Source organism: Lolium perenne, chromosome 6 (assembly GCF_019359855.2).
Source record: "Lolium perenne isolate Kyuss_39 chromosome 6, Kyuss_2.0, whole genome shotgun sequence".
NCBI classification, from domain to species: Eukaryota; Viridiplantae; Streptophyta; class Magnoliopsida; order Poales; family Poaceae; genus Lolium; species Lolium perenne.
Window position 1 is genome coordinate 245183292 of NC_067249.2, and position 71673 is coordinate 245254964.

The 71673-nt window shown below is 42.8% G+C and overlaps 3 protein-coding genes and 1 long non-coding RNA gene across 11 annotated transcripts; 3 read left to right on the forward strand and 1 right to left on the reverse strand.

Annotated features, from left to right (window-relative positions):
* Window positions 1-3052: 3052 nt before the first annotated feature.
* On the forward strand, window positions 3053-11502 carry LOC127305624 (DExH-box ATP-dependent RNA helicase DExH12). Its single transcript, XM_051336126.2, has 5 exons — window positions 3053-3249; window positions 3368-4110; window positions 4203-6452; window positions 7625-8014; window positions 8125-11502. Exons 2-5 carry the CDS (start codon window positions 3382-3384, stop codon window positions 11302-11304), a joined length of 6549 nt encoding a protein of 2182 aa, XP_051192086.1. The 5' UTR covers window positions 3053-3249; window positions 3368-3381; the 3' UTR covers window positions 11305-11502.
* Window positions 11503-11578: 76 nt separating this feature from the next.
* LOC127305625 (uncharacterized) lies at window positions 11579-17397 on the forward strand. Of its 3 annotated transcripts, XM_071822947.1 has the most exons (7): window positions 11579-11717; window positions 11807-11863; window positions 12632-12709; window positions 13314-13485; window positions 13582-13658; window positions 16331-16449; window positions 16547-17397. In XM_071822947.1, the coding sequence occupies exons 4-7, from the start codon at window positions 13356-13358 to the stop codon at window positions 16677-16679; spliced, it is 459 nt and encodes a 152-aa protein (XP_071679048.1). In that variant the 5' UTR covers window positions 11579-11717; window positions 11807-11863; window positions 12632-12709; window positions 13314-13355; the 3' UTR covers window positions 16680-17397. The 3 variants fall into 3 exon arrangements, with proteins under 3 accessions (XP_071679048.1, XP_051192087.1, XP_051192089.1); XM_051336127.2 differs by lacking the exon at window positions 12632-12709; XM_051336129.2 differs by lacking the exon at window positions 12632-12709 and having other exon boundaries at window positions 13317-13485.
* A 456-nt stretch (window positions 17398-17853) lies between these two features.
* Window positions 17854-22200, forward strand: LOC127305623 (uncharacterized). 5 transcript variants are annotated; one of them, XR_011747822.1, is made up of 6 exons: window positions 17854-18570; window positions 18925-19132; window positions 19217-19418; window positions 19864-20166; window positions 20499-21717; window positions 21824-22198. It is a non-coding gene; the product is annotated as an uncharacterized lncRNA (long non-coding RNA). The 5 variants fall into 5 exon arrangements; XR_007854043.2 differs by having other exon boundaries at window positions 17854-17912; window positions 18029-18570; window positions 20499-22197; XR_011747823.1 differs by having other exon boundaries at window positions 17859-18570; window positions 20499-20711; window positions 21824-22194.
* A 26368-nt stretch (window positions 22201-48568) lies between these two features.
* Window positions 48569-51732, reverse strand: LOC127305622 (uncharacterized). 2 transcript variants are annotated; one of them, XM_071822949.1, is made up of 7 exons: window positions 51594-51728; window positions 51328-51506; window positions 50752-51020; window positions 50489-50555; window positions 49653-49723; window positions 48852-49095; window positions 48569-48738 (listed from the first exon to the last, which is right to left on the reverse strand). In XM_071822949.1, exons 3-6 carry the CDS (start codon window positions 50962-50964, stop codon window positions 48853-48855), a joined length of 594 nt encoding a protein of 197 aa, XP_071679050.1. In that variant the 5' UTR covers window positions 50965-51020; window positions 51328-51506; window positions 51594-51728; the 3' UTR covers window positions 48569-48738; window position 48852. The 2 variants fall into 2 exon arrangements, with proteins under 2 accessions (XP_071679050.1, XP_071679051.1); XM_071822950.1 differs by lacking the exon at window positions 51328-51506 and having other exon boundaries at window positions 51594-51732.
* Between the last annotated feature and the right edge of the window lie 19941 nt (window positions 51733-71673).

Genomic DNA, 71673 nt, shown 5'->3' on the forward strand with positions numbered 1-71673 from the left:
CTTCATTTTTGCCATTGTAGAGGACATACATCCTCCCTCGTCATCCAACTCTTGTCCTTCCTACTCATCATACCTTCTCCCCACCGCTAATCTCAACGAAGGGCGGCTAGACTAATCTATTTTTTTTGATATGTAAAATTATGAACCATTGTATGTGTGCATAAATTAGTATGTGCATGTATCATGATATATCTTCATAATTTCTGAGTCTAAAGATATATAAAACATCTTTTGAGAACAAGAATAAACAGAACACACACCTTGGTGTATATAAACTCAATAAGGGCCTCCTCTTCGGGGCCACCAAGGAGTTGGACTCGAGGTAGAGCATCTTATACAAGCATAAAATGAGCTCCTTGTTCAATCAAACCCTCCCAAACAACCCGGGATTATATGCCGCCCAATGCAAACTATAGCCCGTGTCCCACCATGTACGGGACGACCTAGTAGCATCCTGGTCATATTTTATCGGTTTCTTTTCTTTGTTCTTTCAATCATTTTGTTTTATTAGTAACTATAGTTCTGTTTTTTTCCTTGATTTTCTATTTTTTGGAAGCCATAAACATTTATTTGAAACCACGTGAACATTAATTTCAATATAGGTGAACATTTCTTCATACCTGTTTATAGGGATATTACACATTTCGAGAAAAAACTTTGACTACAAATTTGATCAAAAAATATGAGATATATGCCACGAAAATCATATCATTCGATTCATATTCAAAAGAAGTTCCCAATATATAATTTTCATTATATATATATATATCTTATTCTCCCTCCTTCCCAAATTAGGATGCATGTAGTTTTTGGTCAAAGTTAAACAATTTAAAGTTTAAGCAACTATATACAAAAAGTAGCAACATGTACATTTTTAAATGCACATAACATAAACATATATTTCATGACGGTTCTAAAAATATTTATTTGGAATTATAAATGTTGACACTTTTTTACTCACTCCGATCTATAATTTGACTTTATCAATATGTATCTGGATAAAATGGAGTCAATTAATTATGATCACAAGGAGTATATTAGCTGGTCAAACTTTTTTTTTTTGACTTTACCAAAATATTTTAGACATCTTATTTTGGAAAGGAGGGAGTATTTTGTCAACAAAAACTAATATTCAAAGCCTTTTTTGGAAATACGTGATACCCCAATAAACCGGTATGGAAGGAGTAACATGACCATTGTTTTTAATGTACACGGACATTATTTAAGAACACATGATTTTTTGCACTAGAAAAAAAACTTTATTGTTATATATGAACATTATTTCGTGTTTTTTTCATGAAAAATTGGTACTGATTAAACTGATTATTTAGAATTTCTTAGCTAAATATTTTCGAGATGAATTAAAAAAATACTAGCAAATGTGCCCGTGCGTTGCATCGGGAGAGAAAATCTTTGTCGATAGGTTGCATAAACCAGTCAGCTTCAACATGTTCATGGTGAACTACATGGTTAGCCACGCCAACACCGCATTTTATTCCACCGCTTGAGCCAGGGCACCGTACACGTGTGCCCATGCGCCATACCGCTAAATCACCCTACTCCCGAAAAGCCGAGCTGAGAAAAGTGGATAAATCATTTTTTGAGGAGTTCAGATGTATATTGTCCTAAACCGAACTTCGAGTAATTTGACTTTCGCGTTTAGATTAGGTTGATCCTTTCATAATGCAAAATTTGTTATAATAACAATGGACGAAGTTGGTATCAAAGATTTGATACAACTAATCAGCTTTGACGGGGTAGCTGATAAGTGCCTTTTTCAAATATATATAAACCAAACTAAATGCTTTGAATAGGCATATATTTTAATTCATTTTTGCTACCAATCTGTAGAATCTGTAGGGAGTAGGGACTCAGCCCAACGTGTGGACTTCAAGCCTGATATTTATATTTAGCACACGACCTCACGGGAATGTTACACAAAACAATCTGAATGATTTAAATACTACAATACTCAAATCGAAGTGCAGAAATATAAGAGCTTTGGGTAAGATTACGAAAGAAATATTGAAGAAAATGCAGAGTGAGCCTTTTTAAGGAAGAAGTAAAAGGTAAACAGATCTTTACGGAAATATTATGAAGTGGAAGGAGTAAATTGAGAAATTGCCAAAGAGATGAGGTTTCTCTCCCGTGCTGACTCAGATGTAGGAAGTTTTCCCAAATTACCGCATCTCTGCTGGCCTGGGAGAGAGCAGTCATGTGCCGGCCAATCGGAGCTCTTTGCCGCGCAGAGGCACTGCTTCCGTTCAATGGCGTTTGGAGCTGCGCCTGGAGTATGTTCTCGCGGGCGTCGTCGCGACGTTGATGTACCGGCGGGAGCTGCCCAACTGCGCCACGATCTTCTGCAACAGCTCCACGGCGAGGCGCAGAAGAATCCGCCGTGGGACGGGAGTGGCAGGTCAGCTGGACGCGGATGGGGTCGGAGTAATGGAGGAGCATGAACGCGGCTTCAGCCTCAACCGCTTCGATCTGCTGCTTCTTGAGCGCCGTGTCATCGCCGTACGGATTCGCCATGGCCGACAACCCCTAGCAACGCCTGCTTGCGTGGCCCGGTAGCTAGAGTGCGCAGAGGCGTTTGCTCGTGCTGAGAAGGTGGGGCTGGACGGGACCAAAAAAGGATGGGGCGACTCGTAACGGCGGAGGGTGAGCTGAGGGTCGAGGGGACCTGAGAGGCTGCGGAGCTGAGAGGATGCGGGAGGAGCTCCGCGAGGGCGGTCAACTCGTGCGAACGAATCTTTATTCATGAACCGGTACAATGGCATATGTGTGTATTAAGTGATTTGGTGGGAGGGTAAAACGGTCCAAAAAAAAAACGTTGACGAAACTTTTTGGCAGAAATTTTGGTTATACGGACCAAACCAAGGAAACGTTAGCTCCTTTATTATTAGGTATATATATATTAAAAAAATATATAGTACATAGTGGGCTGGCTCCTATATCACCACTGTGGTGTGTGCGATCGGCCCTGTCCGGTCGCGCTAGGCAACATATACCGACTCACACATGGGCCGAGCCCCCAAGCTTAGCATGGTCGGTTCATCGTCTCCAGCCGACCTGACCTGACCTAGATTATTAGCCACTGCTCCTTTTGTTCCAAAAATCTCGCACCGCCGCCTTCCCCCCAATCTCCGACGTCGACGACCTGCCGCTTGGCGAACGAAGGAGCGCCGCTACCACCCGAGGCGGCGGACGCCGCGCCACGAGCCGCGCCACCGACCCGCTGAACCGCAGGTACCAACCAGCGAGCCTTCCCTCCCCTTCTCAAACCCTAGCTGCTGCTGCTGCGTCTGCTTCGATTCGAGCCCGACCAACTCCCGACCCGATTCGGTGCTCACCTTGCTTGCTGCAGCGCGCGGCGCGGCGATGGCGAACCTCGGAGGGGGCGCGGAGGCGCACGCGCGGTTCAAGCAGTACGAGTACCGCGCGAACTCGAGCCTGGTGCTCACCACCGACTCGCGCCCGCGGGACACGCACGAGCCCACGGGCGAGCCCGAGACGCTCTGGGGCAGGATCGACAAGAAGACCTTCGGGGACCGCGCCGTGCAGGCCAAGCCCCCCGAGCTCGAGGAGCGGCTCACCAGGTCGCGCAAGAAGAAGGAGCGCGACTCCGCCTCCGCCCCAGGCGCCGGGGACGGCGACGCCGACAACCTGCCCCGCAAGCGCAGGCGCCGCTCCGCCGCCGCCCGCGAGGAGAGCGTGCTCTCTCTCGCGGACGACGTCGTCTACAAGCCCCAGACCAAGGAGACCCGCGCCGCCTACGAGGCCATGCTCAGCGTCATCCAGCAGCAGTTTGGGGGCCAACCCATGGACGTGCTCGGCGGGGCCGCCGACGAGGTGCTCACCATCCTCAAGAACGACAAGATCAAGAACCCTGACAAGAAGAAGGAGATCGACAAGCTCCTCAACCCTATCCCCACCCAGATGTTTGAGCAGTTCGTCTCCATCGGGAAGCTCATCACGGATTTCCATGATGCCAGTGATCCCGCCTCCGCGCCCTCTGGTGACGGTGTTGACGCCACCATGGATGATGATATTGGAGTTGCTGTCGAGTTCGAAGAGGACGACGACGACGAGGAAAGTGATTTTGATCAGGTATGCACACACCTTGCTGCTCCTTTTGCTATGCCTGACTGGAAGTTCTGGAACGTGTCGTATGTATAACCCCCAGTGTTTGTCTTTATCAGGTGCAAGACGAGTTGGATGAGGATGATGATGACGTCGCTGAGTTGAACCGTCCTGGAGGCATGCAAATGGGGGGTGAGTTGGATGACGATGATATGCAGAACTCCAATGAGGGGCTCAACGTAAACGTGCAAGACATTGATGCTTACTGGCTTCAGAGAAAGATAACGCAAGCATATGCTGATATCGACCCCCAGCAGAGCCAGAAGCTTGCCGAGGAGATCTTGAAGATAATCGCAGAGGGTGATGACAGGGATGTCGAGAATCGCCTTGTCATGGAGTTGGACTATGAGAAATTCGATCTCATTAAGCTCGTACTACGCAACCGCTTCAAGATAGTCTGGTGTACCCGCCTGGCAAGAGCTGAAGATCAGGAGGAGCGCAAGAAGATAGAGGAAGAGATGATGGGTAACCCAAGCTTAGTTCCGATATTGGAGCAGCTACATGCAACCAGAGCCTCTGCAAAGGAGAGGCAGAAGAATCTGGAGAAGAGCATCAGGGATGAGGCAAAGAGGCTTCTAAACAATGACAGTGCTGGTGCTGATGGTCCTAGGGAGCGTCGGGCAGTTGACCGGGATATGGAGAGTGGCTGGTTGAAGGGCCAGAGACAGTTGCTTGATCTTGACAACCTCTCTTTCCACCAAGGTGGTCTCCTGATGGCCAACAAGAAATGTGAACTTCCTGATGGATCGTTTAGAACCCCTCATAAGGGGTATGAGGAAGTGCATGTGCCAGCATTGAAACCTAGGCCATATGGAACTAACGAGAAGATTGTGAAGATATCTGATATCCCAGCGTGGGCTCAACCGGCTTTTGCTGGCATGCAACAACTAAACAGGGTTCAGAGCAAGGTTTATGGTACTGCCCTCTTCAAACCAGATAACATCCTTCTCTGCGCTCCAACTGGTGCTGGTAAAACAAATGTGGCTGTGCTTACAATCCTTCACCAAATTGGTCTGCATATGAAGGATGGTGAGTTCGACAATACCAAGTACAAAATCGTCTATGTGGCCCCAATGAAAGCTTTAGTTGCCGAAGTTGTTGGAAATTTGTCCAAGCGGCTGCAAGATTTCGGTCTTACTGTTAGGGAGCTCAGTGGAGACCAGAACCTGACGAAACAACAGATTGATGAAACACAGGTCATTGTTACAACACCTGAGAAATGGGATATTGTCACGAGGAAATCGGGTGACCGAACCTATACTCAAATGGTAAAGCTTCTGATCATTGATGAGATCCATCTACTTCATGATAACAGAGGGCCAGTCCTGGAGAGTATTGTTTCTAGAACAGTTCGGCAGATTGAGACAACCAAGGAACATATACGCTTAGTTGGTCTCTCTGCAACCCTCCCTAACTATGAAGATGTTGCTGTATTCTTGCGTGTACGCTCTGAAGGTCTCTTCCATTTTGATAATAGTTACAGACCTTGTCCTCTTGCGCAGCAGTACATTGGGATCACTGTAAGGAAGCCACTGCAGAGGTTTCAGTTGATGAATGAGATTTGTTATGAGAAAGTAATGGCTGCTGCTGGTAAGCATCAAGTGCTTATATTTGTGCACTCTAGGAAGGAGACAGCGAAAACTGCTCGTGCCATCAGAGATACTGCCTTGGCTAATGACACGTTGACTCGCTTTCTGAAGGACGAGAGTGCAAGCCAGGAGATCCTTGGCAGTCAGGCAGAGCTTGTCAAAAGCAGTGATCTTAAAGACCTTCTGCCGTATGGGTTTGCTATTCATCATGCTGGGATGGGAAGGGTAGACCGTGAAATGGTTGAAGAACTCTTTGCTGATAAGCATATACAGGTCCTTGTTTCGACAGCTACCCTTGCATGGGGTGTCAACTTGCCTGCTCACACTGTTATTATAAAGGGTACTCAGATTTATAATCCGGAAAAAGGTGCTTGGACAGAATTAAGTCCTCTGGATGTCATGCAGATGCTTGGTCGTGCAGGTAGACCTCAGTATGACACACATGGAGAGGGAATAATCTTGACTGGCCACAGTGAATTGCAATACTACCTCTCCCTTATGAACCAACAGCTGCCTATTGAGAGTCAGTTCATATCCAAATTGGCAGATCAATTAAATGCAGAGATCGTTTTGGGAACTATTCAGAATGCTCGGGAAGCATGCTCGTGGCTTGGCTACACTTACCTCTACATACGGATGCTTCGGAATCCAACACTGTATGGTTTACCAGCAGATATCATGGAGACCGACAAAACACTAGATGAAAGGAGAGCTGACTTGGTAAGTACATTCTATACCCATGCCTGTTTGTTTTTGAAGAAACGTAATCCCATCATCCTGGTGATTTACTTTCTAGCATTACTTTAGCTGTTGTTTCATTGTTTGTACTTGACTATAACCAAGTTCTCTTAGGCTCATTTGTTTGTTGAACAACATATTTCCTAGGTTTCATCTAATCCGTTCCCACAACTTCATAGATTGGGGGGAGGGTTCTGAATCTTTAGTGTTCTACAGTTTCATGGGCATATAATCTTTCGTAAATAAATAATTATTAAATTTTATGGGTGTCTGTTGGTATGTTCATCATGAAATGTGAAAATAGAATAAGTGGCATGTTACTATGAGCAATGACATCATTGGGACATTACAACATACTAAAACACTTTTAAGTTAATTTCATTGGAGGGCGGACCTGATATCATTATAATACTCCCTCTGATTCATATTGCTTGACACTAGTATGGATGTAGCTAGAACTAAAATATGTCTAGATACATCTATATTAGTTGCAACTAATATGGATTGGAGGGAGTAATAAAATCGATTTTTGAATGAACATTTGAGGATTACCTTGAGATCTGGCAAAATTGTTCTCTGCTCGTATGGTTATGTATTTTTTGTTAGTCCCGTTGCAGCATAATGTTGTTGCCATATGTGTGCAGTTGCACGTTTTGTAGAATGCTCACATAAATCAAACATCCTCTTTTATCAATGTTTAGTAACAGCATTAACCATATCAATGTAGCACTTGTGCTGGAAATTTATTTTGTGGAATTTTTAACAGCGTGTTATGGGTAGGCATCTAGATAGATACAAAAATGTAACATGGATAATCCATTGACAGCAGGCATCTGCTTGCTATTAGTTTTGGAAAAACTAAAGGTGGATGAGGTATCATCCTTTTACCAGTTAATGGGATGTGGAGTGTTTTATGGTAATATGAAAAGAAAGGAACTCGCTGCTATTTTCGTTTTGTTTGATGAGTTCCATATATTGATTTATTTTGATAACTTGTTGAGCATCTTGATACTGGTCTAAAATCTTAGAGAAGTATCCGAGCAATATAGTTGGCAATTTTCTTATGCTTGGATTGTTAATATGGTTCTTTAGATGCGCTCTTGATGTTGTGTGCCTGTTCTGGTGCTGATTCTTGTTCTTGTGTGCTGCTGCAGGTACACTCTGCTGCAAATTTGTTGGATAAGAATAATTTGGTGAAGTATGACAGGAAAACAGGATACTTTCAGGTTACTGACCTTGGAAGGATTGCCAGTTATTACTATATTAGTCATGGGACTATTTCGACATATAATGAGTATCTGAAGCCCACAATGGGTGATATTGAGCTGTGTCGCCTGTTCTCCCTGAGTGAAGAGTTCAAGTATGTTAGTGTCAGGCAAGATGAGAAAATGGAGCTGGCAAAACTTTTGGATCGTGTGCCAATTCCTGTAAAAGAGAGTCTGGAGGAGCCCAGTGCAAAGATTAATGTTCTGCTGCAAGCATATATATCTAGGCTGAAATTGGAGGGCCTCTCCCTTGGTTCTGATATGGTCTACATCAGACAGGTAACATATTCTCTATTTAAAGCTTAATACAATGTTTGAACGGCTTGTTTATTTGCCTAGTATTCCTATATATTTTTTATCCTTATATGTTCTTGTTCTCTATGTCGCAGAGTGCTGGCCGCCTCTTACGAGCACTATTTGAGATAGTTTTGAAGAGAGGATGGGCTCAATTAGCGGAGAAGGCTCTCAATCTTTGTAAGATGATTGATAAGCAGATGTGGAGTGTCCAAACACCCTTGCGCCAGTTTCCTGGTATTCCAAAGGAAATCCTGATGAAACTGGAGAAAAAAGAATTGGCTTGGGAGAGGTACTATGACCTATCATCACAGGAAATCGGTGAGCTAATTCGTTTCCCAAAGATGGGGAAGCAGCTGCACAGGTGCATCCACCAGCTACCAAAGTTGAACCTGTCTGCCCATGTTCAACCTATTACTCGCACAGTTTTGGGTTTTGAATTGACTATAACACCTGATTTCCAGTGGGATGATAAGGTACATGGATATGTTGAGGCCTTTTGGGTTATAGTTGAGGACAATGATGGCGAGTACATTCTTCACCATGAGTACTTCATGCTTAAGAAGCAGTATGTGGATGAAGATCACACACTTCACTTTACAGTGCCGATATATGAGCCATTGCCTCCTCAGTATTTTATACGTGTCGTGTCTGACAAGTGGCTTGGTTCACAGACAATTCTTCCTGTCTGTTTTAGGCACTTGATTCTTCCAGAAAAATATGCTCCTCCAACTGAATTGCTTGATCTGCAACCACTACCTGTTACTGCATTGAGGAATGCACGATATGAAGGTCTTTATAGTGCTTTTAAACATTTCAACCCCATCCAGACTCAAGTGTTCACTGTCCTGTATAACAGTGACGACAGCGTGTTGGTTGCTGCGCCAACAGGCAGTGGCAAGACAATATGCGCAGAATTTGCTATACTAAGGAACCATCAGAAGGCAGTATCTGGGGAAACTAACATGCGGGTTGTGTATATAGCTCCTATTGAGGCTCTTGCGAAAGAAAGATTCAGGGACTGGTCAAAGAAATTTGGAGAATTTGCCCGTGTAGTGGAGCTAACTGGTGAAACTGCAGCTGATTTGAAGCTTCTTGACAAAGGGGAGATCATTATTAGTACTCCTGAGAAGTGGGATGCACTTTCTCGACGTTGGAAGCAGCGAAAGCACATCCAACAAGTCAGCTTATTTATTGTTGACGAGCTTCATCTAATTGGATCTGAAAAGGGGCATGTCCTGGAAGTCGTTGTTTCTCGGATGAGGCGTATTTCAAGCCATATTGGCAGTAACATTCGGATTGTGGCGCTTTCAGCATCACTTGGAAATGCTAAAGATCTTGGAGAATGGATCGGCGCCACCTCTCATGGTCTTTTCAACTTCCCTCCAGCAGTGCGGCCAGTTCCATTAGAAATACACATTCAGGGTGTGGATATAGCAAATTTCGAGGCAAGAATGCAAGCCATGGCAAAGCCTACATACACTGCTATCACACAACATGCAAAGAGTGGTAAGCCTGCCCTGGTGTTTGTACCGACACGTAAGCATGCACGGTTGACTGCATTGGACCTGTGCGCATACTCAAGTGCTGAGGCTGGTGGAACGCCATTCCTTCTTGGGTCGACAGATGAGATGGATACTTTTATTGGAGGTGTCAATGAAGAAACACTTCAAAATACACTGAGATGCGGTGTGGGATACTTGCATGAGGGCCTTAGTGACCTTGACCAGGAACTTGTAACCCAGCTCTTCCTTGGTGGGAGGATCCAAGTGTGTGTTGCGAGTAGCACAATGTGCTGGGGGAGATCGTTGCCTGCTCATCTAGTTGTTGTGATGGGAACCCAATATTATGATGGCAGGGAGAGTGCTCATACCGATTATCCAATCACTGATCTGCTACAGATGATGGGTCACGCTAGCAGGCCTCTTCAGGATAGCTCGGGGAAGTGTGTTATATTGTGCCATGCACCTCGGAAGGAATACTACAAGAAGTTCCTCTTTGAGGCCTTCCCTGTGGAGAGTCATCTTCACCATTTCTTGCATGACCATATGAATGCTGAGGTTGTTGTCGGCGTTGTAGAAAACAAGCAAGATGCCGTGGACTATCTTACCTGGACTTTCATGTACCGGCGGCTGAACAAGAACCCTAACTACTACAATCTGCAGGGTGTAAGTCACAGGCATCTGTCAGATCATCTTTCTGAGCTAATCGAGACAGTGTTGAATGACCTAGAATCAAGCAAGTGTGTATCTGTAGAGGAGGATATGTACCTGAAGCCGCTCAACCTTGGTCTCATTGCTGCATACTACTACATTAGCTACACGACTATTGAACGGTTCAGTTCGATGCTCACTCAGAAGACGAAGATGAAAGGCCTCCTGGAAATTCTAGCTTCTGCATCAGAGTACGCAGAGCTTCCAACTCGCCCAGGTGAAGAAGAATACATTGAGAGGCTAGTTCGTCACCAGAGATTTTCTATTGACAAGCCCAAGTATGGTGATCCACATGTGAAGGCCAACGCTCTACTGCAATCCCACTTTGCAAGGCACACGGTGGTAGGGAACCTGGCAGCTGACCAGCGGGAGATCCTCCTTTCTGCCCATAGACTGCTCCAGGCAATGGTTGATGTTATCTCCAGCAGTGGATGGCTCACTCTTGCTCTGAATGCAATGGAGTTGAGTCAGATGGTTACCCAAGGCATGTGGGATCGTGACTCTGTGCTGCTCCAGCTTCCACACTTCACCAAGGACCTTGCCCGGAGATGCATGGAAAATAAAGAGAAGCCCATCGAGAGCATCTTTGATCTGGCTGAGATGAGTGCTGATGAGATGCGGGATCTGCTGCAGCTATCAAACTCTCAGCTGCAGGACATCGGTGAATTCTTCAAACGGTTCCCCAACGTCGACATGGCTTATGAGGTCCGCGAGGGCGACGACATCAGGGCTGGTGACAACGTAACTTTGCAGGTCACTCTGGAGCGCGACATATCGAACCTGCCATCTTCTGAGGTTGGCCCGGTCCATGCCCCGAGATTCCCGAAGCCCAAGGAGGAAGGCTGGTGGCTGGTGGTCGGCGACGCCTCTGGCTCCACCAAGCAGCTGCTGGCGATTAAGAGGGTCGCCCTCCAGAAGAGGGCACGTGTGAAGCTTGAGTTCACCGCTGCCGCGGAGCCAGGGAGGAAGGACTACATGATCTACCTGATGTCCGACTCCTACCTGGGCTGCGACCAGGAGTACGAGTTCACCGTTGACGTGAAGGATGCTGGAGCAGATTGATTCTGAAGACAGGGAACTTTTCTTTGCAGCGTTTTGATCTTGATGCAGAAACTATTTACGATTGCCTGTGTGTAATAACTGAAGTTTAGCTTAATTCAATGTAACGGATGTGCACGTGTGCTTGACGGACTATGAGCTCTTCGTGCTTGTGTTTTTGTATGCATCCGTTTAAGACATTTGCCTGAGTTTTACTTTTTCTGTTGATGAGTGTCATTCATGTCGAAGAAAATCAGACTGCTGGATAAATTGTGCTGTTGCTATTCTGGTTTGAGTGCTTTAATTTGGTAGTTTTTATACATACATTTCCATGTGATTATGTGGATCTTTCAGTGAGAAAAGCCATAAGAAGTTTGATGGTGAAAAAGGCTGACAGACACTCCAGTGTAATGAGAAGGATGATACCTGAAGCACAGGTTTGAACTCTACAATTCATAACTAGCAGATAAGTGGAGCTGCCTACATATTTCTTGACCTCTGTTATATAATAATATATGCTCTGCAGCTGAAACAAATTGCACCGGATATGAAAGCATTACATGAAGATAAATCTGAAGTGCAGGTCAGTTATCAATGTCTCGGACTCTCAGTGTGCATGCACTCACTTGTAACTTATGGAGTTGTAAATATGCATGTAGTGGCACACACGGATCAACTATTAAGATATGTTTTGTTGCATATATTGTTATAGATAATTCAAACATTTTATTATTTTGTTTCTACCTTAACTATATTCTGTGTAAATTGTAATATGAGATTTTATGTCCTGGTAGCTTACTTTTTTTAAATTGGAAGATATGTTGACATATAATTATACTTGCATATAAAATGCGAGTCCCCAAGAGATCATGTGACATGTGTTACCTAGGTTGTAGCTACAGGTGTGTCACCCTGCTTTTTATTTTGTTATAAGTGCTCTCCAGCCTTTGCTATGATGGGTGGGGGAGATTTGATGATAACCCCCCCCAAGTTGGGGCGCCTTTGATCATAACCCCCCCTTGTGTCACTGACATGTGGGTCCGGACCCCACATGTCAGCGACACAAAGGGGGGGTTATGATCAAAGGCGCGCCAACTGGGGGGGGGGGGGGGGGGTTATCATCAATTTTTCCGATGGGGGGGACTCATTCTTGCAACATAGCGAAAGAAAAAAAAAGGGTACACAATGGGCTGGAGGCGTGGAGTTTAGCCTCTGTAAAGTACTGTTGTTGTTGCACCATTGTTGTAAACTATATGTACATGTACTTATTTTATATGGAGAGGCCAAAGTAAATCCTAATCAGTACTTCAAGCAGTCAGGTATTTGCCATTTTGTGAAGGTACTCTCCCAGAAATCAAAGTTCCCCTGCGCTGCCTGCTCCTGCTCCGGCCCATCCACCGGATCTGCGCTCGAGCAGCTTCATCCGCCGGTAAATTCCCATCCTGCGCCCTCCTTCCCTCCCACTCCCTCTCTTTCTGGAGGAGGACGTGCAGCAGCCATGTCAAGGGTGGTGGGAGACACAGACACCCCAATCTCATCTCTCTCTCTCTGCGCTTAATTATATCTGATCTTGTATGAGTGCTTCTACTTCATGTTTTAGTGTCAGGATTCGTTTGTAAACAAGATAGATTCAGGTTCAGGTCTGGGCCTTGAGAAAACATAATTTTGTTGGGTTGCTAGGGTTGTTAGGTAGGATTCTGTCTTGTTTATCGCTTTCCATTGGTGAGATAGGCTTGCTCTTTGCCTGGTCTTGCAGGTTTGGTATGTTGCTAGGTATGCTAGGTAACTTCTTGTTTGTTTATGGGTTTCATTGGCGCACTAAAAAAGCAGTGCAGCTACTCCGTTGACCACTATATGCCAATATCCCCTTTATTTGGTACTAGGCCACTCCTGCTCAGCGTTCCTTCTCTAATTTTTAGAGCACTACCAAAATCAAATCATGTATATGAGAGGAAAATAAACAAGAGCCATGTCCATATGAGAATATGCATCTCTCTTCTTTGTAATGATTTTTTTTACATTTGTGTGTGCAGCAGTCCGCTTGCTGACTTTGAGCGGTGGCAGACAGCAGGGAGATGAAGGAGCGGGACCAAGATCATCAAAGCTGTTGCGGCCTCCTCAAGAAAGTGTGTGACATCTTAGTTGTTTCTCCGAGAGATAACCGACATGCCGCCTTGATAATTCTTCAGCCCCGACGAACTTGTTGTAAGTAGTAAACTATAGAAGGAACTTGTATGATTCTTGTTCATTTTGCTCTCTTATCCATTATGATGTTTTCTGTTATAAATATTTGCCCTTCAGTTTTGAAGAATCGCCGTGTTGTCTTTATCATGAATGTGAAGCCTGGGAATCTGCCGGATGTAATGCCTGCTGGAATGGTATGTTTCGTTGGCATCCTACTGTGTATACATCATGAAAGCATCTCGATTTTGACCATTAGTATGTTTATGACCCTTTCGCAAAATAGTATTGTGCTGAAATTTGAAATGCAAGCTCCAGGCAAGCCCTGTTGTGCACTGCTAAATTATTAGCCGTGTATTTATCACTGAACTTCGTACTGATAGCTCTAAAATATTCAACTAACAGTTCCCAGAGAATAAAATGAGAAATTAATTTTGATAAAGTAGATCTGTAGTGCATAGGAGGTGGGGGCTATATAATTGATGCCGCAGGTGACCTATCCCTGTTAATTCGGCTTTCTTCAGAGAACAAGGGGGTATTTGTTACGACGAGCTGATTTTGCGCTTAACCAAATGTGGTGCAGGATTCCATGTTATCAATTACATAGTAACTGTTTTCTTAACACATTGTTTTCTGAACAATTAGGAGTGTCTCAATTACCTACTTTCTTTACCACACATTCAGGTTAAGTTCAGAATGTAGAAAATTTGAAAGCCTCCAGTCAACTTACGTATGTTAAATATGCACAGGAAATTAAAATTTGGAGAACTCTATCATCAACCACATTATACATGACACAAACTAACATTAGGTGTTCCAATATTTCAGTAGATCTCTCCATTGAACTGTAGTTCCCTTTAATTTCATCTTCATGTTATTTTCCCTGGGAAGATGGAATCATTTATCCAAGATGAATAATGAATAAAAACTTCAATAGTGCAGCAATCATCTATTCATGACATACATACCTCAGAAACATGGTAGTAGAACTAGAGAGTGTTTGAGAACGCAAGTTGCTTTTACAATTTATGTTATCATTGACTATCATGTTCATGATATTTATATGTGGCGATATGATTACTGACCTTCTAATCAGAATATAGAACATTTATATTTTGCTAACTTTTGATTTAGTGCCCATCATGGTCATAGGTTACTCTGTAGTTTCTTCCAAACGTAATACTTGTGATAAGATATCAAAGGTTCATATAATACTATCCCAGTATAGGCTGGAATGGTCCTTTGCAGATTAACTTTCTTCCTAACTATTTCTATTTTCAGTGGTCCTTTTTTAGATTTTCTTTATTTCTCATTGTTCCTATTTTTCAGTGTTTCTGACAGAATCGGCATTACCACTTCTGTTTAAGACTTTTAGTAGGTCAGTACCAAAATGCCGATCTGTAGCTTGGACAAAAGGACAAGCAGCTCAAACAGGTTCCCAGGTCCTAGGAGAATTCATAAATACCGTTTATAGAACCAACTCATTCAAAAGATAATTTTCGAAAACCTCACTCCAAGGTGACATGATATGCACAATACTACTCTTATTGACATTCAAACGAAGACTTCAACTATTGACCAACTATCTTAGAATCATCTTTAATGTATTTGGCTACTTACTATCCTAAGACTGGATAAGAGCCGACTATGTTACTATTATATATATTGTTTCGGCTAAATCGTCTTTCTGGATATTTTTTTCTTGAACACACGCCTAAGCGTGTGAGGCGTGTGCCCTTATATGTCTTTCTGGATATTTACTTATCACAGTTTGCCTGGCGTTTGGGTCCATTGACCAATGTGTGAGACAAGACCCTAGAGAGGCAAGCTGCAGCAGGTACATTGTATGATATGCTAAAAGAAGATATCCAAGCTCTTTACTGCCACGTGCAAGAATTTTCATTTTCATCTTAATGTCTCAAGAGAGCTTCCCGACCTTGCATAAGTTTTTTTCGATAAGTGTTGTGGCACTAGAATCTAGCCATTCGTAGTTTGTTTCTGGAATAATTGGATATGCATATTTGCATTCGTCTAAATATTACTGGATAATCTTTATTGATGACTCATACCACAATTGTCAGTGATTTTTTAAGCAGCAACCTGAGAATTTTCCCATGAACTTAATGATGGTGTGGTCACTTTGGGTGGCTGTGTAGCTAGGACTTGTGCTGCCTTTATTGGTAGCTGATGATGAGAGAATATACATCTGTTTATTTGACTGATGAGTCCTTGATTTTGCATTGCTGTTGAATGTCAATGCAAGCTACTTCTTTTACTTGAAAATGCATGTCTTTTTTATGCCCAGGGGCACAAAAGTTTTTTCATGGATCTAAAAATTGTACGGACTACTATTTTTCAAAGCTGACAATATATCTGAGATGCAACTCCTGTAAATTGCGAACAGTGGCCTTACTGGGTGATATATTTTGAGCTCATACGCCATGCTCTGGTGGTTGTGGGCATATTTTAATCCTATTAACTAACCACATGATGTCTGCAAGATTGGATTGATCTTAACAAGGCACCTGCTATCTACTTGCACATGCATAGACCTTACATTCCGTAGATACTAATCACCTGTTCTCTGCTACTACAAAAAATTGGGGAGATAATCCATAATTTATGCTCCGAGAGAGAAAGAGAGAGGGAGGGAGAGAGAGAAGGGTGGTTGGGCACTGTGCAAGCTGCACTGTTTGAATTCTTTTGCATTCAGTGTTTGAATTAAGTTTAAGTTTGCATTAATATGTCATCAGGTCCTAGATGGAGTTAAATGTATAAACTGATCGTACTCATTATGATTTATTTTTTATCTCAACAATATGCCACCAAGAACATTTTGTCTGACAGTAAACCTCCATTGGTGCTGCAGATCAGTTCATTGACAGGAAACCTCCAGGAACATTTCTCTGACAATAGTCTACAATGGTTGTTGGTGGAGTTCGGGCTGATTGGCTTCATGGGCTCCATCCTTGGCATTCCCTTCATCAGGTTCATCTTTGATTTGACTGATTTAGCTATTGATAGCTGCTGATGGTATTATTGCCATTGATGGCTGCTACTGGTATTAAATCACGTGCTGATGCAGATACGACCCTAGAGATGGAGCTGGCTTGAGGCTGCAGCTGGATGTTGAAGTCGGAGCTGTGGAGGCTGGTGGCGGAGACCGGTGGAGCTGGAGATGGCCATTCTTCTCCGGTGATTCTGCTATGTGCTATTGAGCGGTGCCTTTGCCGGCGGCCTCGAGCCGAAAGGTGGAGCCAGAGCGCCTGCACCAGAAGTATGGCCCGTGCTGCCGGCGCTGCTGGGGTCCTCGCGGCACGCAGAGGGGCGGCTGCGCGGCGAGGCAAGCGCGGGTGGAGAGGGTCGGCGGCGCAATGCAGGTGGAGGAGTTGGGCGGTGAGGATGGTTGGGATCTAAGATGGGGTGGCACAGAGGGCCTGTGATCAATCACGAGCGAGCTGGGGTCTTCTACAATCACGACCTAGGACCTGCGATGCGGCGGCCCAGAGGAGGGCCTGGGAGCTTGTGGAGGACGGAAGACAGAGCTGCTGACCGCGGAGGAGGACGGATGCAGAGGGGCGACGGTGACTCGATTTAAATTGCAGGGCCATGCACGAGAAGTTCTGAATGAGTGAGGTCGTTTCAGTACGTCTTCATTTCTTATCCTTGCAGAAATTAGAACGCCAATGAATCTTAAATAGTTCAAAATACACTATGCCTTCATAAATTAGAATGCCAAAGTAGATTTCTTACGACAAATTTTGAGCCATGTCCATGTGACGCGAGGTACTTCATCATCTACATTTACTCTGTTTTTCTCTCTGGCCATAAATTGCAGAAAAATGATAATGTTGTCTGTATTTACCAAAACAAACCTTGTGCTTATCGCATGGATGTATAATGGTGGTGTTAGCTGCAGCCAAATCGTTGAATTCACTGGTGCCTACACTTTTATGAATTATGCAGTCTGAGATTGGTGATTAGCTCATACAGTTATAGTATATTATACCCTATATAATTGCTAAACAGTTTAGCTAACCTGATAGTAATTTGGGTCCTGTTGATGCGTAATTTTTTCCAATATTATACCGACGCGTGCACCTCCAGGTAACATAGATTGCTGTTTCATTTACATTTTCTTTTGTTTTTTTCCTAGATGAGCAACCGGATACCGGCTATGAGGCTTCCTTCCCGGTAACAAGGCCTCTTACCTTTTTTATTTTTTCTTTGTAGCCTGACACATCGCGAAGAAGCGGTCGCCGCTTAACCGGCGAGTCGACCGAGACGTTTCTTCTTCACTTTCCTTCGGTGTGCCCAGCTTCTTCTCCAGGTCCCCCCCCCCCCCCCCCCGAGTTGCCATGGGGTGGTGCCCCCGCTCCCCCCCCCCCCCCCCCCGAGATGCCATGGCAGCTCCACGCCATCATCCGTCATCGCTGCCGCCATCACGGGAGGTCGCCGCCGCCTTCTCCTCCCCCTCTCTCGATTTGGATCTTGGAGACGGAGCATTCTTGGTTGATTGGCTTTCTCCTCTGACCCTCCTCCTGATCTCCACCCCTATCTCAACCAGGTACTCCGCCGTGCCTTCTATGACACACTCCATCAAAATTGAGGCACCGGCCTCCTCTCAGCAGGAATCGATGCTGCTCCTTGGCGGACGGGCCAAATCCCCATCGAGTTCATCCAGAAGCTCCTTGACCGTGCGCTGGTTCGCTACGCCCCCGTGGTCGGCCTCCTCGAGGATATCCTCACCATGGCGTGCACCTGTGAGGGTGTGTCGTTTCATGACGACGATGGCGAGCTGCTCAATGGCGGATCCCTGAAGGCGTGCCGTTCTCGATGGGCCTCCTGGACAACTGCACCATCAAATCTCCTGGGCGGACGCTTGGGGATTCGACTGCGCCGGTGATGGAGATGGGACAGGACCCGACGCGGATGGAGGTCCCTGATGTCGCGCTTGATGTCCACCATGGAGCGGCTGCAGGAAAGCACGGCGGGGGAGCAGCGGAGTTCATGCTCACGGGTTGGTTCGCCCTTACCTGGTGGTTGTGATGCTTTTCGTCAACGATTGGTGGATTAGTGGCACTAGACAGTCCCCGTCTGCAGCGACAGGTACCTCCACGAGCTGTAACCTCTCTCTTTCCTCATATGTGTGTATGGTCTTAATGCTTCCGTTCGATTTACTTATCGATACATTTTAGTCAATGTGGAGGTCGCCCAATTAAATGGTTGTTCATGCAGAAGTCAGGTTCTAGTAAGTAGTATATGGTATTTTGTTATTTCCAAGTATATAGTTACAAGTTACAACTAGGCGGTGTATTGCACTTTTCTTTCTGAAATCTGCACTTTACTGTTCATCATCTGCCACTGGACATGCTATGCTTGAACGTTAGGTTTTTGCCTCTTGCATGTTCTTTGACAAGCAATAGAGTAGACCTGACCTGTCACTCTACATTTGCATTGCAGTGTACTGAGAGTCGACAGTTTGGATGGTATGCATTGTCAGCTATGAACGTATAGCCTAATAGCTGCAGCATGGTTATGAAATTTTAAGTACTCTACCAAAAAGGGGACTACGGGCTTCAACATCAGTAAATTAATTAGGAAATAACACTTCCAAGATCATCTACTGCCACCAAGTTCATGTAGATCAAATGTTCATAGCCATCAGCAGGTAAACACCGTGAACATCAAACATATTTGATTTCAATACTAATTACGAATATTTATGACAAATATTGCTTCCAAAAACTTCAAGGTGCATGAATTCAGAGGCCGGACGTGATGGAAAATCACAGCTGAGATTTATAGTGTTGCGATGCTAATTTAGAGGTCTTGGCAAGCAAGATGTATGCAAATTATTCCGTCAGTCTCCTCAACAGCTTCTGGATGTTCGAAAATACAAAGCTACTGGCTGGTTTTGAATACTACTTCCGAACCTAGCCAAAGAGAAACCGGAGGTGTGTTCTAATATCAAGTATTATTTAGACGACATATCTCTGATTCCATAAAAGAAATTTCTGTGTCAGTAGCTGAAATTAGATGGTTGCTCTTAGCTATAAGATCTATAATTTGTGCAGGCATAATTAGATGGATTTTCCTGAAACCAAGCATGTCTGGAACTTTCAAATTGGTTGCTAATTTCTACAGAAATTACACCTTTAAGAAGTTTCCATGATTTTGGGCTAGCAAAAAGGGCCTGTTATAGTGATTTTCCTAATATGGAGGATGTATCGCTAGATTATATGGGAGCTTGAGGGAGTACACGCACATTTCGTGGTTTTGGTTTCCGTTATCTCTTTTTTTCATTCTTTCGCTTTCATTTGCTTGGGGGGCAGAATAATTCATTGAATAACATAAACAAATTCAAACCCTGTGGGTGCTAATAGATTGTTCTATTTTCAGGTTGTCTTGCTGTTAACACCAATTGCTGCAAGAAAATGGCAACTTATTTTTGCCTCTAATTTAGTGTGATCAGTTCAGCGACACCACTCATGACGCCACTCCTAAGTTGAGAATATACGAGAGCTCATTGTGTCTTTAGCTGATCAGAACAACAATCAACTAAAGCATTGTTTTCTTCCAGAGAACTCCATGGTTTGTTTTGCTATTATTTCTTAGATCATGTTCAGCTCTTTCCATGGTTCCAAGGCGATGCATATCAGTTGAAGAACAAGCGTGTTGCTCAAGTTTAATGTTGCACGCAAGGTAATGATATGCGCTCACTTCTTAGGAATGCCTACCGGAGATTTTACATTTTCAGAGCAGGTGTGGTATTTACCGATTAAACCTTATTGTTTTTTCGGTAATATGTTTCACCGCTATTATAGAATTCTATGAGCAGATACCTTTTTAATGATAAGAGTGTAGAGAAATACTTCTGATGATCATATTGGAAAACAAGTTAACTGATTATTCATTGTTCTGGTTTACAACAGAGTCATGTGTTAATTGATTTGTTACTGCTTTAATTGGTATCTCATAATCCTATACTCTATTACAGAGCCATGTGAACTAACACCTGGATGAAACTCTTGCAGGTCACAAAGATTTGAATCTTCTAGGTTTACTTAATGGCTAGAACAAAATCGTCATCTGATGCCTTCGCCACCATCCGAGTCATGACTAGAATCTTAGAAACCCTCTTCACCGCCTCATTGGGCTATCTATGGATTGTGTGTCAGTGAAGCAATTGGTCTAATGGACATATATGGATAGCCACTATTGTCTGTCAAGATAAACACAATGGCCAAGTAAGTGAACAGTGACAGTTCTAGATGATTCATTAGTTTATGTACATACGAAGATATCGAAAACAGTGAGTTGACGTTCCGTATTGTTATATCTCATTTTTCTCTATTCTAACAAAGGGTACTTAAAATGTAGCTATCCATCAACAATTTAGAGCCTATCCAGTGAAATGATTTATGTGTCAATATATCATGATTTACCAGTAGCTTGAATGCTAATATTTGCAACTGTAGACTGAGCATGACATATCATGTTTATTTTTTTATTTCATTCTATGCATCTCCTTGCAACTTTCGATGATATTGTTGTCGAGGTTTTGAAGGCAGGTGAAAGTGAGGTGGCTTAGCAGGCACCACAAGCGTTTGCCTATTTTTTGTTCCTATTGCACTATATTTGACTTACAGATCTTGGTTACTGAAGTTAGATCTCTTGACAGTTATTTTCTTAACTTCTCTTGCTGGTGCTATTGCCCCATAGTTGTATTTATACCAGATTCATATGAGTAGCATGAATATGTTCTTTGGTTTGTTGTTAAATTATCTTACCTTTTGTTGTATCTCCCTGCTTACTCTATAAATATGAAAGGATGCGCAACTTCTGGTTTACACAACGACTATAAAGAAGCAAATGACTGAATATCAGGCCCTGCAATTTTGATTTTGAGAACTTATATGTGTTTGTGCTCTGGTCCAGGTCTCCTTAAATAAATACAATACATCATTACTGTCCAATTTCCTTAAATGAATTTAATGTTCAACGAGTTATGTTGAATGTACCCTTCATCTGATCTTAGGACTCAACATTTCGGTTTTCTAATCCCTTTCAAAATAGTCATTAGTAAGAGAAGTCAATATGACCACTGTTACACTACTACCGCTGAAAACAAAAATATTCTTCTTTGCACATTAGCAATAGCATAGGCAGTCCACCTACCATGGAAATGTTTGGCTTACTTTTTTCCCTATTTTATGCGAATTGTTGTCTTGCAGTGGGAGTCAGTTGTATTTGGTACGTACATGTTTCAGCTATGTTCATGTTGGGTTTGTTTCAAAATTTCAGTTATGCCCTTTGTCCATCCGAAATGATTTTTTGAAATGTAACCGCCTTCATGCAGGATGTGGAAAATGACAATGCCTTTTGAGACCAGAGGAAAACAATGGAATCAATAGTAATACCGTTGCTATCAACTAATATTGGCATGTTAATTCTTCGTGGACGTAGGGCATTTATGTAGCCAGATGAAAGATAATAGTTGCAAACAATGCATACTTTTTTTTGTAGTAGGTTCATATATGTTGCGCTCTTCGTGGCTTGGTACACATTAAGCTGCATGCCTATAAGCAAATATGCTATATATTTTTTTTTTCTTTGGAATGTGCACTACCGTTTGTTTGCATCCACTCATCTTATCTTTAAGAAAACAAAAGAAAACATATATAATAGTCCATCCATATGGTGTTGCATAACTTTTACATTTGTAATGAAGAATAGATATCCATATCTGCAATGATAACTGAAATGTATACTAATTTTTTTATCAGTGCGAACCGACTTGAATTATTTTGCCATGTTTTGTCTACAAGAACTATCTTTTATTTTGTGTCACCACTATCGCTGCCACAAACTTCCGCCCCCCAGTTACAATATAAAGCTATTTACCATATACATGCTAAATTGTTAGCAAAGGCTAGCATACATCCACGGGCACGGCGTGCCGACGCGCCTATTGCTTCCTAGTATATTAGTAAAGACTAAAGCGATATGTGCCTTAGAGCATCTAAGACCCTAAGGATTTTTTTTTTCATCCGAACGGATGAAAACGGTTCAGTCAGAGCATCTCTAGCCGTTGGGGCTCCCCAGACCGAAATCCGGCGGTATTTAGCGCCAGATGGATGTATTTTTTTTTTGGCCTGGGGAGGCCCATTTTCCCAGCGGCGAGCCCATGGTTGCCTTCTGACGCGCACCCACCGCGTGCATAGCGACGGTGCAGTCGCCGGGAAGGGCAACCGTCGGAGCGCCCTCGACGCATTGAACCGTCGTAATGGTCCGCGAAGTGGTCCGGCGAGCCCAAACGCCTCGTCGGGAACGGTCGAAGTGGCCTTGACGCGAGAACCGCCGTAATGGAGCACGAACTCTACGGAAGAGCAACCGCCGCTCTCTTCGTCGAGAGACCTACATATACGGTTTCCGATGGCCGACGCCATTCATCTATTCTCTCCTCACCATCCTCTGTCAACCATGAGCGATCTCTCTTGGCCATCGAACACCGACATCGAGGGGAAGCCGCCTGGATGGCTCCATTGGTGGGATCAAGCTGCATCGTCCAACAGCGACGCTCCCCCCCCCCCCCCCCCCCCCGACCAGTGAGGACGGATGGGATGACAGACGAGGAGGAGGACGAAGAGGCCGAGGAGCAGGCCGAGGAACAGGCCGATGAGGAGGAGGAGGAGGAAGAGGCTGACGATGAGGAGGACTCAACTTCCTCTGACGAGGAGGTTACGAGTCGGAAGCATCGCCGCCACGACGATGAGGCGGGGCCATCTAGGAAGAAGTAGTTTAAGTTTGTTTTAAAGTTTTTATATATAATGTTTATGTTTATTCGAATTATATATAATTTGTCTATGTTGCACCACTTGAGAGTTCAAAGCTTTCGTTCGACGAGGGTATTGCCGTAGATCGGGAACACGAGGGTATTGCCGTAGAAACCCAGGCCATTGTCGCCGACAGGTCGGGGCCACCAGACGGTTTCCGCGCTTTTCTCTCGTTCGGAGTCCCCGAGCGCTCCCCGGGGGGCCGGGGATGTCCTGGGCTCTTCGGACGGATGAAAGGCCTAATCCGGACGAAATCGAGGAGCCGGGGGCGTGACTGGGCCGTTTTCGTCCATCCGGATGAAAAAAGGCGTCCTGGGGGCCTCGTTGGGGAGACGGCTAGAGATGCTCTCACGCCCCCAGCTTCTCGTTTTCGTCCGGATTTAGGCCTAAATCCGTCCGGACTTTCCAGGCCATCCTCGGTTTCCCGGGGTGCTGCCGGGGACTCCGGATGGAGCAAATTCCACGCCCTGGCCCACGTGTCAGTGAAGATTCCGCGCTCTGGCCCGCGCAAATTCCCCAGGACGGCTGGAAAATCGTTGCTCCCCATGGCAAAAATAGATCCAATTCGAACCAATTTCCATCTGGATTGTGCCCCGGACCCTCCAACGGCTGGAGATGCTCTAAGGTTATAAAGGAGTCATACTCTGTAGCTAAGAAGGTAAAACCTCATGTGTCATGTCAATTCAGCATAATCAAGTTTATTAGAGTAGTAGAGAGATGGGCATATGAATTGTCCAATAATATTTCCAGTTGACTCGGTTACACAAAGCTCAATGTAAAAAAACGACTTAAATTTAATTAGTCTAGAAAAGGTTATTTTTTTGTAATAAATATCAAGTGTTCCGTGCTACCTTTTGTTAAAACAAATACTTGGTCTCAGGTAGCATGTAAAATTATCTCTTCACAAGTGTCAATTTTTTTTTCAGAATCTGATGAGCCCTTTGGTTTGCTTATGGAATTTGCACCTTATTATTTTGTATGCGTGCTATAAAAAACCTGTCGAAACAAGGGTTTCTGGGGTAAAAGGGTCTAACTTTGCTAAAAAAAATATAGCAAAACACCATTGAATGGGGTAATATTTGGCACACTTGTGCATGGTGGCATGGCACACCCTTTCTACATTGGGTTTTTTCCGGTGGGTTGTGTTTTTCATGGTATCTTCATTATTTTTTCTACATTGGGTTTGGGTTTTCTCTGCATTTCAATTATATCTTCAAAGTAGTTTCTCTTTCTTCAATTTCGTTCAATAACTTGTTGTTCTTCTCGAATAGGAGATCTATCATGTATCTTTCTCTTCCTTTTCATTCACCGTCAACCCATTCTACATATGCGCATGTATGGATTCCCTGAAAGAAAACATAGCACAAGTCAGATTATTTGTACGATATCAAATAATTTTCTGACTTATGTACATAATAAATGGTTTGAAAATAAAACTCATATGGACAACCCAAAAACCATCTTCCAGCGTCGCAACCATATTTGCAAACACGCCGAGCAGAGTACACCGAGTGGCCACACCTATCCTTTGTGTTGTGCTCAATATCGTTGTAAAATGAATAATACTTATATTGCGGCAACACATCAATAAACTGAGGCATGCCTTCATCATCCTATATTTCATCATATCAGACCATGGCAAATTTAAGAACATTTAAAGAAACACCAAATGTTTACATACTAACTGGCTCAACTAGGCTATGTGCTGCCGCATTCTTTATACTAGATGATACCCCGCGCGTTGCTGCGGAAATTTCTTTTGACATCTAGAAGCATCACTTATATAATTAATAACATGAGGTCCATTTCTGCGGGACATTAGCGTGCCAAAGATAAAAAAATTACAATAATAACATAAAAAATTGTTACAATACCATAATATCACTTAGAAATAAAACTAAATAGCTGACATCTTACATTGCGAACGTTGGTGGACTTGCCTTATAATAACTTTTCTACCGAACTCCCAAATGAGTTCCTATTATATTAACTATGAATAGCTTACACGGGAGGTACACCACTTCTAAGCTCAAACTGCACTCGATATGAATCACCCAACATTATGAATTTACTTATGGATGTTCCAAAAACTACTGGACTTGCCAGGAAGACCAGGAGGAAACATAAACATGACATATAAGCTCAAGAAAAAACACAATAAGCAAAATATCATGTTTGGACAATAAATTATTACAAAAGTGTTTCAATATCAAATGACACATTGTTACTCGATTTTACAATTGGTGGTGAGAGGTATACTTTTACATATGTGTAGAAGGCAAATAAAGAGATCAACCAGAAGTTATCAGTAGTTTAAGTGGACTTTATACATCATGCATGTTAGTGGATGATGTACATTTTGCCTGAAAACAAATCATGCCTTACAACACTTCATATATATATAAACAAAGAATATGTTAATGATGAATAATACGATACATTCAAATATGAAATTGTGGTGGAAAACTACGTACACCAGGTTGCATTGTCAATTTGATCTATTCGTTTGAACTGAATACTATTTATACAATACCACTTCTGCACTGGAGATCAAGTTAGAAGCCAGAGGATCAACATATATCATCAGAATCAGTTTTCCCCTACAGAATTCAATAAAGAGGCTTAACTATCATATGCACATCTTTAGTCGATATTGATGTTAGACTTGATGTAATACTTCTTTGGATGAGGATTGAGTGGTCATGAAAAAATATCACAAGAGGAACTACAAAGCAAGAAGCTTTATTCACAGCAACTGAAATATTAATGTTAGCGAAAATAAAAATACAATACCATCATGAAGTTAGAATTACCTATCCTGGTACTTGAGATTCAACAACGCCAAGATTTTGGTGAAAAGATACATAGAATAAACAGTCTAAAATAAGATAACTTGATGATGCTGGATAATTTAATGCTAGTGTATAATACCTTTTTTTTCTTGTTGAATCTCAAGGGATCTATGTTGCTGCAGAGAAAAATCAAGAAGAATATGTTACGTATAACAGTTGGTTTAGTGCATGTCTGTAAGCCTGTACAAATGTATAAGATCTTATGGGGTAGTGCCAGTCTTTTGGATAACATGCAACCTTCAATGTGGTTTAAACCTGCAATTTTTTTGGATAACATGCAACCAAGATGAACATGCTTGCTGAATGTGCCCTAAGATTTCTATAAATCGCAAGTCAAACGCATAAAGACTAAAACTGGACCATGAACATCAATTACAGTAAAGTACTATTTGTTGCTGGTGTAAAGCTTGATTGCTGAAACAGATAAAGGAAATCATGCAACTCACCCGAGCACATAATGATCTTTTTTGCATATCGACCTCAAACTACCCATCAAAAGGAAGTGCAAAGGTATATGAAAATACTCATGGAGACATGGAAAAAATAATAACAGGGCGGCCATATAATATTGTGGTGGTCTTGAGTTATGGGCTAACCTTCTACAGTAACGGATATGACGAAGGCGACGACGGCGGCACCAGATCCGTCCTGTTCAGCTTGTAGAGAATAGAAGGGGCGACTCTAGGCTGTTCTGTTTCCGATCGGAGGAGAGTCACGGCTATGGATAATACAACCAAATTCTGAGGGGCTTGACCGAGCAACACAATCCAATCCAATCAGACGGGGATGAGAAAATGCTGAGCAGATTTCAAGCCCTGCCGGAGCGCAATCTGTCAAATTGAGAGAGGGGATTGAAAAGTAAAAGGGAAGAATGCAAATCATGAGCGGCCATACCAGAGTGGAGACTGGTGCCAGAGATGTGATGCCATCGGGCTTTTAACATGCAGCAACGATTGAATTGATCGATCGGTTTCTAGTTTTCTACTCGATGAATGGCGGAACACATCGGACGACTTCGTGAGCATTTGTTGCGAGGAGCCCATCGATCGTGGTGAGAGGAATCGCCGGAGGCCATGCGTCGTGACCGATGAGGAAAAGGTGCTGGTGATTAAAGAGCCACATCTTATGGAGGCGCGTGGGTCTAGCCACGAAGGTACTGCCGTTCGGCTCCTCCCGTGGGTATCGCGACGAAGCTTGTGTTGCGGTGTTGGTCTAGGTATAAAAAACGTGGCCTGCGCCTGAGAACAATGAGGGAAAGGTGAAGATTCTTATTCAGGTGATGTGGCTCGCTGTGAGACCAGCAAAATGAGACCATCTATTAAGAAAGAGAAGATTCCTGCTGTTGTAATACACAACAAATGTAAGCTTCGCCCATCCATCATCGTCGTCCATCGAATCCGCTCCAGCCGAAGAGTTCGCGCGTGCAGCTGCTGATCACCCACGCGACGAGACATAGCCACCAGCAGACAAACCCTAACGATGAGTTAGGGTACACGTTGTTAAATAGGAAATTGTCTTGTGGACTACGGTTTTATATTTAATTGGATCGTCTCGGCTACAGCTGGGCATGGGCATCTCGGCCCGGACAGGCCCAGCCTGACCCGGCCCAAAAATCTCGGGCCGAGCTGGGTTGGGCTTGCACTTCGGGCCGGGCTCGGGCCTGAAATCTAAGCCCGAACGTCGGGCCGGGTGATACGCGTACATCACGTGTCCGTTGGGAACCCCAAGAGGAAGGTGTGATGCGTACAGCGGCAAGTTTTCCCTCAGTAAGAAACCAAGGTTTATCGAACCAGTAGGAGCCAAGAAGCACGTTGAAGGTTGATGGCGGCGAGATGTAGTGCGGCGCAACACCAGGGATTTCGGCGCCAACGTGGAACCTGCACAACACAACCAAAGTACTTTGCCCCAACGAAACAGCGAGGTTGTCAATCTCACCGGCTTGCTGTAACAAAGGATTAGATGTATAGTGTGGATGATGATTGTTTGCAGAAAACAGTAGAACAAGTATTGCAGTAGATTGTATTCGATTAAAAGAATGGATCGGGGTCCACAGTTCACTAGAGGTGTCTCTCCCATAAGATAAATAGCATGTTGGGTGAACAAATTACTGTTGGGAAATTGACAAATAGAGAGGGCATGACCATGCACATACATGATATGATGAGTATAGTGAGATTTAATTTGGCATTACGATAAAGTACATAGACCGCTATCCAGCATGCATCTATGCCTAAAAAGTCCACCTTCAGGTTATCATCCGAACCCCTTCCAGTATTAAGTTGCAAACAACAGACAATTGCATTAAGTATGGTGCGTAATGTAATAAATAACTACATCCTCGGACATAGCATCAATGTTTTATCCCTAGTGGCAACAGCACATCCACAACCTTAGAACTTTCTGTCACTGTCCCAGATTTAATGGAGGCATGAACCCACTATCGAGCATAAATACTCCCTCTTGGAGTTAAGAGTAAAAATTTGGCCAGAGCCTCTACTAATAACGGAGAGCATGCAAGATCATAAACAACACATAGGTAATAGATTGATAATCAACATAACATAGTATTCTTTATCCATCGGATCCCAACAAACACAATATATAGCATTACAGATAGATGATCTTGATCATGTTAGGCAGCTCACAAGACCCGACAATGAAGCACATAAGGAGAAGGCGACCATCTAGCTACTGCTATGGACCCATAGTCCAGGGGTGAACTACTCACTCATCACTCTGGAGGCGACCATGGCGGTGAAGAGTCCTCCGGGAGATGATTCCCCTCTCCGGCAGGGTGCCGGAGGCGATCTCCTGAATCCACCGAGATGGGATTGGCGGCGGCGTCTCTGGAAGGTTTTCCGTATCGTGGCTCTCGGTACTGGGGGTTTCGCGACGAAGACTATATGTAGGCGGAAGGGCAGGTCAGGGGGCCACACGAGGGCCCCACACAGTAGGTCGGCGCGGCCAAGGGCTGGGCCACGCCGCCCTAGTGTGTCGCCAGCTCGTGGCCCCACTTCGTCTCCTCTTCGGTCTTCTGGAAGCTTCGTGACAAAATAGGCCCCTGGGCGTTGATTTCGTCCAATTCCGAGAAAATTTCCTTACTAGGATTTCTGAAACCAAAAACAGCAGAAAACAGCAACTGGCTCTTCGGCATCTCGTTAATAGGTTAGTGCCGGAAAATGCATAAATATGACATAAAGTACGCATAAAACATGTAGGTATCATCAATAATGTGGCATGGAACATAATAAATTATCGATACGTCGGAGACGTATCAGCATCTCCAAGCTTAGTTTCTGCTCGTCCCGAGCAGGTAAACGATAACAAAGATAATTTCTAGAGTGACATGCCATCATAACCTTGATCATACTATTGTAAGCATATGTAATGAATGCAGCGATCAAAACAATGTATATGACATGAGTAAACAACTGAATCATAAAGCAAAGACTTTTCATGAATAGTACTTTCAAGACAAGCATCAATAAGTCTTGCATAAGAGTTAACTCATAAAGCAATAATTCAAAGTAGAGGTATTGAAGCAACACAAAAGGAAGATTAAGTTTCAGCGGTTGCTTTCAACTTGTAACATGTATATCTCATGGATAGTTGTCAATGCAAAGTAATATAACAAGTGCAATATGCAAGTATGTAGGAATCAATGCACAGTTCACACAAGTGTTTGCTTCTTGAGGTAGAGAGAAATAGGTGAACTGACCCAACATAAAAGTAAAAGAAAGGCCCTTCGCAGAGGGAAGCATTGATTGCTATATTTGTGCTAGAGCTTTGGTTTTGAAAACAAGAAATTTTTTTGTCAACGGTAGTAATAAAGCATATATGTTATGTAAATTAAATCTTACAAGTTGCAAGCCTCATGCATAGTATACTAATAGTGCCCGCACCTTGTCCTAATTAGCTCGGATTACCGGGATTATCATCGCAATACACATGTTTTAACCAAGTGTCACAAATGGGTACCTCTATGCCGCCTGTACAAAGGTCTAAGGAGAAAGCTCGCATTGGATTTCTCGCTTTTGATTATTCTCAACTTAGACATCCATACCGGGACAACATAGACAACAGATAATGGACTCCTCTTTAATGCATAAGCATTTAGCAACAATTAATGTTCTCATATGAGATTGAGGATATATGTCCAAAACTGAAACTTCCACCATGATTCATGGCTTTAGTTAGCGGCCCAATGTTCTTCTCTAACATTATGCATGCTCTAACCATTAAATGAGTGGTAAATCTCCCTTACTTCAGACAAGACGGACATGCATAGCAACTCACATGATATTCAACAAAGAGTAGTTGATGGCGTCCCCAGGAACATGGTTATCGCACAACAAGCAACTTAATAAGAGATAAAGTGCATAAGTACATATTCAATACCACAATAGTTTTTAGGCTATTTGTCCCATGAGCTATATATTGCAAAGGTAGAGGATAGAAATTTTAAAGGTAGCACTCAAGCAATTTACTTTGGAATGGCGGAGAAATACCATGTAGTAGGTAGGTATGGTGGACACAAATGGCATAGTGGTTGGCTCAAGGATTTTGGATGCATGAGAAGTATTCCCTCTCGATACAAGGTTTAGGCTAGCAAGGTTATTTGAAACAAACACAAGGATGAACCGGTGCAGCAAAACTCACATAAAAGACATATTGTAAACATTATAAGACTCTACACCGTCTTCCTTGTTGTTCAACCCAATACTAGAAATTATCTAGACCTTAGAGAGACCAATTATGCAAACCAAATTTAGCAAGCTCTATGTATTTCTTCATTAATAGGTGCAAAGTATATGATGCAAGAGCTTAAACATGAGTGATACGTCCAAAACGTATCTACTTTCCCGAACACTTTTGCTATTGTTTTGCCTCTAATTTGTATGTTTTGGATGCAACTAACACGGACTAACGCTGTTTTCAGCAGAACTGCTCTGGTGTCTCGTTTTTGTGCAGAAATCCAACTTTCGGGAAAAACCTCGGAATTTATGCAGAAGGCCCTATTTTCCCAGAAACTAACGGCTTCGAAGGGCAATTGAAGTGGAGGCCCGAGGGCCCCACACCATAGGGCGGCGCGGCCCAGGGGGGGCCCGCGCGGCCCTGTGGTGTGGCCCCCTCGGCCGGCCTCCGACGCCCTCCTTCGGACTATTTATCGGCCTCGACCTAAAAACGCACGGGGAGAAGTCGAAGTCGCCAGAAACCCTCCGAACGCCGCCACATCGCGAAACTCCGTCGCGGGAGCCGAGAAGTCTCCGTTTCCGGCACTCCGCCGGACGGGGAATTGGAGGAGATCATCGCCGCCATCACCGCCAACGCCTCTACATCAACCAGCCATGTTTCCCCCATCCATGTGTGAGTAATTCCCCCGCTGTAGGCCGAAGGGGATGGTAGGGATTGGATGAGATTGGTCATGTAATAGCATAAGATTGTTAGGGCATAGTGCCTAGTGTCCGTAGTTGGTACTTTGATGATATTGTTGCAACTTGTTATGCTTAATGCTTGTCACTAGGGCCCGAGTGCCATGATCTCAGATCTGAACATGTTATTGTTTCATCATGATATTCATTGTTTATGGTCTTACCTATAAGTTGTATACACATGTCGCTGTCCAGAACCAATGGCCCCGAAGTGACAAGAATTGGGACAACCGGAGGGAATGGTAGCGATGTGAGGATCACATGTGTTCACGGAGTGTTAATGCTTTGCTCCGGTACTCTATTAAAAGGAGTACCTTAATATCCAGTAGTTTCCCTTGAGGCCCGGCTGCCACCGGCTGGTAGGACAAAAGATGTTGTGCAAGTTTCTCATTGCGAGCACGCACGACTATATATGGAACACATGCCTATTGATTGCTTTGTACTTGGACACCGTTTTATTATTATCTGCAAATGCCCTGCTATGATTGTTACATGAGTTTCTCTCATCCATGCAACGCCCGTCATCCGTCCCCGTGCCTACAGTATTTTAATCCCGCTGTTTACTAAAATCACTACCGCTGTCTCTCGTTACTGTTGCTATTATTTCACTACTGCTATCGCTATAAACCTGTTACTACTGATAAACCCTTGCGAGCAAGTCTGTTTCCAGGTGCAACTGAATTGACAACTCCGTTGTTAAGGCTTCCAAGTGTTCTTTGTCTCCCCTTGTGTCGAATCAATAAATTGGGTTTTACTTCCCTCGAAGACTGTTGCGATCCCCTATACTTGTGGGTCATCAAGACTATTTTCTGGCGCCGTTGCCGGGGAGCATAGCTTTATTTGGAAGTTCACTTGGATTAATATTGTTCGCTGCAAATTCTCCATCATGGGTAAACCTCGCGATACTAAGATCGCCATATTACCATCCACTACAAGAAAAGGTACAATTCTGAATACCTCTGCTGCTCTTGATTCACCATCTGTGATTGATAAACTTGTTTCACCGCCACATGCTTCGCATGCGGGTACATCTGCTGAATCTGAACACTCTCATAATATTGATAATGTTTCTACTGTGCTTGATGATAGTGGTTCATTGGGATCTTTTCTAGATGCTACAATTGCTAGGTCTAGACAAATTGAAAATACTGAAACTCCTAATGCTACTACACCTGTTAGTTCACCTGAACTTGGTTATTTTAGTGATGATCCTGAGGAAGATTATGTGGAGCTTAATGATGATTTTATTGAAAAATGCAATGCTACTACTGATGCAAGAAAAATTAAAAAGTTGCTTGCGTAACATGCCGTTAGATATAAACTGTCTCCTCGATCCTAAGTTTGCCACATCTCCTATAAACATTAGGGATAAAGATTATGATTTTTCTCTTGATCTATCTCATATAGCTATTGTTGAGAAAACACCCTTTTGTGGTACTGAAAAAGAAAGTGCTGTTGAACACATGACCGAGCTATCTACTCTTAGTAGCTTGTTTTACGATGATGTTAAGATGCGTACAAACTTAGTTGCTAAAATATTTCCATTCACATTAAAGGATGACGCTAAAACTTGTTATAATAATTTGCCAACAAATACTATAAAAAGACCGAAAGAATTGATTTATGTTTTCTTCCGCAAATACTTTCCGCTAGTGCTCAACATATTGCTTTGCAGAGAATTTATAATTTTAATCAGGGAGATGAAGAGAAATTGCCCGAGGCTTGGTCGAGATTCTGCTCTCTTATTAGAGCTCGACCTGAGCATGATTTGGAAAAGCATGATTTACTTGATATATTTTATAGTGGACTAACCATTGAGTCTAGGGCATACCTGGATAGTTGTGCTGGTTGTGTTTACGGGAAAAGAACTCCAGCACGACGCTCGAAGAATTATTGGCTAAAATAAGCCGGAATCATGATGATTGGACTACGCCTGAACCGACTCCAACTCCAATATTGAAGAAGAGGGGTTTAATTAAATTGAATGATGAAGATATGAGGGAAGCCAAGAAGTCTCTCAAGGAGAAAGGTATTAAATCTGAAGATGTGAAGAATCTACCTCCTATTGAAGATATATGTGAGATAATTCCCCCTTCATCCATGATTGAGGTAAACTCCCTTCAACGCTTTACTAGGGAAGATATTCCGTATTCGAAACCTCCTGCACAATGCTTAGATGAGTTTGATAATTATATTGTTAAGCAAGAAAATTTTAATATGAGAGTAGAGAATCATTTAATGGAAAATTCTCAAGCTATTAGTGAATTGCATGATATTGTGGAGAGAACCTCCAATGATGTTAAGATGCTTGTTAAACATTTTCAAATGATTCAAACTCAAATTGATCAACTCACTAAAGTGCAAAATGACTTGTTAGGGAATAATTCTAAAGAGAAACATGCTTATGAAGTAACAACTAGAGGTGGTGTCTCTACCCAGGATCCTCTATATCCTGAAGGGCATCCCAAAAGAGTTGAACAAGATTCTCAACGCATTGAACCTAGTGCTCATTCTAGGAAGAAAAAGAAGAAGAAACATAAAAATGTTGTAGAATCCTCTGAACCTGTTAATGATCCTAATAGTATTTCTATTTCTGATGCTGAAACCGAAAGTGGTAATGAACATGATAATGATAATGATAATGATAAGAATGATACTCCTGATAAAGAAGAGGTTGAAGAAGAACCTGAAAAGCATGCTAAAAATAAAAAGTACACTAAAAAAGATTTTATTGCTGAGAAACATGGTAATGAAAGAGAACCTTGGGTGCAAAAGCAAATGCCTTTTCCTGCTAAGAAATTAAAATCAAAGGAAGAAGAACACTATAATAAATTTTGCGATTGGATGAAACCTTTATTCTTGCAAATCCCTTTGACTGATGCTATTAAATTGCCACCTTATTCAAAGTATATGAAAGATATTGTTACTAACAAAAGGAAAATCCCCAATGAGGAAATTTCCACTATGCTTGCTAATTACTCTTTCAATGGCAAAATTCCAAAGAAGTTGGGCGACCCAGGTATACCTACTATTCCTTGTTCTATTAAGAATAATTATGTTAAAACTGCTCTATGTGACTTGGGAGCCGGTGTTAGTGTTATGCCTTTTTCTCTTTATAAGAGACTTTACTTAGATAAGTTGATACCTACTGATATATCTTTGCAAATGGCTGATAAATCTACAGCTATTCCTGTTGGAATATTTGAGAAAGTACATCTTCAAGTTAATACTAACAGATTAATATTAACTTATTTAGTTGTGTTGGAAATGCTCAAGATGATAATATGTCTATTATTCTTGGGAGACCTTTTCTTAACACCGCAGGGGCTGTTATTGATTGCAATAAAGGAAAGGTTACTTTCAATGTTGATGATAGGGAGCATACCGTTTATTTTCCTAAGAAGATTGAGAAAGCGTGTGGAGTTAATACTATTTCTAATGTGAGAACTATCAAAGTGGGAACTATTGATTGTCCTATATATGAGCCTAAGGAAGAATATCAAATTCTCGTGATTGGATCCATATCAATACAATTCAAGGTAACATGATTGATTTGAGGTTTATTTCTTCTTATGCTATGTAAAATTTATTTGGTGACAAGACTTGATCAACCTTGTTAACGGATACTTTTTATATGCATAGAGGAGGTAAACAACATATCTTTCTTCCTCCACTTGCTCTAGTTGCTGTAGCACTTTTAATTTGCAAAGTTCTTTAGTTATTTGAAGATTTCGAAATTTTTTTCCTGGCCAGTAATAATAAACTAAATACCCAGAAATGTGCGTTTTTCAAAGTTTTCAAAAATTCACAAAAATTATACCGTTGGTCCTATTTTTCGACGAGGCACCTGGGAGCACCAGAGGATGACCTGTGGGGCACCAGAGGGGGCCAGACCACAGGCCGGCGCGGCCAAGGAGGTGGCCGCGCCACCATGTGGTGTGGGTCCCCCTCTGCCCCACTTTGTCATCTCTTTCGCCCAGAACAGTCTCTCTCCCGAAAAAACTCGTACCAAGTTCCTCTCACTCGCGTTTTTGCTCCAGAGCTCCGGATTTTTCGATCTCTTTGCTCAGCCCAGATTTCTGTCTGAAATTTGGCACATTTGCTCTTCGGTATGTGACTCCTCCACCCATCCAAGTAGAATTTCGTTTGGTTGAGTACATCTTGAATATTTTGCTGCTGTAGGTAACATGTTTAGTGAGCTTGCATGCTTGTTCTAAGTGGTAGAAACTAGTTTTGATGCATGATTAGTACTCTAGCAAGTTCCTATGGTAGTTTCCCTCAATTATATGTCACCAAATCAAATTTTTTTATGTCATTTGTTGAAAATTTCAGAGAAGCTATGAAGAAGTTTAGCTTTGGAGAGTTGTTCAAGAAGGGGACAACCAGCACCGGGAGGCCTTCTAGGGCCGCCACCCGGATTAGGCAATCATATAATGAAGATATCCTCGCGCCTAGCTTCGCGCCTGAAGAGGACAACGGTCCTCCTAATGCTTCTACTTTTCCATGTTATGATTTTCTAAGGAATGCATGGATACTGGAGGATTTCTTAACCCTTGTCAACAGGGCAGGGTTAACCACTTATATGGGCAATGAAAGGGAGCAATACTACTTGCTCACCAAAATCTTCGTCGAGAGTTTCCAGTTCAACAACAAACACTATGAGCCAACAGCTATGCTCAGGATTTATGGTAATACTGTAACTATGCCATTGAAGGATTTTTGTTGTGCCTTGGATATTGCCCCTGTAGGTACAGCAAGTAGGATTGATGACAACCCCCGGGACTTGCTGGAACTCTACCGTGGGATCACCGACGATGATTGTCGCACCATTCAGCGGGGCAAGATAAGGAACATTCAACTCCCCGCCATTAAATATTTTGCATACTACATTGCTACTAGCATTCTTGGTAGGGAGAACACTAGTAATATCTCTAGCTACCATCTTGCTTTCCTGAATATTGCACTTACTGGTCAAACCTCCTATCACCTTGGTGCTCTTATTGCTCGCCGCCTGACTACCAGGGGGCCTATTTTTGGAGGAACCATTGCACTGCGCGTTTTAACATATCTTAATCTTCCTATTGATCCTAATGATGTGCCATTGGCCCCTAGGAGACTTGATATTACTGCTATGAAGAGTCATCATTTTGTTACTACTGACTCTACTTTAGATAGTATTGTGTATAGAATGTTGTTTTCTGACGGGGAGGAGAAGGAAATCCCTCTTCCCCAACCTAGTTTGTTGAGTATTGACAGGCAGTCATGGTCGTGCACTAAGGAGGAGGTGGATGAACATTTGAAGATAAGAGACTTCCACCAGTAACATGACTCCGAGGACGTCGGGACCTCCTACGACCACACCGTCACATATCCGGGTGCTTCTTCTAGCACATACCCGGAATACGACCCATCTTCATATTACGGAGACACTACTTCATGGGATCGATGGGATTGAACTCCACTTAGGCCAAAAGCCTAAGCTTGGGGGGAGGTATACCGGCATCACACATTCTTTGCATATTATGATTGCTGGATACTCGCACATACTTGTTTTGTTCGTTTGAGTGGTTTTCTAATGAGAGGAAGATGATATTTGGGGAAATGCTGCCTGAAAACAGATTCTGGAACGTTACTGTAAAAATCGTCAAAAATAGCCAGAGCGTCATTTTGAGCTGCACATTTTTGTGTAGGTTCCCCAGGTTGTTATCTAACTTTCATTAGTTGAACACTTTTCGATCTGAGCAACGTAAGATTTTTGTTAAAATCGATTTCTGTACTGCTGTCAGGTTTTGGCAGATTTCTGCCATTTCGCTTTTCTGTGTTTCTTTTAGTTTGCTATTTCTTGATTTTGCTTTGTTTCCTTCCCAAAACACAAAAACACCAAAAATATTTGCTGTTCTTCTCTGGTTTGTAAAGTTCTTTATGAGTTCAATGGTCTTCGGTGGCTGGAGCGTGGTTTTCATTTCATATTATCCAAGCTGCACAAGTGAAAAGGCAATAATGACGATCTACGACAATCTGATTGTGGTGAGAGGCTGGTATGAACTCTATTTGTTTTCATTTTTGTACATATGCTCATCCATGTGAGCATGCTTAGTTGGTTCATGTGAGGTATATGTTATTTGAGAAAGTCTAGTAGTTCATGATCTCTCATGTTTAGCTCCAATTTATTAATATGAGTAGCATGTCATGTATGTTTGTTTGCATTGTTTTATTCATAAGTAGGTATGGCATTGTGGTATCCTCCTCTGAATAATTCATTTATATCGACTTGGCACATGCTCACGCATGCATATGACTGAACAAAAAGTCAATTAAGCCTCGATGATTTATATTGCTTCAGAGTTCTTGTATCACTTTTATGCCTCCGTTAATTTATTTTGCCGCAAGCATGATTATGACAGTTACTGCTCTCTTGATTTGTCGCTCCCTAGTCTATTGCTAGCCTTCACTTGTACTGAGCGGGAACGCTGCTCGTACTTCCAAACACATGAAAACCAAGTTATCCCAGAGTGTCCACCATAAATACCTATGCATGGCATTTCAAACCATTCCAAGTAAATTCTCATGCGCTACCTTTAAAACCTTCAAAATGCTTCTCAATTTGTGTTTATGTTTCATAGCTCATGAGGAAGTATGTGGTGTTTAGCTTTCAACCTTGTCATTTACTTTTGACGGACTCTCATATGGACTAGTGGCACATCCGCTTATCCAATAATTTTGCAAAAAGAGCTGGCAATGGGATTCCCAGTCCCGAATTAATTAACTTAAATAGACACTCCTCCATGGTTTGTGATTGTTGGACGGCACCCGAAGGACTCGGTTAGCCATGGCTTGTGTAAGCAAAGGTTGGGGGGAGTGTCATCATCATAATAAAACTAAATAAAAAGGCACTCCTTCATGGTATGAGATTGTTGGCAGGCACCCGAGGATTCGGTTAGCCATGGTTTGTGAAAGAAAGGTTGGAAGGAGTGCCAAATAAATATGCAATAGTTCATGGGAGCCGCTCTTGAAAGTCCGGTTGGCGAGGTAGTTAGTGTACCCATTACCATTCGTTGACAACAACAAACACCTCTCAAAATAATTTTACTCCTGTCTTTATAAAAATGAAAAGCTCTAGCGCATGTTAATCCCTGCTTCCCTCTGCGAAGGGTCAATCTTTTACTTTTATGTTGTGTCTCCATTATTTCTTTGAGCACTATCTTGAGAGCACAACTGTCATTCTTAGTATAATATGCTTGTCTCAAAATATGATTGATTGTGGTATAACTTTGATGCATTTATCTTTTGACAATCACTACTTCTAGTCTTTCTATGAACTCCAAAGGTGCCCGGGCATTTATGTTTTGCCAACCAAATACAGGCAAGCGAGATACCACTTTATCATGCTCTCTTATGAACATTACAATTCTGCTTATATACATGATTCATGATGCTTCTTATTAACTGTTGGTACCTCTCCATGATTGACATAGCTGTTAGATGATCTTATTTGCATATATCTCATTATGAACTGCTCGAGTATTAGCCATAGCATGAGAATATATACATCATATGAGCAAATGTGTTAGTGAAAGTTCTTTTATCGCTCAGTTGTTAACTGAATTGCTTGAGGACAAGCAATAAGCTAAGCTTGGGGGAGTTGATACGTCCAAAACGTATCTACTTTCCCGAACACTTTTGCTATTGTTTTGCCTCTAATTTGTGTGTTTTGGATGCAACTAACACGGACTAACGCTGTTTTCAGCGAACTGCTCTGGTGTCTCGTTTTTGTGCGAGAAATCCAACTTTCGGGAAAAACCTCGGAATTTAAGCAGAAGGCCCTATTTTCCCAGGAAACTAACGGAGCCAGAAGGGCAATTGAAGTGGAGGCCCGAGGGCCCCACACCATAGGGCGGCGCGGCCCAGGGGGGCCCGCGCGGCCCTGTGGTGTGGCCCCCTCGGCCGGCCTCCGACGCCCTCCTTCGGACTATTTATCGGCCTCGACCTAAAAACACACGGGGAGAAGTCGAAGTCGCCAGAAACCCTCCAGAACGCCGCCACATCGCGAAACTCCGTCGCGGGAGCCAGAAGTCTCCGTTCTGGCACTCCGCCGGGATGGGGAATTGGAGGAGATCATCGCCGCCATCACCGCCAACGCCTCTACATCAACCAGCCATGTTTCCCCCATCCATGTGTGAGTAATTCCCCCGCTGTAGGCCGAAGGGGATGGTAGGGATTGGATGAGATTGGTCATGTAATAGCATAAGATTGTTAGGGCATAGTGCCTAGTGTCCGTAGTTGGTACTTTGATGATATTGTTGCAACTTGTTATGCTTAATGCTTGTCACTAGGGCCCGAGTGCCATGATCTCAGATCTGAACATGTTATTGTTTCATCATGATATTCATTGTTTATGGTCTTACCTATAAGTTGTATACACATGTCGCTGTCCGGAACCAATGGCCCCGAAGTGACAAGAATTGGGACAACCGGAGGGAATGGTAGCGATGTGAGGATCACATGTGTTCACGGAGTGTTAATGCTTTGCTCCGGTACTCTATTAAAAGGAGTACCTTAATATCCAGTAGTTTCCCTTGAGGCCCGGCTGCCACCGGCTGGTAGGACAAAAGATGTTGTGCAAGTTTCTCATTGCGAGCACGCACGACTATATATGGAACACATGCCTATTGATTGCTTTGTACTTGGACACCGTTTTATTATTATCTGCAAATGCCCTGCTATGATTGTTACATGAGTTTCTCTCATCCATGCAACGCCCGTCATCCGTCCCCGTGCCTACAGTATTTTAATCCTGCTGTTTACTAAAATCACTACTGCTGTCTCTGTTACTCTGCTGCTGTTATTTCACTACTGCTACTGCTATAAACCTGTTACTACTGATAAACCCTTGCGAGCAAGTCTGTTTCCAGGTGCAACTGAATTGACAACTCCGTTGTTAAGGCTTCCAAGTGTTCTTTGTCTCCCCTTTTGTCGAATCAATAAATTGGGTTTTACTTCCCTCGAAGACTGTTACGATCCCCTATACTTGTGGGTCATCAATGAGCACAACAATTGCCAAGTATCACATTATCCAAGACATTTTAGCAATTACTACATGTATCATTTTCCGATTCCAACCATATAACAATTTAACGAAGAAGATTCAACCTTCGCCATGAACATTATGAGTAAAGCCTAAGGACATATTTGTCCATATGCAACAGCGGAGCGTGTCTCTCTCCCACACAAAGAATGCTAGGATCCATTTTAGTTAAACAAAAACAAAAAACAAAAACAAACCGACGCTCCAAGCAAAGCACATAAGATGTGATGGAATAAAAATATAGTTTCAGGGGAGGAACCTGATAATGTTGTTGATGAAGAAGGGGATGCCCAAGGCATCCCCAAGCTTAGACGCTTGAGTCTTCTTGAAATATGCAGGGATGAACCACCGGGGCATCCCCAAGCTTAGAGCTTTCACTCTCCTTGATCATGTTGTATCATCCTCCTCTCTTGATCCTTGAAAACTTCCTCCACACCAAACTCAAAAAAACTCATTAGAGGGTTAGTGCACAATTAAAATTTACATGTTCAGAGGTGACATAATCATTCTTAACACTTCTGGACATTGCACAAAGCTACTGAAAGTCAATGGAATAGAAAAATCCATCAAGCATAGCAAAACAGGCAATGCGAAATAAAAGGCAGAATCTGTCAAAACAGAATAGTTCGTAAAGACGAATTTCTAAGAGGCACCAGACTTGCTCAAATGAAAATGCTCAAATTGAATGAAAGTTGCGTACATATCTGAGGATCACTCACGTAAATTGGCATAATTTTCTGAGTTACCTACAGAGAATTAGGCCCAGATTCGTGACAGCAAAGAATTCTGTTTCTGCGCAGTAATCCAAATCTAGTATGAACCTTACTATCAATGACTTTACTTGGCACAACAATGCACAAAACTAAGATAAGGAGAGGTTGCTACAGTAGTAAAAACTTCCAAGACTCAAATATAAAATGAAAGTACTGTAGTAAAAACATGGGTTGTCTCCCATAAGCGCTTTTCTTTAACGCCTTTCTGCGCAAAACAGAATAGTTCGTAAAGACGAATTTCTAAGAGGCACCAGACTTGCTCAAATGAAAATGCTCAAATTGAATGAAAGTTGCGTACATATCTGAGGATCACTCACGTAAATTGGCATAATTTTCTGAGTTACCTACAGAGAATTAGGCCCAGATTCGTGACAGCAAAGAATTCTGTTTCTGCGCAGTAATCCAAATCTAGTATGAACCTTACTATCAACGACTTTACTTGGCACAACAATGCACAAAACTAAGATAAGGAGAGGTTGCTACAGTAGTAAAAACTTCCAAGACTCAAATATAAAATGAAAGTACTGTAGTAAAAACATGGGTTGTCTCCCATAAGCGCTTTTCTTTAACGCCTTTCAGCTAGGCGCAGAAAGTGTATATCAAGTATTGTCAAGAGACGAAGTGTCAACATCATAATTTGTTCTAATAATAGAATCAAAAGGTAACTTCATTCTCTTTATAGGGAAGTGTTCCATACCTTTCTTGAGAGGAAATTGATATTTAATATTACCTTCCTTTATATCAATGATAGCACCAACAGTTCGAAGAAAAGGTCTTCCCAATATAATGGGACAAGATGCATTGCATTCAATATCCAAGACAACAAAATCAACGGGGACAAGATTATTGTTAACAGTAATGCGAACATTATCAACTCTCCCCAAAGGTTTCTTTGTAGAGTTATCAGCAAGATTAACATCCAAATAACAATTTTTCAATGGTGGCAAGTCAAGCATATTATAAATTTTCTTAGGCATAACGGAAATACTTGCACCAAGATCACATAAAGCATTGCAATCAAAGTCATTGACCATCATCTTAATGATGGGCTCCCAACCATCCTCTAGCTTCCTAGGAATAGAAGTTTCGCGTTCTAGTTTCTCTTCTCTAGCTTTTATGAGAGCATTTGTAATATGTTTCGTGAAAGCCAAGTTTATAGCACTAGCATTAGGACTCTTAGCAAGTTTTTGTAAGAACTTTATAACTTCAGAGATGTGGCAATCATCAAAATCCAAACCATTATAATCTAAAGCAATGGGATCATCATCCCCAATGTTGGAAAAAATTTCAGCAGTTTTATCACAGCGATTTCAGCTTTTAGCGATTTCGGGCAGTTTTTCGCGCTTTGCATTAGAAGTGGAAACATTGCCAACACCAATTATTTTACCATTATTAGTAGGAGGTGCAGCAACATGTGGAGCATTAGCATTGCTAGTAGTGGTAATAGTCCAAACTTTAGCTATATTATCTTCTTTTTCATTTTCTTCTATTTCCCACCTAGCACGCAATTCGGCCATCAATCTTATATTCTCATTAATTCTAACTTGAATGGCATTTGTTGTAGTAACAATTTTATTATTATGATTTTCATTAGGCATAACTTTCGATTTCAAAAGATCAACATCAGCAGCAAGACTATCGACTTTAGAAGCAAGTATATCAATTTTCCCAAGCTTTTCTTCAACAGATTTATTAAAAGCAGTTTGTGTACTAATAAATTCTTTAAGCATAGCTTCAAGTCCAGGGGGTGTGTTCCTATTATTGTTGTAAGAATTCCCATAAGAATTACCATAGCCGTTGCCGTTATTATAAGGATATGGCCTATAGTTGTTACTAGAATTGTTCTGATAAGCATTGTTGTTGAAATTATTATTTTTAATGAAGTTAACATCAACATGTTCTTCTTGGGCAACCAATGAAGCTAACGGAACATTATTAGGATCAACATTAGTGCTATCATTCACAAGCATAGACATAATAGCATCAATCTTATCACTCAAGGAAGAGGTTTCTTCGACAGAATTTACCTTCTTACCTTGTGGAGCTCTTTCCGTGTGCCATTCGGAGTAATTAATCATCATATTATCAAGAAGTTTTGTTGCTTCGCCAAGAGTGATGGACATAAAGGTACCTCCAGCAGCTGAATCCAATAGGTTCCGCGAAGAAAAATTCAGTCCTGCATAAAAGGTTTGGATGATCATCCAGGTAGTCAGTCCATGGGTTGGGCAATTTTTAACCAAAGATTTCATTCTTTCCCAAGCTTGTGCAACATGCTCATTATCCAATTGTTTAAAATTCATTATGCTACTCCTCAAAGATATAATTTTAGCAGGGGGATAATATCTACCAATAAAAGCATCCTTGCATTTAGTCCATGAATCAATACTATTCTTAGGCGGAGATAGCAACCAATCTTTAGCTCTTCCTCTTAATGAGAAAGGGAACAATTTTAATTTTATAATGTCGCTATCTACATCCTTATACTTTTGCATTTCACATAATTCAACAAAATTATTGAGATGGGCAGCAGCATCATCAGAACTAACACCAGAAAATTGCTCTCGCATAATAAGATTCAGTAAAGCGGGTTTAATTTCAAAGAATTCTGCTGTAGTAGCAGGTGGAGCAATAGGTGTGCATAAGAAATCATTATTATTTGTGGTTGTGAAGTCACACAACTTAGTATTTTCAGGAGTACCCATTTTAGCAACAATAAATAAAGCAAACTAGATAAAATAAATGCAAGTAACTAATTTTTTTTGTATTTTTGATATAGCGTGCAAACAAGACAGTAAATAAAATAAAGCTAGCAACTAATTTTTTTGTGTTTTGATATAATGCAGCAAACAAAGTAGTAAATAAAATAAAGCAAGACAAAAACAAAGTAAAGAGATTGGGATGTGGAGACTCCCCTTGCAGCGTGTCTTGATCTCCCCGGCAACGGCGCCAGAAAAAGAGCTTGATACGCGTACAACACGCGTCCGTTGGGAACCCCAAGAGGAAGGTGTGATGCGTACATCGGCAAGTTTTCCCTCAGTAAGAAACCAAGGTTATCGAACCAGTAGGAGCCAAGAAGCACGTTGAAGGTTGATGGCGGCGAGATGTAGTGCGGCGCAACACCAGGGATTCCGACGCCAACATGGAACCTGCACAACACAACCAAAGTACTTTGCCCCAACGAAACAGCGAGGTTGTCAATCTCACCGGCTTGCTGTAACAAAGGATTAGATGTATAGTGTGGATGATTATTGTTTACAGAAAACAGTAGAACAAGTATTGCAGTAGATTGTATTCGATTAAAAGAATGGACCGGGGTCCACAGTTCACTAGAGGTGTCTCTCCCATAAGATAAATAGCATGTTGGGTGAACAAATTACAGTTGGGCAATTGACAAATAGAGAGGACATGACCATGCACATACATGATATGATGAGTATAGTGAGATTTAATTGGGCATTACGACAAAGTACATAGACCGCTATCTAGCATGCATCTATGCCTAAAAAGTCCACCTTCAGGTTATCATCCGAACCCCTTCTAGTATTAAGTTGCAAACAACAGACAATTGCATTAAGTATGGTGCGTAATGTAATCAATAACTACATCCTCGGACATAGCATCAATGTTTTATCTCTAGTGGCAACAGCACATCCACAACCTTAGAACTTTCTGTCACTGTCCCAGATTTAATGGAGGCATGAACCCACTATCGAGCATAAATACTCCCTCTTGGAGTTAAGAGTAAAAACTTGGCCAGAGCCTCTACTAATAACGGAGAGCATGCAAGATCATAAACAACACATAGGTAATAGATTGATAATCAATATAACATAGTATTCTCTATCCATCGGATCCCAACAAACACAACATATAGCATTACAGATAGATGATCTTGATCATGTTAGGCAGCTCACAAGACCCGACAATGAAGCACATAAGGAGAAGACGACCATCTAGCTACTGCTATGGACCCATAGTCCAGGGGTGAACTACTCACTCATCACTCCGGAGGAGACCATGGCGGTGAAGAGTCCTCCGGGAGATGATTCCCCTCTCCGGCAGGGTGCCGGAGGCGATCTCCTGAATCCCCCGAGATGGGATTGGCGGCGGCGGCGTCTCTGGAAGGTTTTCCGTATCGTGGCTCTCGGTACTGGGGGTTTCGCGATGAAGACTATATGTAGGCGGAAGGGCAGGTCAGGGGGCCACACGAGGGCCCCACACAGTAGGTCGGCGCGGCCAAGGGCTGTGCCGCGCCGCCCTAGTGTGTCGCTAGCTCGTGGCTCCACTTCGTCTCCTCTTCGGTCTTCTGGAAGCTTCGTGGCAAAATAGGCCCCTGGGCGTTGATTTCGTCCAATTCCGAGAATATTTCCTTACTAGGATTTCTGAAACCAAAAACAGCAGAAAACAGCAACTGGCTCTTCGGCATCTCGTTAATAGGTTAGTGCCGGAAAAAGCATAAATATGACATAAAGTACGCATAAAACATGTAGGTATCATCAATAATGTGGCATGGAACATAAGAAATTATCGATACGTCGGAGACGTATCACCGGGCCGGGCTCGGGCCTTCATTTTTTGCGCATTTTCATCTGGCCGAGCTGGGCTTCTCGGGCTGGGCCGGGCTTTTTGCTTGTTCGGGTTGGGTTTGGGCTTAAATTATAGGCCTGACGGTCGGGCTGGCCGGGCCGGGCTCAGACCCGACTTTTTACCCGCGGACTTTTTTAAGCCCGGCTCGAACTTTGCCCAGGTGTAGTATCGGCCCAAGACATGGGCTTCAATTATATGTGACCTCGTTTCTCTGAGTGAGGCTGTGACACGTCTAGCCTCGTCCGTCTCGACCTAACATATAGGCGATCCCCAACCACCTCCACCTGCAACTCCACCTCCCTCCACCGCTGTTACTCGCCGGTGAGGTTCTCGGAGCGCGGTTCAGGGAGTTCATCTCATACGAAGAGCTAACGAGGATCGCATGCGAGCGTGCAAGGTGTTGCAAGGAGGAAAAGATGTTGGAGGAGCGGAGAGAGGCGAAACTGCGGCGGAAGCTGCAAATCTGCTTGGCCTCGTCATGGGCAATCAAGCATATGGCAAAGGGTTGGCGTCCGCAATTGTCAGGGCAGGGGCTGGAGGAGAAAATTGCAGCGGCATAAACGATGTTGGATCTCAAGAATCCTGCAGACCCAGCGTGGGAGATGGCGGTGCAAGGAATCGTGGATCTGGAGGAGCTGATGCCGTAAGGGTCCTGCTATAGCCAACGACCCAATTCACAGGCTCTATTTAGAGGTGCATGTTATTAAATTCAGTTTAGCATTTTGACTAACAAGGGAGCGGTGTTTTGGAACATGGGTCCATATGCTATTTATATTTCGAAATGCATCTTACATACATTTTAAATTTTAAAAAAATGAAACTAAAAGTTCGCATGTACATCTTCACGTGCTACGTGCTCACAAAGTCGTTTCATAAAAAATCGATTTATCATGTGACGTGTGTAAAAAAGAAAAAATTCAGTGCTAAACATAATGCTTTTCACAAGATAAACTTTCTCTTTTTTATATAGACCACACAAAATATTGGTTTTTCGTGAAACTTGACGAATGCACGTATATTATGAAGATGTACATGTAATTTTTCGACATTTCGAAACATAATTTTTTAGTAGAGGGAGCATACCTTCTTCCACTCCGTCCCGAAGACTAACTAAGACCAATTGAATCACGTTTTCATGTTCTAATTGAATACTTTCCATATGATAAAGGAGAAGATTGTTCTTTTACCAAACACATGCGGATCAAATAACGTCTTATAATAAGAAGAAATATTTCTCGGTATCAATCCCCTTGCCCCTCATTCTTTGAGAATCAGAAGGATCTTTTTCGAGTTTCCATTTCTTCATTTGGAATCTGGGCTCTTCTATCTTCGACTTTTTTTTTTTGCTTTATTCTTTATTTATTTCATTTCGATTTTTCCCTCTTCCTCTATCCTCTAGGTACAGCGTTTGCATCAATAGAGAACCTTTTCCTCTGTATGAATCTATATTATTTCATTCCAATTTCTTCCCGACACTTCCCAAGAAAAATCCCGAATTGGATCCAAAATTGACGGGTTAATGTGAGCTTATCCATGCGGTTAGGCGCTCTTCAAATAGGAATCCATTTTCTAACTGGCTTCCCGGGAGCCGAATTGAATTTCTGGTGTTGATTCTCTTTCTCTGATTGTATAATAGGTGTATCAGATATCTCTTTACTCGTATCAAGTAAGTTGGAATATACACTATTTAACAAAATGACTTAAGTATAGTCATCTGCCTTGATTTTCCAACCATTTTTACTAATATAATAGGTACAAAGTGCCACTGATTTAGTTCTGTCAATATGTTTTGGGTATGTCCTATGAAAATGAAATCAAGATAATGCAAAGGAAGAGTACCTTCTTTGCTTAGAGGTACACATTTAGAATACCTGAAAGTATTTGGAAATGCACACATTCCTTTGGTTAATTTATCTCACTGTGAATTGTTCTTGTATGTTGGTCTTTCTTCACAGATGTATATCAGACGAGGGAAATAAACATTGATGATTTCCCGGCTTTGCTATGATACCATATTTCAATCTTGGAATAACAAGTGGATACGTAACCAATCGGTATTTTCATCTGCTGCAACTGAAATTTGATATTTCCTAACTAGACGCATTATGCAACTTAAAGTGTAACTTTTGACATTTTCATGTGTCCTGTTATTTCTTTTTTATATTTCCTAACTTTAGATGTGATGTAATGTCAAAAGTAACTGGAATTTGATATTTCCTAACAATTGATATTTCCGAACTGAAATTTGAGTTTCAATTTAAGTTTAAACTGTCAAAGAAGAACAATTTGCTGTAGATGTGATGTAATGTATTTTACATCGCCTGTTGCAATACCAGTGATGTAAAATACATCAGTTTTCATGTTGTACATTTTGGCAATATGATGTAAATACATCAACTGTTAGAGGTACTCTAACTCTGCATCTCCAGCACTCCAGAAGATGAGCTGAACCATGCCGACTCCAGCCTGTGTGATAGCCTAGGAGCTGGTTAAAACTTCATCAAAACATACTTGACTGGGCCCTTGTAAAGAACACAGATACTAAAAATGCCATCCACCGTTATCATCTCAGCTTAAGGCCAATTCCAGTTACATAGATCAACCATCTAATACATACACCAGTCAAATTAACCAACTGTTCACCCTAGTTTTCTAAGTAATAATTCATCTAGGTGAGGGTACACTTCAGTAGACTGATCCGCTGCTGACCTGAAAATAAATTACACAGCAAGATATTAGTCCATGGGACATGTATTTGATGAAACCTAGGTTCACCAGGAAAAGGAGAAGCTAATGGATAGGTAGAAGTGAAACCGACTCACCTTAAGCATGAGAGTTCGGAAGGTAAATACGATGGAAATTGTTCTTCCTGAGGGCTTTGCGGCAAGTAGGACATTTCTTCTGATACTGGATAGCTTGCTTGATGCACTCGGTGCAGAAAATATGGCCACAGTTTGTCGTGGAAGGCTCCACCAACTTGTTCCAGCACACCGGGCAATCAAAACTCGGTTCCTTTGGAACCACTGCTTTAGCAGGCTCTTCGCTAATTTTTGCAGCATTGCTCGACTGCAGGATGGAAGCATACAGTTACGGTTGAACAAAAATAATGAGGCAGTGGTAATAAGGCCTATAATAACTGGATGCAAGATTTCAATGTATGCAGAAAGAAATGGAGAATTCCTCCCACTTTGTTCCAACATATCCTCTAGCATATTGGATAATCATATCAATGCATGACATCTATCTATACTACAAAAGGTAAGATGGTCCTTGAAATTTAGCGATTGTCAAGTTGCCAGTTCAAAACTAGAATCTTTAATGGTCAGCAAAAGCTTCCAAGAACATGCTGAAGACATCTACATGGCACTATCAGAATATTGCAAGTATGAGCGTCCTATTATTTACAGCTTAAAACAAAACAAGAAAGATATTCTTTTCTTATAACAAACTATTTCACCTGTAATCCAAAAAAAGGGAGCATAGTTCACAACTCAATATAAAAGACAATGTTTGTAACAGAATACCCAGAATACATAGACGACAAAGTAGATAGCCGCAACTAAGCAGTAATCAAAGGCTGGTTTAAAGATGGAAAATTATTCCCTTCAAATTACAAACTTTACCTGCAGGCTGGACCCTTCTCCCCTTTCTGGGAAGAGATGCATCAGAGGTGTAATCCTTGGCCGTTTGTTCACTGCGGTATGAGAAGGCACAGCTCCATTATCATCATGAAACACTACTGACTGAATAAACCATAAAGCAGATATAATAAGGTCACAAGGAACCTCAATCAACTGGGAATACGATACCATATGATGAACATTTTTACATCTTTTACTTAAGCTTCCCAGATGCAGCATTTGACACACATGCAGTATCTTACAGCACACAATTACAATGGGAAATTAGAAGAAAAGGTCAGACAAGCAAGATAACTAGTCCAATTCTGAGAATAGCTTCTTTATATTTGCGGGGGCTTATATGGTTGCTGCCACAATTGAAAAAATGATGTTCTCATACTATAATCAGCACCTACAGTCATCTTGGCAGCACGATGATTTACGGGTAAGAACCCAAAATCTTCTGTGTTGTTCACAAATTAGATGGTGCTAAACGAATTTACCAACACAACTCATATTAGACTGATGAAAAGTGTATCACCCAAATTCTATTACGTTAGAAGCCAAACATTTCTATGAAATGCAACATATGTAGCTTATATGGTTGCTGCCACAATTAAAAATAGATGTCCTCATGCTATAATCAGAAACTGCAGTCATCTTAGCAGCACGATGATATATGAGTAAGAACCCAAAATCTTCTGTGTTGTTCAGAAAGTAGACAGTGCTACCACACAACTCAGACCAGACTGATGAAAAGTCTTATCACCCAAATTCTATTACGTTAGAAGCCAAACATTTCTATGAAAAGCAACATATGTAGCAAGTAGCATACTAACCTTCAGGGGTAGCATCTACCTCCAGATCAACTATTGTCACATATGGCCTTGTTCTCCGAATCACCCTCTGCAAAATGCAAGGTAATTTGATATAAGTACCAGAAATGAAGCATGATTGTAGATACCTCCTTTAACAGGAAAATCTGAGGTAAGTAAGATGAACTCTGCTTCTTGAACATCAGTATGGACCCAATGGCATAACATTAATTCCTGAAACGTGAAGTACAAGATCTTTCATCCACAAGCAAGAAGAAGCAATTTACCGGGGGAGGCACTTGTGAAGGCGATACCGCCTGCACTTCATCATCGAGGGCTTCCACATCAATAGGTGATGTGCGTGCGCCAGGGGAGACTGTCAGCCCAGGACCGCTCCCCGCCACCGGCGAGCTTGCATCCAAGTTGACAACAACCTTGTCAGCAGACCCATCTTGCGACTGCCTCCTTGCGGCACGCCGCGCACTGCTGGTAGTACTCATGCTATGTGTCTCTGATGCTTATACTCACCTGAACTCCCTTCAGCTCCAGAGTCAGCCTGAATTTCAAGAGTGTATGGCTCAATCCAATGTCATATAATTATTATATTCTGCATTACGAGCGCAGGGGCAACCAGATGCCCCCCCCCCCCCCCCCCTGAATCCTCTCCCCCGATAGAGGACAGAGATCTACCGAATCGACCGGCCCGCGCAGAGAGAACTTCGCCCGGAACCGATCTAGAGGGACCGGCGCCGCAACCGAATCAAGAACTGCTCGTGCCCCCAATCGAATCGAACACGGACGAACAAAAAGACGATCTAAAGAAAGCAGATCGAAGCGTAAGAGAGACGGGATTACGCGCTTACTCGAGCCCGGCTGAGCGAGCGATCGACGGACTCTGAGGCACCAGCAGCAGCAGCAGCAGCACGAACCCACGAACTCGGCTCGATTTCTCCCCCCCACCCTGTTTGCTCGGCGTGTTTAAAAGGACAAACGGGCGGCGGCGCGACTCCACCCTGTTTTTTTTTCTTACTCCACTAGACCCCTGCTGTCAGAGGCTCGTCCGGTGGGGCCCTTTGGCAGTGGCTCGTGTCGAGGCCTCGCCGGGGATTGGGGAAGTTGACCGTAGTACCTCTCTCCGGGGCGTGGCCGGGCGGCGATCGAAGCCTGCGCCGCGCGTCTTCCTCCTCCGGGCACGGTGAGCTGGTCGGACGGGGAGGAGAGGAGAGGAGTGGAGGAAGGGCGAGGGATCGGATAGCGGTGGGAAGACCTGGTTGACCATGGCCTTCTTCTTTTGTATAGTCTGATGCTACGTCACGTCATACGGATGTCCAGACATGTGCGTTGCAAACTCCGGTAAATTACCCCCACGGAGACGATCCCGGACACACGTCACCGCCCACGTAGAGCCCCGGGATCACCAACCAGCGCACTAACTCATCTTCTAATAGCAATTTCAATAGTGCAGCTAGGTGTTGGCTATAGCCAAGTGTCATGTTATTTATAGCTAGTGTAGAGCTAACATATAGTGAGCTATAAAAATATAGTACTTTATCAATGTATGGTTCATCTTTAACTCTCATAAAATGCCTAGGAGCACGTGCTAGAGCTGGATCTTGCCTAAGAGCAAGTACAATAGATCCTACTCAGCAGGCTATAAGCAAATCCACATCAGCGAAATCCTAGTTGGAGGTGAGAGAAAGAAGGAGAGAGAGTGAAACGGGCGCTTCAGCAGTCGCCGACTACTGCACAAGAAACAAGAGGGATACAGCCCGCATGCAGCCTGCTGCAGGCGCTAAGCTGGCGGCATGCATTGAGTGCATGCTCCACTGTGTCTTGCATGCCGGTTTGCAGTCCAAAAAGTAGATGATTAAATATTTTATACTGCCAAACTTGTAGCCAGTCTATTATACAAATGCCTACTTCTGTGCTAGCTCTAAGTGACATGGCATGATTCATATAGCCGGTAGCCGACTACCTTATTAATCTTGCTCTAAGAGCAAGTACAATAAGGCTGACTCAGCAGGCTATAAAAATTAAAATAGTATTGTTTTGCTTAGGTGGATGAGAGAGAAGTGGAGAGAGAAGAGAGATGGGCTCTCATGCAAGAGTCAGCTCTTGCACGTGCTCCTAGGCACTTTGTGAGTATGTGTGGTGGACCTTTTACACATAAAGTTATCAATCCTTAAAGCCAACTATTGTAAAGTTAGTTATAAGCTAACTACAGCTGATCTTATAGCGAGCATCCGGCTGCACTATTGGAATTGCTCTAAGAGCCCACTCTCCTTCTCTCTCTCCTCCAACTAAACAATAATATACTATTTTAATCCTTATAGCCAGCTGACTAAAACTTATTGTACTTGCTCTAACCATTTCAAAAAAAAAAACTCATCCTCTAACATCCAATTAATGGTTAGTGCTCATTATTGCGCATTTGACGCTCAGATTATATGTTGGATCTATATGCCTTCTCCTTACAAATTCTGAAATCTTATAGCCTCATCTATCATGGTAATTTGGGTGGCATGTGAATGACTAAGTTTAGCCTCACATCACTAGTTGGTATAAAGTTGTTGTGGTAATTTTCTCATTCCACTAAGTGAGTGAGAAAGATGAGATGTTTATGTGTGCTCTATTGCTACTCACCTCATCACGCGTCTCGTGAATCGAGTTGAGTTTGAAAGACCAAAAAAAATTCTCGGTGCATCGATTGGGACACTAGTGTACATGGTTGGCATACCTACATGTGTCGGTTCGGCTTTGCGCTTCCTCCACCCAGGCTATAGAAGAGATAGAGAGACATAACACATCAGCTCCTCCGACCACTCCTCCTAACAGATCAACACTCTACCTCCTCCCCCACGCCATTGAAGAGCAGTAGCGGTGCTAGGACCATAATATTGTGATATCAAAATCATTGTGTCCATCTATTTTCACTTTTTATTTATATAGTTTACTAGGGATTTTTCTGATGCATATAAAGGCTTTTTCCCAATCCTGTGTAGTCAATTGACTACACATAAACCCTTTGGCTCCGCCACTGTTGAAGAGACGAGAGACAGAACATATCGGCTCCTCCGACCAGTCCGAGGAAGGCCTCACTTTGCACCATTGCCGGATAAATCTTGAGAACGGCGAGAAATGGAAAATTTGCCTCTCCAATTAAATACCAAACAAGAGGAAGCCTCAATCTAGCTCGGATAGAGAGGTGTTAATAAAATTGAATAACATATGTTTAGGGAGTGTTTCGAGTGACATGGTTAAGTAGCGGTTAGTAGAGGTGTGTAGGACACCCTTGTAGCGAAGGTGGTCATACCCTATCCTATAGTTGACACATCAATGTTTTTAAGTAGGTTGGGTCGCCTTTTTAGAATGCAGCTTAATTCCTACCTTAGGAGAGTGTCGAGGGTGTCGAGCATGGACCTCGGTGAGGGCATCATAGACTTCATGAGAGCAAAGTCAAGCTACCACACGACATCGGTCCAAGTCGTTAAAGACTCCGTCGATCTAAAACTAGAGCGCCAAAACTTGGAGCTCTTGCCCTCTCCTCTTTTTGTATTGCACGTGAAGTGAATGAATCATCTACCTTGTTGGGGGTTTATGTAGGATAACGTTGCATAGAAAACAAAAATTTTCCTACGACGAACACGCAATCCAAGCCAAGATGCAATCTAGAAGACGGTAGCAACGAGGGGGTATCGAGTCTCACCCTTGAAGAGATTCCAAAGCCTACAAGATGAGGCTCTTGTTGCTGCGGTAGACGATCACTTGCCGCTTGCAAAAGCGCGTAGAAGATCTTGATCACGATCGGTTCCGGCGCCACGAACGGGCAGCACCTCCGTACTCGGTCACACGTTCGGTTGTTGATGAAGACGACGTCCACCTCCCCGTTCCAGCGGGCAGCGGAAGTAGTAGCTCCTCTTGAATCCGACAGCACGACGGCGTGGTGTCGGTGGCGGTGTAGAAGTCCGGCGGAGCTTCGCTAAGCTACGCGGGCAATATGAAGTGGAGGAGCAAAGCTAGGGTTTGGGAGGGGGTGGCCGGCCACTCAAGGGGGGCGGCCAAGCTATGGTCTTTGGGGTGGCCGGCCCCCTCCCTTGGCCCCTCATTATATAGGTGGATCCCAAGTGTTGGTGTCCAAATCTTCGAATAAGACCCGAAACCAAAACCTTCCATAGGAGGGGGGAAACCTAGCCCAACTAGGACTCCCACCCAAAGGTGGGATTCCCACCTCCCATGTGGGGGGTGGCCGGCCCCCTATGGTGGAGTCCACTTGGGACTCCACCCCCACTAGGGCTGGCCGGCCATGGAGGTGGAGTCCCTTGTGGACTCCACCTTCCTTGGTGGTTTCTTCCGGACTTTTCTAGAACCTTCTAGAACCTTCCATAGAACCTTCCGCGACATTTTATTTCACATAAAATGACATCCTATATATGAATCTTATTCTCCGGACCATTCCGAACTCCTCGTGATGTCCGGATCTCATCCGGGACTCCGAACAAATATTCGAACTCCATTCCATAATTCAAGTGCTACCATTTCAACATCCAACTTTAAGTGTGTCACCCTACGGTTCGAGAACTATGTGGACATGGTTGAGTACTCACTCCGACCAATAACCAATAGCGGGATCTGGAGATCCATAATGGCTCCCACATATTCAACGATGACTTTAGTGATCGAATGAACCATTCACATAAATTACCAATTCCCTTTGTCTCGCGATATTTTACTTGTCCGAGGTTTGATCTTCGGTATCACTCTATACCTTGTTCAACCTCGTCTCTGACAAGTACTCTTTACTAAATGCCGTGGTATGTGGTCTCTTATGAACTCATTCATATGCTTGCAAGACATTAGACGCCAGTCCACCGAGAGGGCCCAGAGTATATCTATCCGTCATCGGGATGGACAAATCCCACTGTTGATCCATATGCCTCAACTCATACTTTCCGGATACTTAATCCCACCTTTATAGCCACCCATTTACGCAGTGGTGTTTGGTGTAATCAAAGTACCTTTCCAGTATAAGTGATTTACATGATCTCATGGTCATAAGGACTAGGTAACTATGTATCGAAAGCTTATAGCAAATAACTTAATGACGAGATCTTATGCTACGCTTAATTGGGTGTGTCCATTACATCATTCACACAATGACATAACCTTGTTATTAATAACATCCAATGTTCATGATTATGAAACTAATCATCCATTAATCAACAAGCTAGTTTAAGAGGCATACTAGGGACTTCTTGTTTGTCTACATATCACACATGTACTAATGTTTCGGTTAATACAATTCTAGCATGATATATAAACATTTATCATAAACATAAAGATATAAATAATAACCACTTTATTATTGCCTCTAGGGCATATCTCCTTCAGTCTCCCACTTGCACTAGAGTCAATAATCTAGATTACATTGTAATATACCTAACACCCATGGCATTTTGGTGTTGGTCATGCTTTGCCCTAGGGAGAGCTTTAGTCAACGGATCTGCTACATTCAGATCAGTGTGTACTTTGCAAATCTTTACTTCTCCATCTTCGATGTACTCGCGAATCGAGTGGTAACGCAGCTTGATATGCTTCAGCCTCTTGTGTGACCTTGGCTCTTGTGCATTGGCGATGGCACCCATGTTATCACAAGAATGATTAATGGGTCCAATGCACTAGGAACCACACCGAGCTCTACAATGAACCTCTTCATCCATACCGCTTCCGATGAAGCCTCTGAAGCCGCTATGTACTCGATTCTGTTGAAGACTTCGCCACCGTGCACCGCTTCGAGCTTGCCCAGCCTTACTGCAGACCATTCAATATAAACACGTACCCAGATTGTGACTTAGAGTCATCGGGATCAGTGTTCCAACTTGCATCGGTGTAACTTGTTACAACGAGCTCTTGGTCACCTCCATAACAAAGAAACATATCCTTAGTTCTTTTCAAGTACTTCAGGATATTCTTGACCGCTGTCCAGTTGTTCCATTCCTGGATCACTTTGATATCTGCTAGTCAAACTAACGGCATGTGCTATATCCGGTCTTGTACATAGCATGGCATACATGATAGATCCTCTTTGCCGAGGCATAGGGGATGTTACTCATCCTTTCTCTTTCTTCTGTAGTAGCCGGTCCTTGAGTTTTACTCAATACCTTGCCTGGTAACATAGGTAAGAACCCTTTCTTACTTTCGTCCATTCTAAACTTCTTTAGAATCTTGTCCAGATATGTACTCTGTGATAGCCCTATTAGGCGTCTTGATCTATCTCTATAAATCTTGATGCCTAATATATACGATGCTTCACCAAGGTCTTTCATTGAAAAACTATTATTCAAATAACCCTTAACATCGCTTAATAGTTCTATATCATTCCCGATCAATAATATGTCATCTACATATAATATCAGAATGCTACAGAGCTCCCACTCACTTTCTTGTAAATACGTGCCTCTCCATGACACCGTATAAACCCGAAGTCTTTGATCACCTTATCAAAGCGTCGGTTCCAACTTCTTGATGCTTGCTTCAGTCCATAGATTGAACGCTGAAGTTTGCATACTTTGTCAAGCATTTTTAGGATCGACAAAACCTTTGGGTTGTACCATATACAACTCTTCCTCAATGTCTCCATTAAGGAACGCCGTTTTGACATCCATCTCGCCAAATCTCATAATCGAAAAATGCAGCTATTGCTAACAAAATCCTCACAGATTTTAGCTTCGCTACAGGTGAGAAAGTCTCATCGTAGTCAACTCCTTGAATTTGTCGGAAACCCTTTGCGACAAGTCGAGCTTTATAGACAGTAATATTACCATCGGCATCTGTTTTTCTCTTGAAGATCCATTTATTCTCGACAGCCTTTCGGCTATCGGGTAAGTCTACCAAAGTCCATACTTTGTTATCATACATGGATCCCATTTCGGATTTCATGGCTTCTTGCCATTTGTTGGAATCTGGGCTCATCATCGCTTCTTCATACGTCGCAGGTCCTCATCATTGTTATCTACAATCATGACATTTAGACAAGGATCATACCAATCGGGAGTGGCACGTTCCCTTGTCGATCTGCGAGGTTCGATAGTTTCCTCGTTCGAAGTTTCATGATCATTATCATTAGCTTCCTCTGTTGCCGGTGTAGGCGGTACAGGTACAACTTCCGCATCGCGCTACTCTGATCAACGAGTATAGATTCATCAATCTCATCGAGTTCTACTTTTCTTCCAGTCACTTCTTTAGTGAGAAATTCTTTCTCAAGAAAGGTTCCGTTCTTAGCAACAAAGATTTTGCCTTCGGATCTGTGATAGAAAGTGTACCCTATAGTTTCCTTAGGGTAACCTATGAAGACGCATTTCTCCGCTTTGGGTTCTAGCTTGTCCGGTTGTAACTTCTTTACATAGGCTTCGCAACCCCAAACTTTCAGAACGACAGCTTAGGTTTCTTATTAAACCATAATTCATACGATGTCGTTTCTACGGATTTTGATGGTGCTCTATTTAAAGTGAATGCGGCTGTCTCTAATGCATAACTCCAAAATGATAACGGCAAATCAGTAAGAGACATCATACTACGAACCATATCTAAGAGAGTTCGATTACGACGTTCGGACACACCGTTTCGTTGAGGTGTTCCGGCGGTGTCAATTGTGAAAGTATTCCGCATTTCTTTAAATGCATGCCAAACTCATAACTCAGATATTCACCTCCACGATCAGATCGTAGAAATTTGATCTTCTTGTTACGTTGATTTTCTACTTCACTTTGAAATTCCTTAAACTTCTCGAAAGTTTCGGATTTATGTTTCATGAAATAGATATACCCATATCTACTCAGATCATCGTGAAGGTTAGAACATAACGATAACCACCGCGCGATGCTACGCTCATTGGTCCACATACATCGGTATGTATGATTTCCAATAAGTCAGTAGCTCGCTCCATCATACCAAAAAATGGAGTCTTTGTCATTTTTCCCATTAGACATGCTTCGCATCTATCAAGTGACTCAAAGTCAAGTGATTCAAGTAATCCATCAGTATGGAGTTTCTTCATGCGTTTCACTCCAATATGACCAAGGCAGCGATTGCCACATATAAGTAGAATTATCATTAAGTTTAATTCGCTTAGCATCAATGTTATGTATATGCGTATCACTACTATCGAGATCTAACAGAAATAAGCCATTCTTTTGTGGTGCTCGACCATAAAAGATATTATTCATAAAAATAGAACAACCATTATTCTCAGACTTGAATGAATAACCATCTTGCATTAAACAAGATCCAGATATAATGTTCATGCTCAACGCAGGTACATAATAGCAATTATTTAGGCTTAAAACTAATCCCGAAGGTAGATGTAGAGGAAGTGTGCCGATCGCGATCACATTGACCTTGGATCCATTTCCAACGCGCATCGTCACTTCATCTTTCAAGCAGCTTGTCGTTTATTCTTTAGTTCCTGTTTGAGTTACAAATATGAGCAACCGAACCAAAGTATCAAATACCCAGGTACTAGAACGAGAACTAGTGAGATAAACATCTATAACATGTATATCGGATATACCTTCTTTCTTCTTCTTGACAAGGCCGCTCTTCGGATCAGCCGGATACTTGGAGCAATTACGCTTCCGGTGTCCCTTCTCCTTGCGATAATAGCACTCAAGCATCGTGCTTAGGGCCGTTCTTAGGTTTCATAGGAGGCGTGGCAGCTTTCTTGCCACCCTTCTTGAATTTTCCCTTAGACTTGCCCTGTTTCTTGAAACTGGTGGTCTTGTTGACCATCAACACTTGGTGCTCTTTCTTGATCTCAATCTCGGCGACTTTTAGCATGCCAAAGAGTTCAGCAACTCCTTGTTCATGTTCTGCATATTGTAGTTCATCACAAAGTTCTTGTAACTTGGTGGCGGTGATTGAAGGACACGATTAATCCCCTGGTCATAGGAATCACTATTCCCAAGTCATCGAGTTTCTTCGCATGCCCGGTCATGGCGAGCATGTGCTCACTAACGGAGCTGCCTTCTTCCATCATACAATTGAAGAAATGTTTCGATGCTTCATAGCATTCCATCGCCGCATGAGTCTCGAATATAGCTTTCAGCTCATTCATCAACTCATGAGGATCATGGTGCTCAAAACGTTTTTGAAGATCGGATTCCGCATCGCACAGATGGCACACCGAACTTGAGAGTACCGAGTTTTCCAGTCGCGTAAACAGCTTTTACTTCATCGGATTCATCTTCTGCGGGAGGGTCACCTAGCGGTGCATCAAGCACAAATTGCAGATTTCCGCCGTAGAGGAAGATCCTCACATGACGGAACCGATCGGTGAAGTTGCTACCGTTGCTCTTAAGTTTCTCTTTCTCTAGGAACCGATTAAAATTGATTGGGGACGCCATCTCTACAACATATATTTGCAATAGTTTAGACTAAGTTTATGACAAATTGAGTTCAAATTTTAATTCAACATAATTAAAAACCTAAGTGAACTCCCACTCAAAACAATATCCCTCGCATTGTCTTAGTGATCACACGAACCAAATCCACCGCACCTAAACCCGATCATCACGAGAAAAGGTGTGATTTCAATGGCGAACACTCAAAGTGTTCATTATATCAACCATATGATTCATGCTCTACCTTTCGGTATCACGTGTTCCGAGACCATGTCTGTACATGCTAGGCTCGTCAAGGCCACCTTAGTATCCGCATGTGCAAAACTGTCTTGCACCCGTTGTATGTACTTATCGAATCTATCACATCCGATCATCACGAGATGCTTCGAAACGATAAGACTTGATAACGGTGCTACTAAGGATGAACACTTTATTATCTTGAGATTTTAGTGAGGGATCATCTTATAATGCTACCGTCGCGATCTAAGCAAAATAAGATGCATAAAAGGATTAACATCACATGCAGTTCATATGTGATATGATATGGCCCTTTTGTCTTTGCGCCTTTGATCTTCATCTCCAAAGCACGGACATGATCTCCATCATCTTCGGGCATGATCTCCATCATCGTCGGCGAAGCACCAAGGTCAATGGCACCGTCTTCATGATTGTCCTCCATGTAGCAACTATTACAACTACTTTGAAAAACTACTCAACATGAAATTTAAAGACAACCATAAGGCTCCTGCCGGTTGCCACAATACAATAATGATCATCTCATACATATTCATCATCACATTATGGCCATATCACATCACCAAACCCCTGCAAAAACAAGTTAGACGCTCTCTAATTTGGTTTGCATATTTTACGTGGTTTAGGGTTTTCGATATAGATCTAATCTACCTACGAACATGAACCACAACGTTGATACTAATGTTGTCAATAGAAGAGTAAATTGAATCTTTACTATAGTAGGAGAGACAGACACCCGCAAAGCCTCTTATGCAATACAAGTTGCATGTCGAACGAGGAACAAGTCTCATGAACGCGGTCATGTAAAGTTAGTCCGAGCCGCTTCATCCCACTATGCCATAAAGATGCAAAGTACTCAAACTAAAGATAACAAGAGCATCAACGCCCACAAACCATTGTGTTCTACTCGTGCAACCATCTATGCATAGACACGGCTCTGATACCACTGTAGGATAACGTTGCATAGAAAACAAAAATTTTCCTACGACGAACACGCAATCCAAGCCAAGATGCAATCTAGAAGACGGTAGCAACGAGGGGGTATCGAGTCTCACCCTTGAAGAGATTCCAAAGCCTACAAGATGAGGCTCTTGTTGCTGCGGTAGACGATCACTTGCCGCTTGCAAAAGCGCGTAGAAGATCTTGATCACGATCGGTTCCGGCGCCACGAACGGGCAGCACCTCCGTACTCGGTCACACGTTCGGTTGTTGATGAAGACGACGTCCACCTCCCCGTTCCAGCGGGCAGCGGAAGTAGTAGCTCCTCTTGAATCCGACAGCACGACGGCGTGGTGTCGGTGGCGGTGTAGAAGTCCGGCGGAGCTTCGCTAAGCTACGCGGGCAATATGAAGTGGAGGAGCAAAGCTAGGGTTTGGGAGGGGGTGGCCGGCCACTCAAGGGGGGCGGCCAAGCTATGGTCTTTGGGGTGGCCGGCCCCCTCCCTTGGCCCCTCATTATATAGGTGGATCCCAAGTGTTGGTGTCCAAATCTTCGAATAAGACCCGAAACCAAAACCTTCCATAGGAGGGGGGAAACCTAGCCCAACTAGGACTCCCACCCAAAGGTGGGATTCCCACCTCCCATGTGGGGGGGTGGCCGGCCCCCTATGGTGGAGTCCACTTGGGACTCCACCCCCACTAGGGCTGGCCGGCCATGGAGGTGGAGTCCCTTGTGGACTCCACCTTCCTTGGTGGTTTCTTCCGGACTTTTCTAGAACCTTCTAGAACCTTCCATAGAACCTTCCGCGACATTTTATTTCACATAAAATGACATCCTATATATGAATCTTATTCTCCGGACCATTCCGGAACTCCTCGTGATGTCCGGGATCTCATCCGGGACTCCGAACAAATATTCGAACTCCATTCCATAATTCAAGTGCTACCATTTCAACATCCAACTTTAAGTGTGTCACCCTACGGTTCGAGAACTATGTGGACATGGTTGAGTACTCACTCCGACCAATAACCAATAGCGGGATCTGGAGATCCATAATGGCTCCCACATATTCAACGATGACTTTAGTGATCGAATGAACCATTCACATAAATTACCAATTCCCTTTGTCTCGCGATATTTTACTTGTCCGAGGTTTGATCTTCGGTATCACTCTATACCTTGTTCAACCTCGTCTCCTGACAAGTACTCTTTACTCGTACCGTGGTATGTGGTCTCTTATGAACTCATTCATATGCTTGCAAGACATTAGACGACATTCCACCGAGAGGGCCCAGAGTATATCTATCCGTCATCGGGATGGACAAATCCCACTGTTGATCCATATGCCTCAACTCATACTTTCCGGATACTTAATCCCACCTTTATAGCCACCCATTTACGCAGTGGTGTTTGGTGTAATCAAAGTACCTTTCCAGTATAAGTGATTTACATGATCTCATGGTCATAAGGACTAGGTAACTATGTATCGAAAGCTTATAGCAAATAACTTAATGACGAGATCTTATGCTACGCTTAATTGGGTGTGTCCATTACATCATTCACACAATGACATAACCTTGTTATTAATAACATCCAATGTTCATGATTATGAAACTAATCATCCATTAATCAACAAGCTAGTTTAAGAGGCATACTAGGGACTTCTTGTTTGTCTACATATCACACATGTACTAATGTTTCGGTTAATACAATTCTAGCATGATATATAAACATTTATCATAAACATAAAGATATAAATAATAACCACTTTATTATTGCCTCTAGGGCATATCTCCTTCAGTTTATGTATGGAAGGGTCCTTGAAAATTATCAAGGCTACCTTTTTCTAGTGGTAGGTAGGTGGGGTACAATGGTAAAGTTTGGTCCACTCAACCATGAGGGATATCGATGAGAGAGGAGATGGGTCTTAGCTATTGACTAGTCTATCTAAGCCCCCGACTTTGTGGGTTTCTACCTTCATCCCTTCATCTTTGACTTTGTATTATTTTATCTCTTAGCTTGATATTTGACTTCTTGACCATGTTAAGAACCAGGGTCCTTGTTGACCAGCTCTTGTCTTGACTTCGGTAGGAATGAGTTACCTATTCCTACAACAAGACGGTTTTGTGGTTCACAATGATGACGATGGTGATGGGATTCGTAGCATAGAAAACAAAAAAATTCCTACCGCAAGAACGAATAACAAGCCAAGATCTAATCTAGTAGATGGTAGCAACGAGATGAAGATCATGAGACTAACCCTCGAAGATTCCAAAGCCTACGAGATTAGATCTCGTTGTTGATGTAGTCGATCACTTGCCACTTTCAAAAGCGCGTAGAAGATCTTGACGGTGCCACAGTCGGGCAGCACCTCCGTACTTGGTCACATGTTCGTTGTTGATGACGACGTCCTTCTCCCCGTTCCAGCGGGCAGCGGTTGTAGTAGATCCTCCTCAGAATCCCGACAGCACAACGGTGTGGTGTCGGTGGTGGTGGAGATCTCTGGCAGGACTTCGTCTAAGCACTACGGGAGAAGCGGGAGGAGGGGGCGGCTAGGGTTTGGGGAGAGGGGGCACTTGGGGCGCCGGCCTTGGGTGCCCTTGGGTGGTACGGCTCAAGTGGTGGCTGGCCCCCTCCCTCTCTCCCTCATTATATAGGTGGAACCCCAAGGGTTAGCCCAAAGATTCGAATGAGAGTCCAACTCAAAAACTTACCAAAGGGTGAAACCTAGGGGGAGTGAGACTCCTCTCTTTCCTTCCCTCATGGCCGACCATAGTGGTGGAGTCCACCATGGACTCCACCTTCCCCTTAGGGTGGTCGGCTAGGGTTGGTGGAGTCCAACCGGGACTCCACCTTCCACGGTGATTTCTTCCGGAAGGTTCTAGAACATTCTAGCGCCTTCTATAAATGCACCGGATCATTTCCAAACTTGGAAAGGGACTTCCTATATATGAATCTTATTCTCCGGACCATTCCGGAACTCCTCGTGATGTCCTGGATCCCATCCGAGACTCCGAACAACATTTTAACTCCATTCCATATTCCATATCTACTTAAAACGACATCAAACCTTAAGTGTGTCACCCTACGGTTCGAGAACTATGTGGACATGATCGAGAATCCTCTCAGATCAATAACTAATAGCGGGACCTGGAGATCCATAATAGCTCCCACATATTCAACGATAACTTAGTGATTGATTGAACCATTTACATACGATACTGATTCCCTTTGTCACGCGATACTTTACTTGTCCGAGGTTCGATCATCGGTATCTCCATACCTAGTTCCACCTCGTTACCGACAAGTACTCTTTACTCGTACCGTGGTATGTCATCTCTTGTGACCTAGTCACATGCTTGCAAGCTAATCAGACGACATTCCACCGAGAGGGCCCAGAGTATATCTATCCGTCATCGGGATGGACAAATCCCGCTCTTGATCCTTATGACTCAACTCACACTTTCGGAATACTTAATCCCATCTTTATAACTACCCATTTACGCAATGGCGTTTGATGTAATCAAAGCATCCTTCCGGTGTAAGTGATTTACATGATCTCATGGTCGAAGGACTAGGTAACTATGTATCGAAAGTTATAGCAAGTTGAACTTTAATGACTTGATCTTATGCTACGCTCATTTGGGTGTGTGTCCATTATATCATTCATCCAATGACATAACCTTGTTATTAATAACATCCAATGTTCATGATCACGAAACCATGACCATCTATTAATCAACAAGCTAGTTATACAAGAGACTTACTAGGGACTCCTTGTTGTTTACATAACACACATGTATCAATGTTTCGGTTAATAGAATTATAGCATGGTATGCAAACATTTATCATAAACACAAAGATATATTACAATAACCACTTTATTATTGCCTCTTGGGCATATCTCCAACAGATGGATGAGGTAGCTCCACTCATGTCACCCTGATCAATATATATATATATATATATATATATATATATATATATATATATATATATACTCGATGGGAGGAAGAAAGAAAGTAATAAGAGGGCGAATGGAGGAGACAAGAGAGACTATAAAGAGTCATTTGAAAAAATTATGGAGGTGAGGAAGTATATTACTTTTGAAAGGGGGAATTGTAAAAGAATGAATTGGAGGAGTGGAGGGAGGCTAAGGAGAGGAAGGTGGCAACCGAAGAGAGGAGGAAGATGACTAAGGAGAGGGGCAATGTTAGAGGAGAGGTTGGCTAAGATCAACATGATGAAGGTAGTGACCTAACAAACGATCAAAATGATGGAGAATGAGTAGAGGATCATGTTCATGTACCCAAGTAGTCTCAATTATAAGGCGTGAGCTTATTTAGATCTTATATACGGACAAGACTTGGGGTGTCAAAAGGGTTTGAGCCAAGAAATGTTGGTTGTGGTGCAATGGTGGTGGTGCCATTTGAGAGAGAACATTTATGGACTTTCTGTGTTGATGATGCACTTTTCTTGCGGTTCTACGCTCGAAGTTTAACTTGAATTCAACCCCTATCCACATTTCCAAAAAGAAATATCAGGAAGAGATCATCAATTCAATTTTGTATGGTTAAATAATCATGATTGGCTTGAATATAGTATCACGAAGGATTCTACGTTTTGCTTCGTATGCTACTTGTTCAAGAAGGGTACTGGGTCAGAGACACTGTTGATGGATGGAGAAACTGGAACATTGTAGAGAAGCCACTTTTCAAACATAAGGGTTCAAGGGCACATAATCAGCTAAATAGAGATACATTAGCTCCAGGAACGCCATGGTAGCAATTGATTATCATATTGAGAAGTGGACTGATGATCATTGTATTTATAAGATAAGTTTGGCTTATTCACTTAGATGTTTCAAGTTTATTTTGCACCAAGGGTTGGCATTTGATGCCCACAAGTATAGGGGATCATTGAAATCTTCGATGGGAAGTATTACCCAAAATTATAGTTCGACCCAAGAGGAACACAAGAATACCAATAAGACCTTAGCAAATGAGATGCACTCTCAATCATACTTTTATATCAATAAACTCACAAAGAAAGTGGTGATTTCATAGCAGTTGATTCAATGCAGTAATAGAAAACAGTAAATAAAAGCATCAAATTTCTAGTTTTCACCGGAAGAAGTAATGTGAAACTTTTAGTGGGTAAAAGAGTAGGCATGAGGCAGCAATGGGGTAATGTATGGATGATATTGATCATATAATGTAATCCAACTAACATAGCACTCATCTCTAATTCAGTTGTGTGTAGGTGTGTGACATGGGTATGCCTAATGGGCATACCACAAGTATATCCCTGGTTATGTTTTCATGCACCCGAAGAGTCGAAGAATTATGGACCCGAAGATCAGCAGGCCCACGGAGTCGATGATGTGCGGCCCAAGAAAGTAGAGTCGATTATATGGAAACTTGTAATAGTATTTAGAAAGGCCCAACGCGGCCCGATGTTTGTATACTTGTACGACACGGAAAGCCTCGGCTTCGCCTCCTATATAAGGGTGAAGCTGAGGGAAAAGAAAGGATAGATTATTGTAAACCCTAAACACCATATTGTTTCTAGTTAGATGCCTTTGTTCGTCTGATGGAGAGTGAGTCCATGATGGTTGGTGATGATGTCGGTGGCGGTGATGATGAAGAAGCCCTCGAAATCCCTCTCTCCGGGGTGGAGAGTAGGATCAATCTGACCCCCGAAATGAAGATCGTGGTCTTGGCGGCGCTCTGTTTCATGAAACATCGTCTCCTTCCAGGGGTAAATTTTTAGGGTATATAAGGCACCTCACGAAGGGGAGGCGAGACGACGACCGAGGGCCGAACGGGCCTGGGTGGCGCACCCAAAGAAGTAGGGCGCGCCACCTGGCCTCGTTTGGGCCTCGTGGCTCCCCGCTCCTGATCCAAAGCTCCAAGTCCCTTCTTTTGGTCGTGGTTTTTTACCTGATTTTATTTCCTGCGAAAACTTGACAAAAAGGAGACTTTGCTAAAAACAACATTAGATTCAGCTGTTTTTACCCTAGTATGTTGAGATTTCGGAGTAATTCATTGAGCAAAGTGCTTGGAAAAGTAGATACATTTGGGATGTATCAGCATTACATGGACATGATGAAAGTGAAGAGTCTAGCAACAGAGGGAACTTCCTTGAACTTTTGGATTTTCTTGCAGAAAATAGTGAAAAAGTACGTAAGTATGTTTTCAAGAATGCGCTAGGTAATTGCATCTTGACTAGTCCAAGGATATAAAAGGATATTATTCAATGTTGTGCCGTAGAAACTAGAAAGAAAATAATTGAAAACTTGGTGATGAGCCCTATGCAATTTTAGCTGATGAGTCTAATGATATACAATATCACATAAAGAACAACTAGCTCTTTGCTTGCGTTATGGTGATCAATCAGGGAGGCCATGCAAGCATCTATTGGAGTTGTTCATGTAGATGATACTACCTCTTTTTCTCTCAAAAATGCAATTGAATCTTTACTTGCTAGTCATAGCTTGACTATGACTCAAATTCATGGTCAAGGCTATGATGGGGCTAGCAACATGAAAGGAGATATATATTGAACGATTGAAAACATTAATCATGCGAGAGTCACTTTGCCCCTATGTGTGTTTTTGGCATTAATGGCAACCCTTATGGACTAATATTTTCATTGAGTTTATATGAACGGATATTCCATAGGTATATCTCTTGTAGTCCATGTGGTGGATTCAAGTGTGGATGCCATGAACATAAAGATATACCTTGTATTGGCATCAACATCATCGATTTCAAGAGAGTTTTATTTCAGGAGAATAATTCAAGACATGGCTCTAAGCCGATGTCATGATAGTCTCATGAGTTGAGCTATGGTCGACTAAGGTTTGGAGCATGCAATCAAATGAAGAGTTCTTTATGTGCCTCAAGATATTATGATAGAGTATGAGGAGATACAAGGTTGACCAAGACTAGGAGTGAAGATTGAATTCAAGTTGGTCAACACATGAAGCATAAATATTGTACCATTTTAAATCGTGTGAGCTTGTGGTAGGGTAAGCCTTGTCATTTATGGTTCATGAGCTAACCCATCATTTATGTGTGTTTGTGTTGTCTATCTGGGTTAGGTTAAGTATCTTGAGAAGATCTTATGCTTGAAGCTTATTGTCCATTTGGTGATAATGGACTCATGAAGATGTTCTTCATTATAGCTATCTCTTAGTAGTGTATGGAGGAGCATTTGTGAGTCTTCACAAAGCAACAATGATCAAGTGAGGCATTCCAACTTGAATGGATCTTGAAACATTGTCATCAAGATCAATCGGGATACGCAAGGTAAATGTTTGGCCTTTTGCTAGGTTTTCCTTTTAGCGGTCTCAAGGTGTTTGTTAGGAGACCAGGTTATACGATAGATAGCCGCACTATCAAAAGAGGCTTTCGGTTGGGTATAACTTGATCACATCGTCTTAGGGAGCCCAATCATTTGCATTCTTTGCATCCATCTGTTCTTGTTGCTTATTGGTGTTAATTTGTATGATGTTTTTGAGCTTGTTGCTAGTTCTTCAACAAGCCCAAGTTGAAATTCATATGCATCTCCTTTTGCGTTTTTGAGTTTGGAGATTTTACCGGTTCTTATTTTAGGGAGGTTTCATACTTCTCCTTATTTGGCATTTTACCTCTTGGTCTTTCTTGGGTCTTATATTCTCTATTAGATAGAGTTTATTCTTAGCTTTCCACAAAGCCCAAAATTGCTAAACTCGGAGTCCAGATGCAAAAGTTATCGCCATTTCTGATTTCTATCTGGAGAACCGGCGTATATACCGGCGCCGCTGGGCTCACCATCAGAAATCCCAGCGTTGAAACTGACATGCCAGTTTGCAGATTCCGGCGGGGAAACCGGCATGCCAGTTTTCTCGCCAGTTTTGCTAGTCGATCCTGACGTAGAAACCGGCGCCGCTGGAATTCCAGCGGTTGACTAGACTACTCATTTTTTCCCAAATGGTCATATTCTGAGGGGCTATAAAATGGGCTTCTTCCCCAATGTTTTCTTAGTGTTCTTGAGCACGTTTTGACCACCATTATTGAACCCCTTGAGTTTGCTTCTTCTCCCTTCTCTCATATGATTCTTGCATCTTTTTGAGGGTTTTGAAAGAGGAGATCTAGATCTTGGAGTTATTGTTGACCTCCATCATTATTCTTCCTCTCTAATTCCCCGCTAGAACTTGTTACTTTAGTGGATTTTGAGTGTGAATGATTTGACCATCTTGTGTGTTCTTTCTTTGCATCTTTGCATAATGTTGAGCTCTCCATTGCGATTAGTTTGAGTGAGAGATCGTACTCTTGGGGGTGGCCTTCTAGTTGGTTTTGTGGTTGGTGCTCCGGTAACCTCTTCGTGGATTATTGTGAAGAGGCCCGAGATTTTACCTCGTGAAGCTCGTGAAATGGTTGTGGAGCTTTCAATCTTCGAAGTGTGGCAAAAGTTACCTTTGTCCTTCGTGAAATTGGCTTGGAGAAGAAGGTGAGCCTTTGTGGCTTTCGGAAGACCTTCGTGGTAGCTTGCATCTCCCCAACATGACGTACCTCATTTTGTGTGAGGTAACACGAGATTACATCTTCGTCTCCACGTGTCTCTGTTATCTTATACCCGAGTTTATTTTCCTTGTAATAGCCATCGAGCTTGAAATACTTATATGTTGCTATCACTTGTGTTACATATATCATGTGCCTATGTTGCTTAGCTTTAATTATTGTTGCACTTAGTTGAGCCTAGAATATTTAGGTCTTGTGCTTGTAAAATAAACATTAGTTTAGTTATGCATTTTTTCATGATTTTTTTTGTTTGTTTCTATAACAGCAATGGAAAACACACAATTCTTGAAATGAAAAATTGTGTTTTTCGTGCAAATGGTATGCATTGATTTTTGTATTTCTAGTGTATGTAGGATTCAAGTTCTACACTTGATATGGATGTTTGTATTTATCTGGATTATTCTAGGATTTAACGACCCTATTCTTTTAGTGGTAAGTGACATGCCCAGCAATAGCGGTTCGTGGTAACTTCGTTAATCTCAAAATTTGCCGCACGAGCCTCTCGAAGGTGCTCGTAGAGGTAGAATGTGCATGCGTTCATATAAATAACTGTGTAGGTCGTATTTGGTTTTAATGTGTTTCTTAATTTCAGTACTTTACTGATTTTGATATAACTACTATACTATTTGGGAACAAACATCTTTTTTGAGATAATTTTGAGACAGGTTAAGAATTAACCGCATGCTGACACGTCTGGTTAGCTTCCAGCTAGCTTTTTTCTGGGTACGTTTTGGGGTTTTGCAGCATTTTGGTGATCCACTCTGTTTTCCTATGGAGTTGCCACCTATGGTCTATTAACTGTGGTCTATTATTTGGTGTGTTTTTGGTGTGGCTGTAGCTGTGACGATTATCACACCGCTTTGACCGCCCTGTGGCTTCTTCTCGAAGAGTCCTCTCCATGTTTCTCTCCAAACGTTCTCTCCTCATCCCCTCTTTCCAAACCTGCACGCACCAGCTGATCTCGGCGGGCGGCGCCCCGCTCCAACTCCTCCCCCTACCCTCGCATGCGCCGGCGCCCGTCTCTCCCTCCATGGATGTCGTCGCACCTGCCTAGGCGGCTGGCAGCGTGCTAACCTCTCCGTTCTCTCCCGAGGCGGCTGGCAGCACGGAGGGGCACGGAGGGGCTCCGCGTCCTCCACTCCCTCCCGAGGCGGCTGTCAGCACAGAGGGGGATATCGGTGCACTCCTCTACCTCTCGAGCCAAGGTGGTAATATGTCCCCAACCTCCGGATTTTCCAAATTGCATACGAGTGCGAGGGCATCGATGCGGGCACAAGGATGGGAAATCTCCAACCATGCCGGTTGGTCAGGTGAGTTCCCGGCGGCCCGAGGCACCGCCGCCCCGCTCGCTCCCGAGGTGGCTGACAACGCATAGGAGGACATCGGTGCAGTCCTCTACCTCTAGAGGCGGCGTGGTGCTCTGTCCGCAACCTCCTGATCCTCCAATTAGAATATGACCACGAGGGCATCGGTGCGGGCAGGAGGAGGGGAAATCTCCAATCCCGCCAGCTGTTCATCCGTGTGAGCGATCGACGGCCAGCGGTAACCGCCGCCTGCTCCTGTTCTGGGCCTGGGGCATCGTGTGGAAGCCTCCCTGACACTACCCTGGACGAGGACCATGAAGCCCACCCGACACCTTCTTCAAAGCTCCAACGAGGCTGCAGTTGGAGACCTTGCTGGTATTGCATCCTCCTTTCTTCTCTTTTGGATTGATATTAAACCAAACTCAATGCTTAGGTGTAAAATTATTTTCCCTTTTGATGGCTCTGTTGGACATTGCCACTCATGTTTTATCTTTTCATTTCGTTTATTTATTTGCTTTTGTCTTACTCTGGTTAATTAGGGCCAGAGATTTACCGGATGCAGGTCTGATATGCCTGCATAGATCTTTTGATACATCACCACGTGTAATCGACAATTTATCCTTCGCCACTGAAGTTATTCTAATGTGTATTCTGCACTGGTTATAGTTGTCGATGAATTTGCTTTGCTGTAGAAATTATATTTTCATTTGAGAGTATGTCGTGCTTGCGGGTCCATCCATCTAAAACTA

Excerpts from the sequence above, each read along its gene's own strand:
- LOC127305622 (XM_071822950.1), bottom strand. The coding sequence starts at position 50,964 with ATGAGTACTACCAGCAGTGCGCGGCGTGCCGCAAGGAGGCAGTCGCAA. Across the intron at positions 50,556-50,751 it reads CTTCACAAGTGCCTCCCCCG|AGGGTGATTCGGAGAACAAG; the intron begins GTAAATTGCTTC and ends TGCATTTTGCAG. Across the intron at positions 49,096-49,652 it reads GAGAAGGGTCCAGCCTGCAG|TCGAGCAATGCTGCAAAAAT; the intron begins GTAAAGTTTGTA and ends TCCATCCTGCAG.
- LOC127305624 (XM_051336126.2), top strand. The coding sequence starts at position 3,382 with ATGGCGAACCTCGGAGGGGGCGCGGAGGCGCACGCGCGGTTCAAGCAG. Across the intron at positions 4,111-4,202 it reads AGGAAAGTGATTTTGATCAG|GTGCAAGACGAGTTGGATGA; the intron begins GTATGCACACAC and ends TGTCTTTATCAG. Across the intron at positions 6,453-7,624 it reads ATGAAAGGAGAGCTGACTTG|GTACACTCTGCTGCAAATTT; the intron begins GTAAGTACATTC and ends GTGCTGCTGCAG.
- LOC127305625 (XM_071822947.1), top strand. The coding sequence starts at position 13,356 with ATGAAGGAGCGGGACCAAGATCATCAAAGCTGTTGCGGCCTCCTCAAG. Across the intron at positions 13,659-16,330 it reads ATGTAATGCCTGCTGGAATG|ATCAGTTCATTGACAGGAAA; the intron begins GTATGTTTCGTT and ends TTGGTGCTGCAG. Across the intron at positions 16,450-16,546 it reads CTTGGCATTCCCTTCATCAG|ATACGACCCTAGAGATGGAG; the intron begins GTTCATCTTTGA and ends GTGCTGATGCAG.